General features: G+C 44.0%; 3 protein-coding genes across 4 annotated transcripts; all 3 read left to right on the forward strand.

The window, feature by feature from the left end:
• Positions 1-3458: 3458 nt before the first annotated feature.
• Positions 3459-9738, forward strand: F2RL1 (F2R like trypsin receptor 1). 2 transcript variants are annotated; one of them, XM_049795836.1, is made up of 2 exons: positions 3459-3723; positions 7850-9738. In XM_049795836.1, the coding sequence occupies exons 1-2, from the start codon at positions 3645-3647 to the stop codon at positions 8953-8955; spliced, it is 1185 nt and encodes a 394-aa protein (XP_049651793.1). In that variant the 5' UTR covers positions 3459-3644; the 3' UTR covers positions 8956-9738. The 2 variants fall into 2 exon arrangements, with proteins under 2 accessions (XP_049651793.1, XP_049651794.1); XM_049795837.1 differs by lacking the exon at positions 3459-3723 and adding an exon at positions 4820-4965.
• Positions 9739-19482: 9744 nt separating this feature from the next.
• S100Z (S100 calcium binding protein Z) lies at positions 19483-34111 on the forward strand. Its single transcript, XM_049795763.1, is given in 5 exon segments — positions 19483-19518; positions 31696-31741; positions 31744-31782; positions 32606-32763; positions 33953-34111. Coding segments are annotated over 5 exon segments (438 nt in total).
• A 13368-nt stretch (positions 34112-47479) lies between these two features.
• Positions 47480-56044, forward strand: CRHBP (corticotropin releasing hormone binding protein). The gene is made up of 7 exons (XM_049795234.1): positions 47480-47605; positions 48052-48145; positions 48780-48937; positions 51055-51265; positions 52577-52725; positions 54095-54212; positions 55310-56044. The coding sequence occupies exons 1-7, from the start codon at positions 47525-47527 to the stop codon at positions 55465-55467; spliced, it is 969 nt and encodes a 322-aa protein (XP_049651191.1). The 5' UTR covers positions 47480-47524; the 3' UTR covers positions 55468-56044.
• Positions 56045-71551: the final 15507 nt, after the last annotated feature.

Genomic DNA, 71551 nt, shown 5'->3' on the forward strand with positions numbered 1-71551 from the left:
ATAAACTGCACAAGTACTGACAAGTGCCTTGCCATGAAACCACATCCATTTCTCATTTAATAAAGGGGTACCAAGTATCTTTGACAGTCAAACATCTTCATGATTACATCACATCACTGTGCTGTTAAAAATTAATCAGTACCTTAAGGGGTATACCCTGGAAGGTCCCCTTTGGAGTCCCTATACTAAACTGTGTTAATACCACCACACCCACCAGCTACTCAAAGTGCAAGGGAGAGCACATTTCCAATGATGCCCTTTGCCCAAAGGTGCACGAGACTTTCCTGGCAACACACTTCAGACAAACATTGCTAGAGCAGAGAATTATGAGCTGATGTTCACTTATCTTTTTGTCATCTTTGGGTATGCTTTGATAATCAATAACCAATGACATACAAGTTCAAAGCTCCCTTCAAGCCACTGTGTAAAGGTGCAAGATGATTCTTCTTAACTCATTATAGTGTAATATAGCATTGTGTATATATATATACACACACACACACATATATGTATGTATTTGTAGCAGAAAAAAATTGTATAGCAGAAAAAACAAGCAACTACCAATTTGCAATGGAGAACTGAGGTTTCATAAGCATCTATAAAGATGTATTATTCTTCCTGTGGCAGTTGTATTTATTGCAACTATTTTCCAGGGATAAATAAGTGTGAACAAGAACCTAATTGTTTGGAAGTTATTTACAAATTGTTACATTTTCTTTCCAAACTGATAAATGGCACACTACAACTGTAAATTGGTTTGACAAATCAGTTGTCTTCAATAAAGGCAACTAAAAATTGCGAAGGCTTGACATTGCTCTATACAGAGGTCCCAGTGATTTGAACAGGGGCAAGACCATTTCTAGTTTCTATTAAATATTCTTTAAGTCATAAGGCAGAACTCATTTATGGACTATAAAGGGGGAATGTTTCCTAACAAATACTATCCCTGCTGGAGATGTTAGCTAGGAACACCAACTTCTCAATAAAAGTAAATAGAACAAAACCAGAACAAAAGCCTTGTTAGCAAGGCACAGACGGAGCACCAGGAACTACTGCATACAAGTGCCAAAGACCATTAGTTATAGAATCACAGAGTGGTTTGTGTCGAAAGGGACATCTAAAGATCATCTCATCCAACACCATTCCACGGGCAGGGATACCTTCCACTAGACCAGGTTGCTCAAAGCCCCATCCAACCTGACCTTGAACACTTCCAGGGATGGGACATCCACAACTTCTCCGGGCAACCTGTTCCAGTGTCTCACTACCCTCATAGTAAAGAATTTCTTACATCTTACCTAAAATCTACACTCTTTTAATTTAAAAATGTCACCCCTTGTCCTATCACTACAGGCCCTGGTAAAAAGTCTCTCTCCATCTTTTTCATAAGCACTCTTTAAGTACTGAAAGGTCACAATAAGGTCTTTCTTACAAGGCAGGTTGATAGAGTTCTCTGGTATTAAAGTTGCCTCACACTCCCTCTTATAAGGTCCATTTTTAATTGCTTGGGAATCTAATGAATTGTTTATAAGATTTTGAAGGGAGATGATCTTCACATCAATTACACATTTCTGACATCCCTATGAAAACCAAGCGAACTTATTAAACCTCTGTTAATATGGTTTCCTTACACTCAACAGAGGCTAAGTCCAGAGTTGCATTTCCAGAAGATGCACCTGCAGTGATGCTCGCTTCTACTCACAGCCACAGGACTTCTCCAGTGGCAGCTCTGACGGGTCATGGACAGCCTCGAGCAGATTTGGTTTAGTGACAGCAATGAATCCGTTTTGCTTGCATTCTCAGTCCCTTCCAGTGTTGCTGGATCCAAGCAAAAGAGGGAAGGAGACGTCTGCTTTGAATGTAAAAGGGACAAAAAGACAGACCGGATGGAATAAATCAAGAGAAGACAAAAAGTGAAAACCAGGACTGGGTGCTGGCAGGAGAGCACTGGCTACAGCAGAACCAGATGAGAGGACTGACCACTCCTTAGTGCTAGAGATCTGAGAGGGAAAACACTGTAGAGACCGGTAGCCAGCACATATGTACATGCCTGTTTGAAAGGGAGATTAGATAAAAAGCCAGATGAGAAGACTGCAACTCACTGAACAAGGTCATTAGGAGCAGGAGATTAAGCACCCATGAAGTGGTTTGTAATGGTAAAATAAACAAAACAGCACTGCAAGTGAGACAGAAAGGGACAGGGAGGTAGTCTGGAGGGATGGGCTATGACTTTCTCAGTGCTTAGCAAGGAAGCTGAGACTAAGATGAGAAATCTGTAAACAGTCTTAGCTGGGTGGATGATGAACAGGAACTGTGCTTTGAGTATGGAATAACTTATAACAAAGACTCAAAAAAGAGAGGCCTTGATGTCGACTCAGCCACCCAAAACTTCCAAGTGTATTTACCTTCATCTCTCTGTACTCCATTTTCCATCTGTAAAATGGGAACAATGCAGACCTCAACTCACAGCTGTATTTCACGACCATCACAGAAAGCCCACAAAACCAACAACTTTCTCTTCAGAACAACATAGAAAAGAATATATTCGTAACATACTCATTCAAAAAAGGAAAAAAGATCCCCAACAATTTTATCACCAACTGAACTGCATTTTGCAGACTGACTGAGGCAGAGGGAGTATTACTGTTGTAACTGGAGAACTGGTTTAGAGATGTGAACCAGGGTTGAGCATGTAGTTTTAATTTGGGAATTTGGGAAGTTGTGTGCTCGATTTTGCAAACCTAAAACCATTTCTTAAATTCGTACTTGTGTGGATAAGTGGAAAACGCGGCTGGCACTACACGGTGCTTAATTTTGTTCTTGAAATCCCTATTTGCAAAAACAAAAGGAAGGTACTCAAGTTTAAGCAAGGCTGACAAGTAAAAACACTCCTTCCTTACCCTGGGTCACACCAGGGCAGTACCACAAATGCATTCGGGTTAAGCGGCCACTACGCATTTCCCCGCCCGCCTGTCACACGACAGCATAACGAAGAAAAGCAAGACGACCGGCACACGCACACAGAGCGGTACGTTCGCCGTCAGCAGGAGTAACGCTGTCCCACGGAACGCCCCTCCAGCCCGCTTCCTCACCAGCTTGCCCCCGGCCCCAGCCCGCCTGCCCCAACACCAGCTCGCCCCCCTTCCAAAGAGGCGGTCGCTCCAGCGGTGCGCCTCGGTTTTACGCAGCTACAAGCTGATCACAGAGCACCCGCCGCGGGCAAGAGCCGCCCCCGCCGTGCGGCCGGGCTCCCCCGGGCGGGCTTAGGGCCGGGTGACCGCCGGAGGGCCCGCTCGAAAGGGCGGGCGAGCTGAGGCCCGCGGCGCCTGCTCAGCCCCAGCAGCCGCGGAGCGGCAACACGGGGCGTGAGGCGAAGGCCGCGACCAGCCGCCCCCTCGAAGGGGGGAGGGGGCGCCCCCGCCATTTTGAGACGGGCGCAGCGGACCCGCCGGCGAGGCTCCCCCCGCCATTTTACGCGCAGCCCCACGGCCCGTCGGGGGTGGGGGACGTGGCCTGGCCCGGCTCCGCCCGCCGTCAGGCTGGTACCGGCCAGACCGCGCCCTCCGCCCCCTCCTAACTCAGGTATCAGGTGAAACAGGTCGGGCGTGCGGGAGAGGCAGTGGTGGCCGGAGCGCGGCGGAAGGATGGCTGGGCGCCGCGGGCTGTGCCTGCTGCTGCTGCTGCTGCTGCTCTGTGCGCTGCTGGCAGCCGCCACTCCCGCAGGTGAGAGGAGGAGTGCGAGCCGCCGCCGACGGGTGCTAGAGCCGCCGGCTCGGCTGAGATTAGCTGGGGACGGCCGAGCCCTCCCAGGGCTCCGCGGGTGCCGCGTTGGTTGATCGGCGCCCCGCGGCTGCGGGTTGGGCTGCGGGCGATGGCGCTTGAGGCGGGCAGCGGTGCCGGCGGCCCGGGGGCGGCGGGGCTGAACCGCGCCGACGAGCAGGCTTCTGGCTCCCGGCTGGGGCGCGGGGAGCCCGGAGCGGACTGGTCGAGGTTCCCGCCGAGTCGAAGGGGTTCGGAAAACGGGGGTCGGTGGCTGTGGAGCTGCCGGGAGCCGCGGGGAGGGCGCTGCCGGCCGGCCTCCCTCCCCGCCAGGTGCGGGAAAGCAGCTCGACGGGCAAGCAGCAGGGCTCGGCTTCCAGCCCCTCCGGACTTCTGGGGCGCACGGAGGCGGGGGGGGTGTGTGTGTGTGGGGTGTGGGGTGTGTGCTGAAGGACCGCAGGTCTTACGGGGTGTCCCCGCGGGAGCTGCCTGGCACCCCTGCCCTGGCTTCACCCGCGTCGGTGCTGTACCCGATCAGGTTCTCGGCTAGAAACCTGCCTAAAAGCTGTATGTAAACATAAAAAACCTTAAAGACCCTGTTCTCGCTTTTTTTCTCAACGCTAGTTGTTTTTTTTTTAAATCCTAAATCTCACCTTTGTTAGTTTATATTATTGCTTATTGAACGTGAGTGCTATTTGGGGAAAAACACCCAAAACAGTCATTCGTATTAATATTTCACAGCCTTAAGGTTCATGTTTCACTACCTTTTATAGTAAATCCCACTGACCTGTCTACGCATGCCTTCTGTATTTGTTCATCCTGGTCTCATTTACATAATAAAAGTATATGCGTAGAGACTGTGTAAATATTGAAGTCAAGCTTATGGTAGGTCATATTTTCTCAACGAATAGATACTAGATAGCTGCAAATTTTGTTGTTCAGAGTTTCTGAAATAACTGTCTCTTAATAGCCTAGTTGTCTGACCTGGGAGGGGGTTGGACTTTGGAATCATGCGGGGGCGGGGGGTAGTATGCTTAGCTGGGTGCTTGATCTTCTGGAGTAGGAAGGTGAAATGAGCTCCAAGTGTGATCCTATCCCAACCAAGGAATATGCACTACAAACCAGGGGCTTATTCTGGCTGTTTTCAAACAGGCTAATGCCATTACTGGGTTATGGTGAATCTGGGCTGCAGATCCAAGAACGAGGGTAATCTTAATCTTAGTCCTGGGTGGGTTATTACTACCATGAGCTAAACTAGTTAATTTGGATACTCTGTGCTGCTGTCACTTTTGTGTCTCCAGGGGAGGCATAATCCTTCGTTTGGTATGCAGTGGGTTATATCTTCTGGATAAATTGCAAAGGTGTTGAAACAGTCTTTTGTTGTGGGAGGAGAGTACGTTTTCCCCTTGATGCCAGGGAAGTGTTTCCCGTGGGCAGATTAGCAAATCGGCTGCATTCTCTGTGTGTGAGTCAGGCAGAGTGAAACTCGGTTTGGAAAAGAACAATTGTTATGGAAAACTGCAAGGGCAGAAAGAGTAAGAAATGGATGTAGAAAATGCAGATATCTAACAAAGGATTGGTTGCTCGGTGAGGGAGTGTTAACTCCAAAGATAAACAAGACACTGAACTGTCTCCCTATATGGGTGCCAGTTGGGCTAACAAAAGCTGCCCAGTATCTGCAGTCAGAACTTTTGAGGCTAGAACTACTTAAAGTCAACATAAAAGTAAGACTTGGGTCTCTGAAATTTAGCTTGACTGTGTCTTCAAAAATAGAATAAAATAAACCTTTGTCTCTATTCTACCATTCTTGCAATACTGAGTCCTGTCTGTGGTTCACATGTCCATGAATCCACTTTATTACAGCTGATACTGTAATGTGTCACACAGACACTTTAGGGCTTTTGGGTAAGTTGTTTTGTGGGGTTTTTTTTTCCCCAACCCAGCCTATGAACATCAATTGCAAAGCATTGCTTTATATCTGATCACAAAATGTTAATAAGAATGAAGTGGTAGTATTTGCTCTTCCAGTTTTCTGTAGTAATTTAAGTCTTTGGAATGGAATACAAATAGTAAGACTGCAGTTTGATAGTATCAGCCACTTACTGATGGACAGGTCTTAACACTGTACACTGCACTTTATTATGGTACTCTGAGAATTCCTGTCAGCTTAGAATACAGGGTCTGTTTCCAGGCATCTCTGGGATCTTATTCAGCTAAGCTATAAGCCTGAGAAAAGAGGCATTGCTTAGCAAATTATCATTTATGTTTTCCGATATCTCTGTAAGCTGTGGTCTTCAAGATGGTTTTATGGCTTCTATTCTTCACAGCTCAGGTTAGGGACCTGGGATTTCTGTATTATACATGTAAACTTTGCAGTCTTTAACAATATTGCTGACATAGTCATGTGGCTTGAAGATCTGAGAGCAGGATTTGTATAATTCTTCCCTGTTGTAATTATACCACATATAGGCCTAAATGACTGTTTGGCATTTTAATTCATTTTCATTAGGACTGTTGTTTTGTTGATATAATATAGACTTCAGTCTTCATGCAGTCTACTGCAAAGATTTGTCCATGTCATTGTACTAGCAAAAAGTTTTCTTATACCTCAGTTTTCCAGTGAAGCCTGCCTGTGCCTGAAACTTGTCAAATACTTGTTAAGTGGACCTAGGGTGACTTAATTAAAAGCTCTAAAGAGCACCAATATATGCTGTATTTCTGTACACTTCTTTGGGAAGTCACATAGTCTAGACAGGATGCTAATGCTGTGCATCAGACTTTTGCAGTAATAACTTGAAAAGAATAGCTATCTGAAGTTGTGCTACTTTTGAGAATCTATACTGGAAAACACACATACTTGTGTATTTACGTATTTCTTGTGTGAGATTTCTTATACTTTAAAATGTAAGGTGTAAGTATTACACCGTACAGTTCTGGAACTGTATCAAAACTCTATTTATTGAACAACAAAGGGACCATCCTTCAATACTGTTCACGGCTTTGTGTACACAAACCTGCTTCCTCAAGAAGACTCTTCTTTATAGTCCAGTTGGGGGGGGGGGGGGGGTTTGTGGCTAAAATTATCCGCAAATATTGATAGAAACTGAGTTAAGGTTAAAAATAATTCTCCCCCAGACAGCCAAGTTCCATGTCCATACAGTTTAGCTCAGCAGATGTCTGACTTTTTTTGGTACAGCGTGAGTTCATGGACAGTATCTGCTTGTGCATTTTAACCTGTTAGCACGAGAGGACTGTGTTGGGTCTGGAGGGGTTCTGAACTGAGCTGTCTGACGGCTGTCATACAAGACAGCAGGTAGGAATGGCTGGCTTGCCCGTATGGTTTGTAAGTTCCTGTGACATTCAAAGAGGCATAGCAAAACTTGAAAGTGATAAGCTGTTTTGTGTGTGAAGCAACCATAGCTGTCAGCTCAACCACCTAGCACTTTGAGTAGAAAAAGCAGAGATTTCTGGTCATCTTGCCCACAAATTGGAAGGAGATCCTAGATGACTGGCCCTATTGCATCTTTGTGCACAAAGTTAGCCTGTTCAAGTTTCAATTCAAATACAGTGCAACAGGCATCTTTCTTACCCTAGGGATCACTTGTGCATAGCTTTTGGCATTACATTCTGAGTTTCAGTTCTAGTGCGTCTGAGGGCAGCATGCTCTTTTTTACTGCATACGTGATTTTCAGGCTATCTAAACTGAGGAAACTTCTACTGTAGTTACATTAGCCTGCTGCAGAGTTTCATGAGTCCTAACACTTGGGCAATCTGGCACTGCCATGTGAAAGAATAATGGTGCCCTGGGGTACAAGAGCCATTTTAACAAAGTATTTTTAATATCACCAGTGATGCGGAAAATATTGGTTGCTGGTGCAATCCTTGAATAGGAATTTAGGCTGTCTTTTGGATAACAAACTTAAAGGGAAGAAAAATTGTCAAGTGTTTGAAAACCAGTCTTAATATTTCTGTTGATAAGGCCCTCTTTAATGCTTCAGAGTAAATCATGATGTCTACTTTATTTTTAAAAAGGATGAAAAGTCTGCGCTTCAGTAATGGCAACTTCTTAATTTTTTTTTTTTAATTTTAGAGAGTAGTGGAACCAGCAGTTCAAAAGGAAGAAGTTTTGCTGGCCGGAAAGTTCCAAATACAAATAATGCCTCTGAAGAGTTATATGAAGTGGATGAATTTGCAGCAAAAGCCCTCACAGGAAAGTTGACTACAGTTTTTCTTCCCATTGTCTATATCATTGTCTTTATGATTGGTTTGCCAAGCAATGCCATGGCCCTCTGGGTCTTTTTTTTCCGAACAAAGAAAAAACATCCGGCTGTGATTTATATGGTTAACTTGGCATTGGCAGACCTCCTTTTTGTTGTCTGGTTCCCACTGAAGATTGCATACCATGTAAATGGCAATAATTGGCTATTTGGTGAAGGTCTCTGCAAAGTACTCGTTGGATTTTTCTATGGAAATATGTACTGTTCCATTCTCTTTATGACATGTCTCAGTGTGCAACGGTATTGGGTTGTAGTGAACCCCATAGTGCATTCAAGAAAGAAATCTGAAATTGCCTTGGGCATCTCCCTTGCTATCTGGATACTGATTTTTTTGGGCACCATTCCAATGTATCTTGTTAATCAGACAGCATTTATTTCAAATCTTAACATCACTACCTGCCATGATGTGTTGCCTGAAAATGTTTTGGCTTATGATATGTTTAATTATTTCCTCTCACTTGCAATTGGACTCTTCTTAATCCCAGCTCTCCTCACTGCTGTTGCTTACATACTGATGATTAAGACTCTGAATGCTTCCATCTCAGATGTAAGCACTGCGAAGAAACGAAAAAGAGCAATCAAACTCATTATTGCTGTCCTGTCCATGTATCTCATCTGTTTCACACCTAGCAATGTGCTGCTTGTTGTGCACTATTTGCTTCTCAAAACGTACAGCCAGAGCTATCTGTATATGTCGTACATAACTGCACTGTGTCTTTCTACTTTGAACAGTTGTATTGATCCATTCATCTATTACTATATTTCAAAAGACTTCAGAGACAACCTTAAAAATGCTCTTCTTTGCCGAAGTGTGCGAACTACACGGAGGATGCAAGTGTCTCTCTCATCAGGCAGATACCCCAAGAAATCAAATTCTTATTCTTCAAGCTCGAATGGGACCACTAAATCAACCTACTGAGTTTAATCCTAGAAAAGCGAACTTTTATTACTACTACTGAAAGGATGTAAGTGACAAGAGAGTTATTTTGTACAAGAGAGTCTGAAGAAACGTCTCTGCTTTTTAATTACATTAACGCCTGGATTTCAGAACTGGCAGCTGCTTACCCTGTGTAGAACTTGTAAGCAGATAAATCTTCCCACTGGACTAGGAAAAAAAAAGATGACATTTCAGGTGCTCTGCAGAAATGCTGCTGACCTGGAAATGAGTTGTGGTTGAAGACATTTTTGTTCAATATCAAAGTTGTTAAAAAGCAAAATGTCACTGGAATGTTATGTAGTGTTGCTAGTATGTTTAATTAACACAGAAATCGGTTTTGTTTGGCTTTAACTGTAATGTATTAAACAGCTGCATATGTAGGACCTTGCTCTGTGTACCTGCTCGCACTGAACATTATTTGAAACTGTAGAGAGAAGGAAAGAAGAATCCATTTCACCGTCGTGGTATAGACTGCTTATTATCTTCAGTATAATGTAATTTTGTATTGTTTTCCAAGTTACCATGCTGTAAATACTAACACAGCAAAAGCCTGTAAGGTTATCCTAATGAGTTGGCAAGCTGAACTTCTTATCAGCTAGCGCCGAGATAAAATGTTAGTTGAGATTTTACGCTGTTACTTACCACTTGCCAGTATGTGATCTTAGGTGGGACTATTTAACAAAGTTTGGATGAATAGCTGTTTGATTTTTATATAATGTGCCTTGTATTTTTAAGATACTGAAATAAGATTTTTTTAATAACACATTTGAGTTGGATGCTTTCTTTTATGCTTTTACATGCTCTTCAAAATGCTGAGTAGTTCAGCTTGCCTGGCTTCAGGTAACAAAGATATTATTCCTAACAGTGAATTAGAAGTCTGACAACTGTGGCTGTAATGGCTACATGGGTTAAGTAAAATCCACCTTAATGACACTTTTCATTAGAGCAAAACTGTTCCCTTATCTTACTAGCAGATAACTAAAACCATATGGTTCAGAACTGTGGGGGAATAATAAACAAACACATTAACAAGATAGCAAACTTCAGGCCCAGTGGATTTATGAAAAATCTTAAGTCTTCTTCCCTCACCCAGAGTATTTGTGACCCACTTGGGAATATGGAATCACATTTACTTTTAATCTGAAAAGCTGATGGGTATATGTTTGGTGGTAGGATTTAAATGCATTTTTTTTCAAATCTTGCAGTCCTGGTATGTTTCACCAAGTTGTACATTGAACTCGCATCCAAGTGACCCATCTGAAACTCAGGCATAGCTGGGTCCCTACAACACAAGCAAATGGAAAAGCCCTCAGTCCAAAAAGTACTATGAGACAGCTGGTGTATAGATAGGAAATATTCACTATTTCAAATATGGAGAGTAAGGAAGGGGGTGGATTGAACTGTGGCAAGAGTTTGAGCAGTCTTGCACAGCTTAAAGGCCATAAATATTTATAATTTTTTTTCTGTGTGCTAGTCTTTCCCTTCCCTTGTCTTGTGCTTTGGTTTCCATGTTCTCCCCCTACCTTGGTAACAAGGGTTTTTTCCCCATACATAACAAAGGCTAAGAGATTTATTTAATGCGTTTGATCTCGTCTCAAGGATTAATTAAGCTCTAGCTCTGTTACCTGTTGCAGTCTTGTCTACTAACTCTTAGCAGGTGCTTAGCACGAAAGTAGGATGTTCTGTGGTGGTATTTCAGAGGTCCAGGCTAAAATAGCAACTTATATTAACAAATGGTTCATTGAGGAGCAGAGAGTTACAGCTCTTTAGAAGACCTGGAACACAAATGTTTCTCAGGCATAAACAGTTCGCTCTTCCTGTTTCCTGACAAATATACAGGGAAATAATTGCTTATTTATTACTGAACTGAAGAGGTAATGCAGCATCCTTACTGGAAAATAACTGTATGTAAGAGGCCATAGTTCACTGGAGGGATTTGGGAAGAAAGGGTTGAGCCATCTTCACAAACTGCTGTCTGAACCCTTGCCTTAGCCTGTGTGTCATAAACAGAATATGAGAATGTCCTTTATCTTGCTCAACAGCCTAGTGTGCTTCCTGCTCTGTATATGATAGTGGATAATATGAAGGAAAGGCATCCAGTTCATGTGATTACAGCACTACCTGTGTTCTGCCAGGAGTCCAAGGGTTACAGGTTGTATGTTGTAAAGATGATGAATTGTCTGTGTGTGTCTATATAATACCAGAAAGATAACACTCATGATTCATGGATGACTGTTAAATTGCTCAAAAACAATATGCTTAATATAGGCAGTCTTTTGGTGGACAAGATTTATTTCATGTCGTTATTTAATCAGAAGTACACCAAATAATGCTTGTATCTGTACTCACACTCTTTGTTCTTCTTTTCCCATCATTGATGGGATCAGAGTTGGGGACTATCAAACAATTAGTCAGACCATTCCACTGCAGCTCATGCGAAGGGGAGTGCTGATCCTCTTGACCACTTCTCCCTTCTAACGTTTTTCCTCTGTGGATTGGCAAAGGTTGCAAGGAAGACTCTTTCATCTCTTACCTGCAGCAACAGCGGAGGTCTGCCAGTGACACATGTAAGAGTTAGATGTTGCTGCAATGCTGTTGAAAGCTTTTTGAGAAAAAGTTTTAACTAATAGAATGATTTGTTTTAAAAGGAGGTTGTACTATGCGTGACAAACATTTAGAATACTATTCAGGGAGCCCACAGTCATCTAGGTGAAGCTTATTCCTTCAAACTATGATCAGTGGGAGCCGAAGAGATCTTTTAAGTCTGGATTCTTTTTATAATAGACTACTAATGTCCTTTTTGCATTTCCTTTGCTGTTTTAGTGATGCCATCTGGGTTCGTGTCTTTGCAGGGTGGGGGTAGGGAGGGGTATCTTCCTCTGCATCTAACTGTTATGTGCTTAGGAGGGGAAGAAGAGAACTGGTACTCAGAATTTAATAAAGCATCCAATTGCTTTTACAGTCTGTATCTTCTAGATATATAATGCTGCAAGTGTGTCTTTGCTGCAACCCAAGTGCAATGAAGGCTAAACTAATCTGCAGGTAAAGAGGAGGAACCTTTATAAAAATTGGTTTGCTTTGTTCTTTAATTTTTCCTTGAAATAAGGACAAATGGGAATTTTTTCCCATCTGTAGCTGCATTGCAAATCCTCATCCTGAATTTAGTATGAATTATTTTGCTCCAATTAACAGGTAAACCAGGCTGGTTGTTCAATCAATTTGAATCAATTCCTTGAATTGACAGTTGTGTACCTGTGCAGCCGGGTAGTGATGTGGCAAGAACATGTAGTCCAGGAGGGTTGAGCTGCAGCCTAACCTTTTTTGGGACTCAGGGACTCAGGAAGGACTGATGGGTATAACGGTGATCATCTTCAGCTAACAATAAACGTATTCCTGAACAGTGCCAACTTCGCAATTCAAATACCAAGAGATACCAAAAACTCTCCCCACCTATGGCTGATATAAGGTTTGGATGCTACAAAAATAATCAGTGCAACATCCATTAAAGCCTTGTGGAGTTGTAAATAAGTGTAATTTATGTGCACGGCATCATGGTTTCAAAAACAGCTCAAGCATGTGCTGCCACTAAGAGAGGTAGACTAGTCTTTTCCCTACCCTGACTGCTTGATCACACTGTTCCCTTGTAGTGTCCCAGGCATGTGTGACCTTCGGGTGGATTGGATCGGTCTTGGGTTAAAGTTAAACGAGGAGGTGGGAGGGAAGTTTACTTTTGACTTTGAACAGCGTTTGGCTGGTTTGCTGAATGAGCTCTTGGCTCAGCACGAGAGAGAGAGTGAGACTGCGTCTTTCACCACGAACACCAGCTTGCACTGTGCAACTACAAGGCAAGATGAAGCAGAAGAGCTGCAAAGCCTCTGCCTCGCCTCCTAAGCAGGAGGGAGAAAGCCTCCACCCATGACCATAGGAATGGCTCTGCTGGCTCAGACCGAGGGGTCCATCCAGCTCGGCCAGGTTCATCTGCTCACCAGTGCATTTGGAGGCCAACAAGAGAGCAAGGTGTCAAGGGACATGTCAAAAAACAGTAAGGACTGCTGCAGAAGGCACCTGTCCAACATACCAAGATGCACAGATGTGGCCAGGGAAGTCTGTTGCTTTGCACCATGTGAGTGCTGTTCTATGGGACTGTTGAAATGTGCTCTGAAGTTCAGAAAAAAAGGAATCAAATGAAGGCTGGGGGAGCTAAGCTCATTGGCATCTGTGAGGAAAGCTGCTGTGGAGAAGGACTCATCTGTAACTCAAGGAGCATGTGTAACAGCAACAAAAAGAAGTTACAGGCAGGTACCCAGGGAGGAGTAAAAACAGTGCAGGCATGTATCATATCCCTCAAGGTACTCTCCCAACATCCAGCTATTTTCAGCACAAGAGTTTCCTTAAGTCTGATTTGGCTGGTCTAATTTGTAACACCTCTTGGGTGTCTCACTGTGAAAATCAACTTCATTTTATTTGCTTTGAACCAGGATCCACTCTCCTTGTTTTGTGGCTCCTGGTTCTTAAAGGAGAAGAGGATGTGAATGAGTCCGTAACTGTCTTGTCCAGCCACTTGCAATTTTGTAGGCCAGTATCATATTCCCTCTCTCTCAGGTACTTTCCAGGTTGAGGAGTTCTAGCCAATTCAGTCCTTCCAGTATAGCCACTATTCAACACATGATAATCCTGTTCCCTTTCTCTGAGACCTTCCCATTCCCATACACAGTCACCAAGCTACCCACAGTATTCAAGCCATGGATGGTACAGTGATGACTTCTGTTTTGCTCCCTGTTACTTTCCTGATAGCCCCTAACATTCTTTTCTGTTTTGGTTTGGTTTTTTTTGTTTTGTTTGTCCTGAGGATTGAGTTGGTACTTTAATGCAGCTGCTTGTGACTACATCTCTCTCCTGAGTGGTTACAGTCATTTTGCAAGCCATAGTTTTATATGTCAGGCTAGGATGTTTTTCCCTTATGCACCTCAGTTTAAGTTACTTACATTCAATTCATCCACCAATTCATTGCTCAGTCAGTCTTACAAGGTTCTTCTGCAATTCTTTGCAGCCTGCCTAAGTCCCTACTGTCTTGACTAACTGTGTGTTATCAGCAAACTTTTGTTCCTCACTGCTCAACACTCTTCAGATCATTTATGAATATACAGAACAGTACAGGTCCAGCACCACACTGGTGAGTAACTGGCATTGTGAAAACCAACCATTTTTCTGCTACCTTGTATTTATTTTCTTGTAATCAGTTACTTTTCCAGAAGAGGACCTTCCCTCTTATTTCATGACTGCCTAGTTTTCTTTAAAAGCCTTTGATCAGGAATTTTGCTGAAAGCCTTTTGGAAATCCAGGTAGACTGGATCCGCTGGATCACCATGTGCATCTGGCCTCTTCCAAGAACTCCACAAGGCTGTTAAGCCCAGACTTCTCTTTACAAAAGCCATGGTGGCTTTTCCCAGAAAGGTCCAGAAGTTCCTTTGTGATATCACTTCTTAGACTCTTCACTAATTGCTCGGTACAGGTACGGAGCTCACAGAACCATATTTCCCTGGACATCTTAGAACCCTCTTTTAATTATTGATCACAGCATTGGCTACCAGTATTCAAGTATAACTTTGGCATGAGGTAACACACTTCTGTTACTATTTCAGCTATTTTGTCCCTGTGTTTTCTCAGAACTCCTTGATGAATACCATCTGGACCCATAAAGTTATCATTCATTTTGTCTAACTAACTGTGGTGTGATGACTGAAGACTTGTAGCACATGTCTTGATGTATAGCTGTCCTGGGAATCAAGCACCGTAATGCCTATCTACCTTAACAGCCCTTTGGGACCCGAGTTTCATTATGGATGCTTTTGATCTGTCATGGGCACTTTGAACATGGTTTGTATGTAGCATCAGTGTTAAATTCAGCATGAACACAGTAGTCATGGTCATTTTTATTCAAAAATAGCCAGGAGAGTATGTGTTACCTACATTTTTTCTCAGGAGTGATAACTGTAGACTTGCAGGTAAACATTCTCCAGACACTATTTGCTGGCAGGACCAGTACAACAGGCTGGCTACACAGTCAGCTCTCTGTCATCTAGGCCAAAGGAGGTGGAGATGCTTCAGATAATGGAAAAAAGACTAGTGATTGTGAAGGATGCATTGAGTGCTGTGCAAAGACACTGTGACAACTCCCTTGGATTCATCAGGACTCACTGATCCAGTGCTAGCTTGTGAGACTTGGGCTACACAGTCATTGAAGTGTGTCTGCAACCAGCTTCCCTGGTGGTCCGGCCAGCTCTTTGGTGGCCAGGGAAAAGGGGAAAGGCATAATCTGTCTGTGTGTGTACAGAGGTAGATAGGTTCATAGCTGCACTGGAGTTCATAAACTACCTGGGATTGCTCTTGTGGTGCAAACACCAGAACAGAGCCAGCTCAAGGTCTACCTGGAATTATCTCTGACAAACTTCTGTCAGAGCCAAGCTCCAATGTCTGTGCTTCAATATAGAGGCTGCATTCCCAAATGCAAAGACAATGAAAATGTGTCCCCTCCCATATGTCTGGGTACCCTGTTTCCCTGTCACATATGCTGCCAGCTGTTGAATGCTGCATGCTGCATGTGTTGGCTTAATGCTTACTTGGCTATTGCATTTTACCACAGCATAGGGCACCCATGGGAGAGAACCAGCGCAATCTCCAATTGCCAGAGCCAAGTCAGCAGGAGCCCTAATGTAGCTGTAACCCAGTGACTGCACCTTTGCTGGTAAAATTTGCTCCGTCTGATCTCCATGAGATTTTTATACTGTTTGTAAAGCACTGTCCTGCTGCTGAAGTTATGATTGTGTTTGGATTGCTTTACCAGTGCAGTCTGCTGGTAGTACACTCATCACATGGACTAACCCCTGTTCCTTTGTTTGTTGTGAAGGTGTTAATAATATGCAGTAATAAGCATTAATGAGCACTTGTGTAATGAAGCAAGAGAACAAAGTGTGGGAGGAGAAGAAAAGCCAACATTTGACCAGCCTACATTTGGGAGTTAAGAGAAATGCCCCAGTAACAACTCTCAGCTCTATTAGTTGGTCACCTCCAGGTGTTGCAGCCCCTGTGATGTGTCAGTTCACACAGACAGCTCTGTGGAAATAGTGGACAAGAAGGACGTCTGTATTTTATGGCAGTTCTAAAAATCAACCTATAGTAATTCTTAAGGTTGGCAGGATTTTAATTACCAAACCTTGCATGCATCAAGTGACAAGTGCTCTGGCTGAGAAAGAGCATGAGCTGGCACATGAGCAGATGTCTCTCTATTGCAGCTAACAGCTACATTTGGTTCAGCAACTGCACTCCGGCTTTGTATCTCCCCTTCAAGAAGGAAACTTCTGGGAATTGAGTGTTAAGCTTGTTTGAGATTGAACCTTCAGTGCCGTTTATTTGATTTCCCCTCCCCATTACAGCACTTGCCAGCTCTCAGCTGCTGGAAGGAAGTGATGCATGGACATGATGCAGTGGGAAAGGCCATCAGCATTCATTCTTTCTCTGCACTGAGTGTGAATTCAGGATGGTATGTACTCCTGGTGCTATGGTTTAGCAGCTGGGTCCATGCTTCCCCTGGCTGAATGGCTGTGATGGGGACTGTGCTGTCACATAATCCTGTGGACTGTGGGATGTGGGAAGGTAAAGTGCATTTGCTTGGGGCCTGCGTCTGTATTTTTGAGCACTTGGGAAAATGGAGTCATTTAACATGGGAAAACGAAGATTATGCTGCTTCTTTGGAGAGGCTGACCCACTGAATAAGAGGAAATGAAGGAAATAATTAACTTGTAGAATACAAGCTAAAAAAATCAGATGCAATGGGTAGAGGGAGTTTCCTGAAAGTCCTGAAGAGTCTCTTGTGTCACGCATTTACAAAAGCCAGGGGGATATGAAGAAAACACAAGAAGCAATTGATGAGTCAAAACGGCAGTGTCGGCTGGGGAGGGAATACTGTGCACTGGTGCTTGCTGGATTTAGCTGGCAGTGACTCAGGACTAGCACATACTTCCAGTCTGACACATCGTGACCCCTTGACATTTCATCTTCAAACCCCAGTCAGGCAAACCCTGTCTGGCTTTCTGTGGCCGGATGAACTGAGCAACATGGTTCACAGCGTAAAAATATCAAGGGCAAGCCCTTAGCACTAATTCAGGACGTGTTGGAGGCAAGTAATGCTGTATCATGTTCAAATGAAGTTGCCTGCTTTTGGAGGCAGGCAACTGATGTTACTCCACTCCATATCAGTAACTGATGTTACTGATGTCTCTCCATTAGCTTCAGGAGTACACCTGGAAATATTGGAGGTGGCTGTATTGTGGTGATGCTATTTGTAGAGGGTGCCGTTGCTGTAAAGAGTGATTTGATAATAAAATGCAATGCTGAAAGGAAATTATGGAACTGCTCTGTCATAATTTATGAAGTGTGTTAGGCTGGTTACGTGGAAGCTCCCTGTGTCACTATGTGTTGTTAAATTGGTAGAGCCGTGAATACTACAATAGTAGCTGGTAAGACAGTCCTCAGTCAGTGTCTGAATTGCTGCCAGACCCTGGGTGACTAGCTGAGACTGAGGAGCCTCACTCAACTTGCAGTCTGCTGACATGAGTTTTTGGTTAGCAGGGCCAGTGATGAAGAGGAGAAAGGAGCTCTCTAAAGGTGATGGCTGGTAAACTATTCATCAGGGGGCTGTTCAGTGTGATGTCCCTGAAGAGTGCAGATAGCTTTGCTCAGGTTTGCTACTGAAGGGTGTAGAGCTGGCGGCAGCATCGACAAAACTTGGCCCAGGGTGAGCTCTGCAGAATTAAATTCTGCAGCAGGAGCCAAGAAAGGGCTGAAGAAGGAGGGGTGGCAGCAGAGAGAGTCCTCTCACAGCTACCTTCACTTTGGTAACTGTGTTGTGGCAGGGCATGGGCAGGTGGATAGGGAAGGTCCTGGCTTTAGGTCATGGCACAGCACGGAGCGGAGATACCTTTGCCAGAAGTGGGGAAATGGCAGTGCCTGACTGCTGATAAGGTCACAGCTTCTGCTGCCTACACCTCAAATCAAGATAGCAGGGCTTTAGATAAGAGAGATGTCAGCAGCCCTGTTGTTTCAAGATCCTTTTGTCTTCTATGTGTGGTTTAAGTTTAAACAATTTTGGGCATGAATACAAACCCTAGAGTCACTGCTGGTTGCAGGCACCCAAAGACACCAAACCAGACCTGTCAAACGTGATCAGGAAGAGCAAGGGCTCCACATGGCACTGTGGCCTGTGGACCATTCGGGGGGGGCTTGTCCACTTAGTGGGGTCACTGTAGTGTGCACGTGGCACATATCTTATGCTAATTAATGCACAGTTTCCCTAAGCATGGACTCACAGTGCCTTTCTGTTGGGTAGTTCATTCCTTCTTCCAAGGGGAGAGGGGAGTCAAGACACACATCTCTGCTTTGGTACCTAAGCATTGTATTGGTACGTGAACATCTGCAGAGGGTAGTTCAGCATGTCTAACCTAGCAGCCTCCCTCCTTCCTCACAGAGCACCCACTCCCCTACTTACATGAGGAGCTAAAGCTACAGCATTAAAGTCAGAGATGCAAGCATCTCCTTGGCTCTTGGTGTTTCTGGAGTAGATTGTCCTCCTTGAAGTCACATTCTCACTTTTGCATGTTAACCTCCTAGCTTCAGGAGACTTGCAGTATGGGGAAATAGTACCATCTCAGCAGACAAAGTGCACAGAGCACAGAGTGTGACACAGGAGCGTGGCTTCTCAGAGAAGGGGCAAAGGTACATGTCACATGCCAACCAAGCTGTCTGCCCAAGCCCAGAGGGATCAGTGGTATTTGGGAGCTGACTGAGTACTTTGTTCATCAGCTGGGGAAAGAATTTTACATACAGAATCATGTTTTGTTTCATTTTCTGAAAACTGCAAAAAGAGCTCATACTGTGACTAAAGGCTCCCTCTTCTGTTTCTAGCTGCTATTGCACGTTTTCTTTAACATGCACAAATATGAAAGACTTAATCCAGGTTTCCTTGTGCTGTGCAAGTAGTTTTGTAATTCCCCATTTCAAAACACACATATATATCTGATGTTAGAGAAGGAGAAAGACTTAACAGATTATATTAAATATCCCTGCTAAGCTTGGGATCAGGGAAGCAGACTGCTAAGGAGAGATACAAGGCTCCTGGAGAGTATTATTTGAAGCAGGATATTCTCACGATATCTTCCAGTGTCCCTAATTTTTATTGGATCTAAACCACTGTTAAAACGAAGTCTTCTAAGCATAATCTTATCTGAACAAGAGGTGTTGTTTATCTCCTCTAATCCCAAGGTTTCTGAAATAGTATGACACGCAGAAGTTTATTGTCAGCGATAGCTGATTTTTCTCATAATTTTCGCAGCATCTGAGCCCACATGAAGTTTGCCATCGTGGAAATGTTGCTTCACCTGCAAATGTCTGGCTGTAACTTAATGCATGTTTACCACAGCCATTGTAACTACAAAAAACTTTGTGCTGGTAAGGATGGTGACTCAGGCCGCTTCACAAGAGTGGACTCAGGTAAGAAATAAATGTATTTCTTAAGTAAGGAACAAATCTTCTTTGCCCTTTGACCAAAGGCAGAGTCCCATTTGTACTGTTTTTCACCAGCCTTTCATCTTCCTCAGGAGTCGTAATACTCTTGCAAGATGCTGCATGTGTACTTCTGTTTGATGTCAAAGACAGGACTGAGGCTGGGATGCATCTCTCAAGCTGCAACCCATCATGTCAGGTGAGTAAGGAACAACTGAGAGTGCTGGACCTATGCCATCAGTGGGGCTACAACATCAGAGGAGATGGTGAGAGGATCTGCCTTTCATTTACCACAAACTTCTTTTGACAGTGAACCGAAGAATGAAGAATGGGGAATGCCTGGACTCAGTCCCCTGACAAAAAAAATCTACATACTTTGTAATACCATCCTTTAGGAGCTTTCCATGGGTCAGCCACATCTGTAATTTTGGTTGTTGGAAAGTAATTGTTCATTTGCTTTGTGAGTGGCATAATTTGACTTAGATAACTCTTACAATAAAAGACATCAATGCCTGTTATACTTTTTGTTTCAATGACCGCTAGAAGACAAAGCATGTCCATGTAATTAATAAAGGTACTATAATTAGAGGGCTGTACAAGTTAAGGCAGCAATCACTACTGATATGATACTGGTTTCTGCCATACTTCTGCCACAGTATGACTCCAAGGAGTCTTAACAGCCTCAGGATACTTACACTTTTGTACCAAAATGAGCATATTTAAGCACCCAACTCAACACAATGGAAACAAGATGGTAGCAGATACTTGCTCCTGAGAACCTGCCAGCCTTTTGTATCTGCCAATTACCCCAAGAAACAGAAAATCTCTAGGAAAAAGAGAGCAAGGAAGGATGCTGATATCATCATCATGCTTTTTAGTTCAGGGATGGCAGTGCTTTGTATTACCAAATGTACATCTGAAGTCTCATTTAATACCAGTCTCAGCATTTTTGTCAGTGTATTGCCCTGCTTTCTCTAGAAATACCGCAGGGACGATGAACTTTTAAACAACCTTTAAACAATGGCAAAAGAGTTAGTTTGGAAAAGACTTCTGTAAATATAAAATCTGATTTCACTCTAAAATCACCGCAAAAAAGGCAGAAAAATACATGCAGAGGAAATAAAAGCTTAAATTAAAGAATATTGCACATGATATCAGTCACTGACATTCTCCTTTTCATAGCTCAGAGTCTTTGGTCAAATATCTGAAAAGCAAATAACAGAAATTCATATAGTTCTGTTTATGAAGGAATTTCTTTTCACAGAGATATATGCCTCTTAAAGCTCACTGGAATCAGAGAGTTTGAATGCAACTTGTGCATCTCTGTGGCTGAGAAAGGGTTTAAACAGTGTTATGTGGCTCTTTGAAGTAAAGACAAGTCTTGCTGATCAAAGGTGGAATATTGTTCAATACAGCAGGGCGGAGATGAGAAGGAAGCTCTGTGAATGTAACACCAGCTCTTTCAAGGCTTTGTTATAGGGGTACTTGGAAAATGGGGTAGGAACAATAAAACATTAGTCATCCTTTTAGAAGGCAGCAGAGCAGTAAATGTCTAAGTCAATTTGTACAGGATCACTCTGTTTTCCACAGCAGACATGATGACTATTTTTAGTGGCACATAGACAAAGTAGATGATTGCTTTGCGGGCTTTCTATCTGTCAAAACTTTTACTCACCCATTTTAACTCACTTCAGTGATTTTATTCCAGCTTCTTTCCAAATTTTGATAACATATTTTAACCGTGATGTGTATTGGTTGAGTAATAGTTCTGCAGTCACTTGTGTCTACTTCTCTTCCAACATATATCTAAAGTCTTTGTTTTTACGCACTAGAGGTGTTCGCTGAAACCAGTTCTATTCAGACTGCTTCTGTGCATCTTAATATAGCACCCTTGAAAGTGAGCTAACTGATCAGCCACAAAAAATAGGCTTCCCATAGCAAGATCACGGGAAATGATGCACAACCTCATAAGAGAACTTCATGCTGCAGAGTGAGACCCAATGAGGTCTGCTGGAGATGAGGGAGTCCCTTCCTGCAAATGCAGGAGCTGAAAGGCTGCACAAATGTTATGCTCAGGAGGCACAGAAGCAAGGATAAAAGCAGCAAAGAGAAGTGAAACAGAGGGATCAGAACAACGCTCCATGGCAAGCACTGGCAGCCATTGTTTGAGCTGTGTCCTGTCCCTGGACAGTGCGAGTGCAAGTGCAAGTGTATTCTCTGTCACCATGTGGGGCTTACATCTAGCTTCTCAGCATCTGACATGCCAGGTGACATAGAACTGTGGAATGAGAGAGGAGAGTGTGTGATGGGGCTGTGAGCCAGGAGACCAACATGAAGCCCATGGGGGCATCACATTGTTCAACAGGAAGGAACCCCACTGCTGGCCAGTAGCTTGGATGAGGTACCTGCCAGGTCTGGTGGACCCAGGAGCTGCTGCTACTGCCCTGCAAAGGTGAGGGATGGAGGCACCACAGCAGAGTGGGGTATCTTGCTGGTAGACCTGAGTGTATCTGCACAGCACAGTGTTTCTCAGTTTTTCCTCCAAACAGAAATAAAGCATGCAGCCCCACATTCTAAGTAAACTCTAAGGTGTGAAGAGGAAATTATGCTTGTTGGCTTTCTCCCACTGTCTCAGCTGTTCTTGGTTTGCACATGCATGCAACATGTCTTTGGGCCATTTATGGTGTTCATTAAACTTGGAACAACCATCTAATTTCCTTGTCTTTTAAAGACAATTAAATCAATTGTACCTTAAGTCTGCCTCTAGCTCTTAACTTACATCAGCTTTTAACACTCAGGCTGGCTCCTGCTGAGACATGCTTTGCTCTTGTAGCGTAGGTACTGCTCCATTCCTAGTACTGTCAGAAGTTCACTTTTTCTAGAGCAGATCTCTCAGAGCAACTGCGGCTGTAATAGCCCTGAGAACGTCCAGGGAGGATTGCAAGCACATTCTGCTTTCAGTTTTGTTTTCCTATAACCTTGTCCTGGAGATTAATGTTTTGTCTACCTTGTGCTTTTTAATGAGTTTTCTTCCTATTCCAATATTACTGGGACAGCCATTTAAACCACACAGTTCTCTAGGAAAGCAGAGACTGTTTGTCAGAACTAGTGCTGGTCCTACATTACTGTTGTGAGTTTTTTTTTTTTTTTTTTTTTTTTCAGATAACATAAGAATATAGCTGGCTTTTCATGTCAGACAAAAGCTAGTTCTTGCCTCATAACCTGCTAGGAGCAGTGGCTGATGCTGCTATGTAGGAAAGAGGACTAGAGTTGGGCAAGGCTGGTATTTCCCTAGAATACCAACCCAGTCTCCAGTGATTTGTGTTTTGGAGATGTCCTGATGACACAAGCTTTTGTATTTAGTAGCTCTCAATAAGTATTTCCCAACAATTTCTCACAGCAAGCAGTTCTGCAGCTTAAAAATGTTCTTCTGCTTGTTTTGAACTAGGTTGGGGGGGGAGGAGGTCCCCTTATTTTTGTATGGAAAAGACCATAAATAATTAGTTCTTACTCACCTTCTTCATGCCACTCACGAATGTACAGGCTTCTTTCATATCCCCAGTTATGTCATTCTGCAGACTGAGATGCCTTGTGTATTTAGCTGTTTCTAGCACAGGACACATTTTTTTTTTCCTGCTCTTCTCCTTATCTCTTCTAATCCTGCCATACTGTTTGTAAGAAGAAGGTAAGAGGACCACCATGATGTTGAAGAAGTGGGCTTCCCTTGGATTTATTTAGTGGCATAAAACCACTTCTGTTTTTCTGTTTTCTATTTCTTTCCTAATTCTGTTTGTTTTCAGATTCTTACTGGACCAACATTTTCATTTGCAGTAACCCCAAGATCTCATTCATGAATCCTAATAGTCAACTTAATGCTCATAGCTGTGTACAAAAACCTGATTTTCCCCACATCACTTTGTATTTAGCTGAATTTGTCTGACACTGTATCACTCAGTTCTGTGAGGTCCTTCTGCATTCTTGACAGCTGGACTAGCTTCCTCTCTCTGTGTAGCTTTATATCAACAAAAGAACTCTATCCCGTCATTATTAATTCCCTTTCCCAGGTCACCATGAAAATGTTGAGTAGCACTGGCCCCAGGACAGATTCCCGTGGGACCCCCCACTGATGGTGTCGGTTCACTTGTAAAACGCAGTAATTTATTATTTATTTCCTGTCTTTCAGTTAGCCATTTACTGTGTGTCTTTTCCTTGTATCCCATGGCAGCCTAGTTTCTTTAAGAGTGAGGAATGCTTTCTGGGAACAAGGTGGACAGTAATCAAGGATGTCACCCATCATAGACTTCTTCAGGGAGCACCAGTAGGTTTGCGTTATGCCTCCTCTTTCCTTTTCCCCAGTGTACTGTGTTTAGTCATGTTCCCACCCTTCTGGTTTTCAGGCTGGTCTCTACCTCTTTACCAAATATGGACAGAAGACAATGTTCAGCAGCTCTCTGGATGCTGCCTGGCACATCTCCACTTGGTATTATACCTACCAGGTTTCTATGCTGTGGTCCCGAGACAGTTTTCAGCCAGCGGCTCCCATGGGTCATCCACTTTCAAGTTCCTCTAGGGGTCCGGAGTAGATACCGTCCAGTCCTGGCTTGTTACGGCTTGTTCTGAAGATCTGCCCTACAACATCTTCTACCTACACTTCAGTCTGAGACAGATCCTTCAGTATGTCGCTTTCTCTGTCCTGTTGGAACCTCTACAAACTCCACCACAGTGAAAACACATGCAAAATATTTATTTAGATTTTCTGCTACGGACTTATCTTTAAGCACTCCTGCTATACCCTGACCATCTACTGGCTCTCAATGCCCTCTTCAGGCTTCTTGATCCCATTGCATTTGGACAAGAAAATTCATGGCTATCTGCAAATTGTTCCTGTAACAGCTCTGGAGGAGATTACATTATTCTGGTCTTTTCTTCCATTTACCTTCCATTTACCTTCCAAACAGTGGCATTGGCCTTAAGTGCTTCTGAACTCTCTTTTTCACACAGCAGGTGATAAGTTTGGGATGCGTTATTAAGGACCATTAGTGGAATATACAGCCTGAATTCAGTAAAGTGTGTGCCTAAATCCCATTATTTTAACACTGACCTGTGTTAAGCACTTAAATTCACTGCAGAGTTTGTATCTCTAGCCAACAAGCTGTGAGCAAAGTGTATTTGTTTTCTTTGTATTTTTAAATGGTTTTACTTCTCGTTTGGCTTGTTGTTGATAATGCAGACCCTTATGCGGAGCTTGCTGTAGTAATGCAGTAGTGAAGCATCTACGTGTGTCCTGGAGCAGTCAGGTGGGAGTCTGTCTCCCTTGGGCACTGCAGCTTTGGTAGTCGTTGCTAGCATGAGATCTGGAAGCAGCAGTTCTTCAGCAGAACACTAAGGGGCAGCCCCAGACAAGAAGTTGTTTTCCTCATTTTTTTTTTTTATATACATACAAACTGAGAGAAAACTTTATTTGCTTCATTTTTCTATATTGATTGTCATGATTTAACCCCAGCCAGCAACTAAGCACCACACAGCTGCTTGCTCTCTCCTACCCCCTCCCAGTGGGATAGGTTTGAGAATCGGAAAAAAAAGAAGTAAAACTCATGGATTGAGGTAAGAATGGTTTAATAACTAAAGTAAAATAAAATATAATAATAACACTAGTAATTAAAATATAATAATAATAGTAATGAAAGGGAATATAACAAAAAGAGAGAGAAATAAAACCCAAGAAAAGACAAGTGATGCATAATGCAATTTCTCACCGCCTGCTGACCGATGTCCAAGCAGCAATCAGCCCCTCCTGGCCAACCGCCCCCAGTTTATATACTGAACATGACATTCTATGGTATGGAATATCCCTTTGGCTAGTTCGGTTCAGCTGTCCTAGCCATGTTCTCTCCCAGCTTCTTGTACACCTGCTTGCTGGCAGAGCATGGGGAACTGAAAATTTCTTAACTTAGGATAAGCACTGCTTAGTAACAACTAAAATATCAGTGTGTTACCAACATTATCCTCACACTAAATCCAAAACACACTGTACCAGCTACTAAGAAGAAAATTAACTCTATCCTGGCTGAAACCAGGACAGTGATTTAACATCAGCAGTGGCCAGGAATATTGAATCAAGTTGGTCTGGAGTGGTTTTTTTCCATTGCATCTTTTGGTAGGTATTTATTTCAGCCCTGGTAATAGGGAAGGTGAGTTTATTTGCCAGTTAGCTCAAGGTGGGCCCACTTGAGCACACAGCTCACAGACAGAGCAGAGAGGATGGAAAAGACGCAGTGAGCTCTGCATCTAGAGCCTCGGTGGCCACCCGCGCATCATGGCATGGCCTAGTGCATGGACAAGCATGTAGGGGCCTTTGCTGCTCAGAGACACTCTTTGACAACATTGAGCTAGTCACACCAGCCCTAGGAAACCCATTCCCAAAGTAATAGCTGCTGTGTGGATAGTTGTAGACCAGGAAGGAAGAACTGAGGCAGGAGTCACTCAACAGCCCACCCAGGACCAGGGAAAACCTGTGGAAGGTTTTCCTACCGCTACAACCAGGTAGGTGATTTGGTCACCACCCTGTGACACAGGATCACCCCTGCCAAGGAGGGGTCCTGAGGAGATTGAAGTAGACAGACGCCTGTAAAGTTGAAAGCAGATGACAGACGACCCTTTATTGCTAAAACACACTCATACTTATAGTCACGTATGCTGCAAAGTCACTGTACATGCACATAAGCATAAAATATGATTGGTTATATCAACACTGTACACACGCATAAACATAAGATATAATTGGTTATAGCAACTTAAACATGCGAAGCTTGTCTTAGTCTAATTGGTCAAAATAAACTGATGAATTGAGGGGTTTTGTGCCAAGTTCCCTTTATCGTGGAATGCGTACTTGTGTTCTTCTAATTGGCTTTATTATCATCTTTCTTTTTTTGTCTTCCTGTTTATTTTGTTCAAGATCTTCTAAAGGTGTCTGCAGTGCTCTTGCAACTGACGTTAGCTAAATATGTGTCCACAGGGTCCCAACAGTTATGAAGCATAACCTGAACCTAGCTGCAAAAACCTTGTGGAAGGAACTGGACATTGAAGTGAATTAGGATGAAGGCTGCTGCACATTGGTATGAGTTCAAATTAGGAAGACACATGAGTCGGTCAGAACCAGAATGTCTCAAAAGAGTGGATTTGCCTTACCCATCAGTGGATTTAACACAAAGGGAATTACCGTCCTGGCTTTGTTCAGCTGATGTATTGCCAAATGCTAGCTGTAACATGAGCTACCAAAGCCAGCTGGTGCTGGGTACATGTTCTCCGGTTATGGGGTGGGGGGGAGCAGCTCTGTAATGGGACCCACTGCTGCTACCTGAGGGAGAGCTGGCTTCCACTCTGCCTACACCGGCGTATTTTACACTATTTTGGTATCCTTCCTTGGTGTAGATAGACTGCATTGAAGTAATAAATGGCTTGGCTGATACACGGCTCAATAGATGCATCTGCTTCAGAGGCTTACGAGGAAGAAAGCATTGTATAGTCAGAATATCACTTCAAAATGCCAGTTTAGGGTTGACAAAGGCTTTCTAGGCTATTTTCCGGGTAACAATACATTCCTATACAACTCTATGTTGCCTTCACAGGCTAGTAACAGCTGGTTGCTCACAAAGGGATGAAATGGTGGCTGATTTTCTGGGAGGAGGAGAAGGGAGCGGTAGCTAGTAATCCAGATCAGTACCTCAAGTACAGACTACACTCCAATTTCTGCTCTGAATTAGTATCACAAGAGAAATGACCACTATGGGAACAAGCAGGGTTCAATGATCTGGACATTTCAATGAAAAAGTCATTTACATATTTGGAAAAAAAGTGTACAATCTTGTCTGAAACAGGACTCAGCAGAGAATGAGATCAGGATACAGTTCCGTTGGGCAGCCCTTGAAGTGTAACCCATTAAAAAAGATGCCTACAGAGTAAACCACTGAATTTAGGTGGTAAAAGCTATTAGCAAGAGCTTTAATAGCTCTTTGCTATTTTGCTGCCTGTGGGATCACTCTTGAAGATGTGAACTAGAACCTGTGGGGAAGGGAGACATGCATGATGTAAAGGGATAAATCTATCAACCATCCAGATACAGAAACAAAACACAAATGAAAACGCTAACAACCCTAAAAATGTACAAATGCTCATTATAACTTAACAAGAAATACTGGTTCAAATGTAAGTCTCTTATAAGCTCTTTAGTCTATATTAAAAAGCTCTTTAATCTAGGCTCTAAGCTAATGTAAGCTTTTTAGTGTATAGTATATCTGTCCTTCTGAGCCTTGCAGTGTTCCCTGTTGCTTCCCATCACACCTTTTGCCACTTTGTGGGTACAACATTGATTCAAAACACGTGCATCCCAAGAACAGTGTGAGTTTGGGAAAAATAAATAGTGGCAGGATGCGGGTGGGAGGCTGACTTGCCTTTCCCAGCACAATAATTATTTGTGAGAAAATATTCCCCATGTGCATTCTGGCAAATGTTGAAAACCAGATGCCCTAAGTAAGACATCCTCCCACTTACGCTGAGCAGTATTTTACTGTGGCTTAGACTGTCACTCTGTAGGCTGCTCTAGCTTAAAGGCAGCTTGTGTTATGTTGTCTCAAGAAGAGATCAAGGAAAAATCCTGGTGAAGAAGCCAAACATTCTCCTTCCCAGCTGTAGAGGAAGAAGGCTGCTGACCTATGTCAAGGGCTGACTGCCTTCACACAGGGCAGAACTGCTCAGTTTTTCAAGGAGAAGAGACCAGCGGTAAGTTTTTCTGCGGGTGATCTGACTGCCCTATTTCCACATAAGAGTGGAGGAGCAGTCCCGCAGAGCCTCCCAGCTCTACATTACCTCTACTTCTACATTACCCCAACTAAAATTAAAGGAATCAGTCACAGCTGGTTTGGTCCTTTCTCAGGTTTACAGGGCAAGGAACAACCTCTGCCTGTCTCAGCAGCCTCTGGTGAAATCAGATGGCTGACTCATTCTGTAAGCCTAGCATCTGTTACTGTTTGAGCAAAGATAGCAAAATTCAGCCCTATAGAGTATTTGTGCTTGCCAGGTGAAAAATCTGCCCTTCTGCTTCTAACAGCCATTGATTTTGCAGTGCACACTTTAATATTGAAATACTCATTAGAAGGGCACATCTGGAGCAGTCTGCAAGGGGGAAGCAGATAATGTGAAAGGGACACTAAAACATGGAGCTAGATTGGGCAAGTCAGGGGACAGGCTGCTTTCAAGTTTATTTTTTAGTTTGAGTGAGGAGCCAAGACTATTTGAAGGGAATTTATAGTCAACAAAGTCAAACTCTTCATGGTAGTGGTAGGCAGTGCAAAAAGGGCCAATGGCCACAACTGAAGCTTGGGATGCTCAGACTGTACATTAGGGTAAATGTCTTCCCCAAGGAGATAGTGCAGCACTAGAGCAGGTTACCCAAGAACTTGTGAAATATCCGTCCCTGGAGGTTTTCAAGATGTAACTAGACAAAGCCATGGCTGACCTGGTCTGGCATTGGTGATCATCCCATTTTGAGCAGGAGGTGGGACTGGGTGCCTCCAGAGGTGCCTTCCCACCGACACTGCCGTGATTTGGCAGGTTGTGATGGACAAAGTTTAGTCATGAATAAGGAAGGTACCAATCTTCACTGCAGTCATGCTGCAGTTCTGCTCCCTCTGTGAACCACGTCTGGTGCTGTTCCTGCGTGCAGCCTGGTGGAAACCAGAGTGCAGGGGAGGAGTCAGGTCTTGCCCTGATACAGAAGTGTTCGCAGGCTGTGTTGACTTTAATTATCTTCAGTGCCTATCAGATATCATTCAAAACCAGATTGTGATGGAGTTCTGGATGAAGTATTAGAAACAGTTGATTGATAATCATGAATTTTTGGTAGCCTCTGGGACCTGCCTTCACAGGAGTTAGGAGATCTCTGCTGTCACTGGAGCCACTGGCACAATTTCACTAGCCGGGGAGGAAAGGGATGGACCTCTTAACAAACAAGCTCAGTGCAGCCATCGCCTGTGTACATGTAATCCACTAGCGTGGAATAGAGAGTTTCTTACACATTTAGCTGGGGTGATAGTAGCTATTGAAAGAGACTGCACAGATTATATCACTGTATAAATTATTGAGCTGATGTCCTGGAGATGATAGAGGAAACCCTTGTTTCTTCTGTCCTGAGGATCGCAGCTCTGAAAGTTTACACCTGCTTCCTGAAAGTTGTATGTCCTGTAGACTCTGCTTAGATAATTAATTTGCAATATTAATCAGCCAGAAGATCAATGTAATATAGAGACAAACAGAAGGATTTTATACTTGTGTATTGGCTCAGCCATGGTTTTTTTCTGATTGTGAGTGAAACTGTTGTTGAATAAATGCCAAAAACACCCCAGTATTTTGGTGTTTATCTGGTTAATATTTCTAAGCAATAGTTATAAGCATTAGCGAATCCCAGGCTAGACATAGCCCTACATGGCTGTAGCTACCTAAGAGACTCCATGCTTTTTCTTAGCACCTGCAAAGACACAGAAAATGCCCAGGATCTGACTGGGAGAGCTGTGCTGCACCTGATGTCACCATGTTCTACTCCCACATGCTGCATATGGTCCAGCTAGATCTCTGTGCTTGCTGGAGTACAGGGGTTCCCTCTGTACAAAACTGGGCACCCACTAGCTATCCCCAAATAAAGAAAAGGTACAGAGAACAACTCTCCTCTGCAACTCTCCTCTGACTCCAGGAGAGGTTAGGTTCCTCTTTTTGCATGTCAACATTCCAGGCTGATTTCTGCCTGGACCTTTTCTAAAATTTACCTGAGCTTTGGCTCCCCTGTCCCTGGTGAGCACGCACGACCACAGTGAAGGGAGGTGAAGGCGTACGCCCTGTGTGGAGTATTGTACATGTCCGCAGGGACCTCTAACCAGAAGAGCCTGCCTACGGTTTCAGAAACACAGTGACTTCCCATATACCGCTGGGATCCAGCATTTTTATACGGCCCCCCCTTCCCTCCCGCTTCTTCCAGAGGCACAGCCAAGACCCCTCAGGTTGTGAAGACTTGTCACAACGGCACAGGTGGAAGAAACATCATGTCTGGAGCCAAAGGAGGGAGGCAGAGGTGTGGGCTGATATCTACTGTGGCACTCAAAATTACGAGTGCCTGGAGGCTTTCGGAGCTGAAAACAATGCCCATCTCATTCTCTTTCCTCCTGACTGGAACAAAAGAGAGAAAAAGCTGCAGCCGTGTGCCCTCTTGCTGTTTATCTGCACAGTTCTGCTCGCTAGACATGCGTGTGCAACCGGTGGAAGGCTTTATTGAGGGAAAGCAAACCCAAAGCAAGCAGTTTTCCATTTCATGTGGCCATCATGCAATGTGTGGTTATTTGGTATTTTGGGTGGTAAGTAGGCGCTACCATGGTGAAGCTGCTCTTTCTTGTGTCCCCCAGCCATCGCCCCCAGGGTCAGCGAGTCCCTGGGCTTGGGGCAGGGGAAGACTTCCTGAGGGAAGATCATTTCTTAAAAGAGAGATGCTGACTGCAGTTGTTGTGCAGGACTAATAAAAATTAAGCCAAGCCTGTTGATCAGCGCACACCATAATTTCAGGCATACCTTCCTCTGAAACTGGTTTCCTCGTTTCCTCCTGAGGACACATGTACCACAGCAAGAATTTCATTCAGCCAGAGCTAATGTTTTAGGCTTACAGAGACATCTGACAATAAAGGTAGATGTCTCAAGGGATTTGTGGCAAACTCGCCTATAAACCTACCCCTAGGTACCCCAGTATCTTTGAACACTGGCTGCCAGTGCCGAGGCATTTAGACTCTCAGCTGTAGAAGTGCAGAGAGACAGATTAGAAAGAGTTCTTTTGAAAATGGGAGAAAGTTGGTTTATACTGACTCAGTGATCGTTAGCATTTTCTAAGTTTGATCTTCAGGCCCCTGGATGGGCATATTTGTAAGAGGTCAAATGATAAGAAATATCTTGTATGGTCCACACACAGCCCTCTGCTCTGCCTAGTGAATATTTTAGTGTCCCATTTACAGTAAGCAGCTTCTATTGGACAGAGTAGGCAAATGCAGAGGGAAACAGAAGCCCCATCATCCTTGTGACAATTATACGTCTGTCTCTATTTGTGTAATCCACCCTCTCATCCTGATAAACAAGAGCCTCTGCAGGGGTTTTGAAAGGAAGGTGACCATTGCCTTCTGTGATATATTTTCTTGCAAACACCTCAGCTAGCCTGTAAAGCAGGTAAGTCTTAGCCTTTGCACAGTGATATGGTTCAGGACTCCAGTCTTACCTTGAATTTCATTCTGGATTTTTAATGTCTCTCCTGGGGTTTAATCAGCATAATATTTCCCTTTCACCTGATTCCTATTTTTAGCTATTTTTTTGAGTCAGCTACTCAACAACTAATTGCATTTCCATCTTTTTTCTTGGTGGTGCTTCCCTGTGTACCTTCTTACTGCATGCTTGACGAAGCAAACCCTCGGAGGTGCCTAGCTCAGATTTGTTTATTCTAGGTAATTTACAGGAAAAAAAGGTAAGCCCAAGCAAACATGACTGAATAAATTGAAAGCTGATGTTTCTATCATTACTACTGGTGACTTCCCTCTAACCACCTAAGAAACTGGTGTGGAGCCTTCTGTATAAATGTGCATCCCAGGTCATAACTTGGCCACAGTTATTTGTTGATCTCATTTTCTTGAGAAAACTTTTGAATGAACGGGTAGGAGGGTGTGCCTTCATTTTCCATGTTTTCGGTTTGGGGTATGAGAGATTTCCTTTTACAGCAGCTTTGCAAAATGGATGCACAGTAGATCACTTTCTTAAATAAAGTCATTCTTTTCTGTTTACCTTTTCAAAATAGTTGCTAGTGAGTTTGGGGCAATGTTTTATTTTATAACAGTCTAGCCTTGCTCACACACAGCTGACAGGATGGATCAACTGAAACCCCATTTTTTCAGTACCAGTAACAACTTCTCTCTTGAGCTAGCTCTCCAACACTTCCCTGAGACTGGCCTTTGGTTTGGCTCCTGTGCAATGTCGCTAACTCTGGGTCTTTGCCCTGCAGCTCTCCTGCTCACTGTTATGTCCACACCGCTGGAGGACGCAATGGTCACCTTGATCAGGATTTTCCATCACTACTCTGGCAAAGAAGGAGACAGATACAAGCTCAGTAAAGGAGAACTCAAGGAGCTCCTCACCAGTGAGCTCACTGACTTCCTTTCAGTAAGGTGCAGCTCCTGAACCTCTTGAGTTACTGTTTCATGGGCAGGATAAGCAGCTATCCAAGTGTTCAGAAATAGCATCTCCTTCTGCAAGGCACATCCTGCCACAGCTTCTCAGATGACAGTTGTCTTTGTGGAGCCAGACAGAAGGAGATGAGATCAAATGTCCTGTTTGAGAACCGTGTTTTCAGAGGGTGGTCCAGCCCTGGTGCCCTGCCATGTGCCACCAGTGGCAGAGCTGTGTACCTGTGCACTGCTTAATCATCTGCACTTTTGAGCAGGAGGGCAAGGGCAGCCTAGCAGCAGTAGCAAAAATCAAAGCTAAATCAGGCTTTAATCAGTTTTTTGTTTATTAATTTTTAATAATAGGGCATAGATAAGTCCTTCGAAGAATTGAATCCAGCAACCAGTTCTCATGAGACAAGAAAGTAGCTTGTGCACAATGGCCACAGACACAGTACAGCTGCTTGTGTGCCCCACAGAGAGGTGCTAAGAAAACCCTTTCGGCGATAAGTTGCTGATCTGAATATCTCGTTGCATGTTTGTTATGTTCTGCATAACACAGTGTGGATGCTTTTTACGGCATAATGACCAGATACATAGATGTTTTCCTGTATCCTCTTAACTCTAAAAATTGTTGTGGACCCTATCACCACCAGCAGGATTTCCTTGAGTTGGATTTTCTTTTAATCTTGGCTATTGTTTTATTATTACGAGATTCACTGTTCTTACTCCTACTGAATAGGATGTGTTGTTTGCTAAGTAGAGATCTTCTGAACGCGATGAATGGATGTATAACATGACCACTTATGAATAGCCTGTTGAAAATCTAAGTACTGTTTGATAAGGGATGATACAGAGAAATGCACATTATAGATCCACCTTGTCAAAAGAAATCAGTTCTCAGTAGCTCCTAAAATCTGTTTGATTCATTTCAGTGCCTATTTAGTACCTGTATTCCTTCTAAGAGCTGCTCTGTCTTCAGTTTCTGTTGCTGTGCACTTTTGGGACCCCAGACCTACGTTTTTAATGCTGTGGCTATTGGTATATTACTATTCAGGTGCATACTTCATGCAGCCTTTTATTTAATAGCACTGGGGCTTGTGACATAGCAGTGGGTTGCACCGCTGAGTATGTCAGCATTACGCATTCAAGATCCGCACAACTTAGTCACTCTTCTTTCTCTTTAGGGCCAAAAGGACCCCCTTCTGGTTGATAAGATTATGAAAGATCTGGACTCCAATAAAGACAATGAAGTGGATTTTAATGAGTTTGTCATTCTGGTTGCTGCTTTGACTGTGGCATGTAATGATTTCTTCGAAGAACAGCTAAAGAAAGAGGGATTTTAAAAATGCTCAATACAATCAATCTCCCAGCCTCAAATGTGAGCAAAACATGCCTAGTTAGGTAGCCCTCATCAGCGTTTAGTGAATGCAAACCATCATCTCTCCAGCTGCTACTGCTGTAAGATACTTACAGAGCAGATCAGCAACTGGTGTAAGCTGGGCCAAAGCCAGTTTACACCACTTGAGGTTTGGCTTTTAATATTTTCAGTCTTTGCACTGCATGCATCTGTAACATGCATTCATCAGTTTCCCAGGTCAAGGATTTAGGGTGGCAGATCATTTGGCAGGAGTTGATCCTTCTATTTCTTAAATGTCAGTGGGAAGTAAAAGGTGCAGGAATGTTCCTATATACTTTCTGAATTGGAAAATTTGGAATGAGACATCAAACTTGCAATTTAGTTTTCAGTCATTCTGTAACAACCATATTTTTGCAGCTCAAAAAGAGCAGCTTGTTTTTTGCTCAGCTCTGCTTATTCTACAACCCTTTTTAGATGCTGCTCTGTACCTTCCCACACTCTCATATTTCGGACGTCTTCACAGCTGTCTCCTGCCGCCTGAGCAGACAGTACCACTTGCCATTGTTATAGGTTCATTTCCCCCACCTCCCCAGCTTCAATTTTGTTGTGTTGGCATTACTACATCCCAGTAGTCCACCTCTTCATTTGGCATAAATGAAGTTATTCATATGGTAAATTATTCAAATACATAGAAGATTTAGTCAGCAAAGTGATCTGAGGGCTGGTGGAAGGACTGGGTCTCCAGGGAAAATGTAAATGCCTTCTGTTTTCACTGTTCTCTCAACCTTAAGAGGACAGCTTTTAGAGGACCACTTGTGGGGGATTTAATGACAAGATCCTGGGTACAGCTTTGTAATAGGAGTCATCTTATGGAACAATGATTTCATCTCACACTGATCCAACCCACTGCGTGGAAGAGGTGCAAAAGGAGCAGTAGGACCCCATGGTCAGGCGTGGAGAGAGTAGGACAATCCCTTTCAGTGCTAATCTGCTCTTGGGTTGCATTAAGAGTACTTCTACACTCCTGTTCGAACTAAGCATACTTCCAAAGCCCTGCAAATCCTCAGCAGCAGGGTGTCGTGGCTTTTTTCTTGCACAGAGAGCTCTCTTTGTTCCTTGTTATTTTGTTGGTAACTTCGAACTATAATAAAAGACATCCAAATTAAATGAAGATTTTCTGTTTGTGTAAGAGGTTAATAAAAAAACATCCCTTAATGAAGATGTATCCTGCTAGGCAACATGTGAAGAATTCTTTTCTCTTGTCTCTCCTCCCCAGACCACTGGACATCATTCAGTAAAGACTATAATATTTGTATAAAATTATATATCATTAAGAAGATGTAGTTCATTATAGGAAGGGGATTCTACAGAGTCTAATAAATATAACAAGGGGCAGACATCATCCTAAGAAAGGGGCCACCACCAAATGATGTTATCCTAGAAAAAAGGAGATTTTGTGATGGTGGCAGAACCACAATGTGCTGCCACTTTATCTCTTTGGTGACAGAAGTTATAGAGGATTTGCAGATCTGCTAGGGGAACACAGCAAAAAGTATTAAAGTAAAACTGACAACAATTGCACAACTTTTTGCCCCCTGAAATGTCATGCACCTCAATATCATGGCAGTTGTTGGACCAGGATGGCAGGAGTATCAGCCAGAAGAAGGCTGCTTTTATGGTTCCCCATAGGCCCTGCAGACTGTTTGTGGTCTCCAAGCCTATCCCCCTCCTCCAAGGGGAAGGGAGTGAAAAGCAGCTTAAAGCTTCAACCCCAAGCTAAAAGGAATAAGACTGTCCCAGTAAGGACCAGTTTCTTTATTATGACTTTTGAGCAAGAGACTTTTTGGAAACAAGCTCCAGAAAGTTCATAAACCCTCTGCTCATCCCTGATGAACCCCATGACACATAGCAACCCATGTGCTGAGAAGAATTACGCTAAGTCACAGCTGGTGGCAGCAACATGCCCCGGGGTCAGGCAGCGAGAGCTGCTGCTGTGATGGAGAGGGTCAGCAGAGCCATCTCATCAGCTGAATTTACTAGGGATTGAGTGCAGCCTAATTCCTCTGTGGAAGGGGCTTGCTTGCACACAAGCTATGGGTGAATCAGAGGAGAATGACTCAAATGATCTTTATTCCAACAAAAGTTTTTTAAAACCTCGTAGATCACCTTTTTTGCCTTGGCAGGTTAGATTTTTCTTATTGCTGTTTTAACTGCAAGGACAGCTGTTAAATTCTATCAGCTTTAAAGAAGAAAACTTCTTGCACAAAGACTGGAGAACAAGCAGAAAAGGAGGAAAATGCTACACAGCACATTCAGATGCTTAAAAACACAAAGCCTTGGCACAATTTGGGGTCCTGGGGTAAGAGACTTGCCATCCTAATCTTGGGCTAACTGTGGGCTGACCTACTTCACCAGGGGGTCATTCCTCTGCTGTCCCTCTCCCACAGAAGCCAACTAGTGCTGCATTAGTAGATACCACTTCCAAGAAAGATACCTGACGATCACCTAGAAGTTTTGAATTGCCTCTGAACCAGAAAAAGCTGTGAGCAATCATCTTTTCTGTAAGTAATCCTCAGGAAGGAGAACTGCATTGAAGCCACTTACACTGTCTGTGCAAGAGAGCGCTTGCACAGCCAACCTCACTACAGCCACTTTGTCCTGCAGATGTGAACATTTGGTTTTCAGCTTCTTTCAGAAGGGAAAAATTCTCCTTCAGACATGAAGGCAGTACTTTTTTCTCGCTGTTTACTGACACTTTCCCTGCTGACTTCGAGTTTGCCTGTAGTTCATGAATCTAGGAAGCACTTCGAAGTTTTACATGCAGAGGAAGCTTGCTGTGTGGCTTTCACAAAAGTCCCTCAGTTTTAGGAATGATGTCTAATTAAAGGCATTTTTTTCATTTGTCTTATCAGACTGTCTGAAAAATCAATAGAAAATTGAACACCACAAAATGGCCTAATATTTTCAAGTTACATTAAAGACCAATAAAAATATAGCGATGCCAGACAAGATCTTTTCTAGCTATTGTGACGTTTTGCCTGACATCTAAAAAGCAGATTTTCAGAAGATAGATGATATTATCTTGAAAGCTTCAACCTCTGCCATTTACTTTTATTTCAGTTCATAAGAGACTTGAAGTGCCAGTGCAACTGGCTACACCAAGCTTGACGCACTATCGGTAAATAAATTTATAACCTATGGTTCTCGAAGAGCTGTGTATGACACCACCATGATGACAAGTGGTTTGCGATGGAGCTGTCCCTCCAAGCTCTGACTTACCAGCCAGATCCACTAGGAAGGCATCACCTTTTTCACTCTACAGCAGTGTAGATGGTGTCAAGCGCAACGGGATAATCATCGTCCTACAACATCAGTTCCTCCTGGTAAAGATGAGAAACAAAGTTGCTTGGAATTGTGGGAAGGGGGAGAGAAGTGACACTAGGAGATCCCTACATAAGAGCAGCCAAAAATGTCATTAATTGCTTTCCACCAAATGCCATTCAAGAAAGAACTGAAAGTTATTGCATGTGATGGTTTGATATTTATGGACACAAATCTGGTGCTGCACTTGCAGGGATGACTTGAATACATGGAGTATATATGCTAATGTGCACTCACTAGCAAAGGAAATCCAGCATCTCCAAAGCCTGTCACGAGTGCTGGACAGGTGCAGAGCAGCACATGCAACGTGTGACGCAGCCCAGAGCTGCTCAGGGTGGCACAACAGTACAGGAGTTTGACGTGGCTGCCTGTTTGGTCTGGGAAATTCTGGATGGGTTTGCCTTTCAAATCCTGATGGTTATTAGTGCATTTACTTCTCAATCTTGGCACCCTGACACACAGGCTGGCAAACTCCCTGGGCTGTCAGTGCAGTGCCTGCTCTGTTCAGGCGTGCACTCTTTTCCCTTAGTGAAGCAGGTATTTCCTCCTAGGGCAAAGCCTCCAGGGCCAACCCCACCACAGCAAACACTGCCATGGGTGCATGGCCACAGCAACGTGGTGGGTGTACACAGTGTGCGTGGGATGGTCTGTATCATCTCAAAGCCCAGTGCAGGTACCTCAGTGAAGCACAGCTTCATGATATCCCAAGCAGCCAGGTGAAAGGCAGGGACACCTTCCACTAGACCAGGTTGCTCAAAGCCATGTCCAACCTGGCCTTGAACACTTCCAGATCCACCCCTGGTCACTCAGCCATCCAAGGCAAAGCCCCTTTCCAGGTTCCATGCTGCAGCATAAAGCAGAGCTTGGCCAGGAGGGAAACTCTCAGGGACAGCCCAGAGCCCATCATTCCAGCTCAGTATCACACAGAAAACATTCACCTCCTCTCTGCTTTCAGCCCTGAAGAAGTTGGGTAAACGGTCAAACACAAAACTTGCCCCTGAAATCAGATTAATCTATATAAAGGTTTTTGACTGGCAGGAAGATTTGTTAGACTGTGATGTGATGTCATGTGCATGTCTAATAAGGGTTTTGATTGACAGGCCAACAATTATTAGATGTGACTTTAGGGATAATTAAGTCTGTTGAACAGCACTGTATTATTTGAAGAAAAAGGGGGTCACATTTTCAATTTTATCTTTCTTCTGTCACATGATAGGGCATGAGAGATAACGTTTCATTTATAATCTGGTAATCTGTTTTCTAAGCTAGCTCCATCCACGTCCTTTCCTCTGAGTTGAGGTATGATGGGTTACAGGCTCTACACAGCCATGAGGGAGAGCACATGAATGAATTCCACCAGATACATTATAAAAAAAAAAACCCAAACCCCAAAACAAAACAAAACAGAAATACCCCCCCCAAAACTTGTCCATTTTAAATACCAACTCTCAGCCACCTGCAATCAGTTGTGTACAAGGGACAACTCCCAAGGAAGAGAACTGCAGCTGCATCCACTTATTTTGCCATGACAAGTAGATTCTCATCTGATGTAAAAGGACAGACCCTATTGCACTTATTGGCATAATTTTGCAACAGCTGAGGACATGTGCTTGAGACTTTAAATTAGCCTTCAATGATAAGCTGTGTTTCTGTTAGCTGGTTGGCTAAATAAGGACATATTTGTAAAATTGCAAATGTTGCAATAAGGCAGTGAAGAGGAAGACAGGAGGAGTGGTTGCTCAGAGCACAGGTATTTGGAGGAAAATTAGTGGAAAATGCTCCTGTGATACATCTGCTTTAAATTCTAAGCTGTCTTCTCAGGTCCTGGTTGACTTCATGGGTTGCAGAGCAAACTGTCATAGCGTAGCTCTCACACCTTTCTGTGGAGTCTGCCTTAAACCCCCATGTATTGGTCTGACTCCACATTCCCAGCAGTTGCATGAACCCAGAAAAGTGCTATGTGGAAACACAGAATAAACCTACACCAGGAAAAAACCTATAGGTAGAACACTTTGCAAAGAGCAAAAAGCAACTGAACCACCCAGAGCATTAGTTAAGGTTGTGTTTTGGGAGATGAATAATGGCGAGAAGTTGAGAATGCTGCAGAAAGATGCATGGTGCCTAGCTCCAGCTGGGGACATTGAGTGGCAGCAGCAAATAGGTCCCTGTGGCTGAGCAAAGGATGGCTAGATGAGATGCAGGGTTGAAGAGCTCCATCCCATTAAACTATTAATGTCTTGGCTAGATGAAACCAAATGAGCTTGCACTCATGACCTAACTCTGCAGTTTTCACTCAGGGAAAATTTTTAAATTCTTTTTGCTGCCCCAGGAATAATATTATGTGAAGGGGAATCATCAGCTTTTCAAAGCCAAGTACGGTTTCTGTTTGAAATCAAAATGCCCGTTGGCACATCTGAGGTAAAGGTGGTCTGTGACATTGCTGTCAAAGTTGAAGCTGTCGTTAGACTTCAGGAGGCTGAAAAATGCTGACTAGTTGATATCAAAGTCCTTAAATGTTTATGATTTTTACACTGACACAAAATATTTTAGTACTTTTACTTAAAAGTGTTTGGAGTCTAACTGATCAAAGTGTTTGGCACTGCAGACTGTACGGTACGAAGGATAACTGGTAAGGAATCACATGCATGTGAAAGTAAAGGACTAAGTGGTAGGACCAGTTGAAAGGATAAATATACCACTATGCTGGGTATGCTGGCATCTCTTACCTGAGTCATATTGATTAGTTGAATAGTGTAACACTCCACAGTGTTTCTGAAATGGGCCCATTACTGTGATGTCTAACACTATCAGAGACAATCGTGTTGAATCATTTTTTTCCTGGATGAGAAAGACTCATTCTAGGATGTAGTCACGTCAGCTGAGGCATACTTGTCCTTGCATAGGAAAAATGTCTTACAATATTACTTATCAAAGTGGTGCTTCGTTAAAGATGAAGTTTGTTCTTCATAGTGATGCAGACCTAAATGAAATTTGGAATGTGATGTGTAAATACCAAGACTTCTCAACATATCTGAAGATTATATTCTGTATAATAAAGTGAACTCAGCATTGAAAATAAAGTGACAAATGTCCTAGTAACCCAGAGTTGAACAGGGAATTTGGGACAGGAGGAACAGGAGCTGTTGCTTGGGGCAGGGTCACTGGGAGAAGACTGCAGAGATAGAAGAGGCTGCAGCAGCCTCTGCAGATCCAGCAAAGGACCTGACCTGGGCCACGAGGGATATGCCTCCAAGCAAAGTCCAACTGCAATAATTGTGCCATGTTTTGGAAATGAGACTGTTCTTTTGCAAGGGCACTGGGACTGATCAGAGCAGCCACTGCAGTCAGCAAAGGCAAATATGACCCACTTTTGTCCATAGACATGGACAGAAGGAGGCATCTACCAAGGTGCCTTGCCTGGGCGTCATGCTGACAACCTGCGTGTGGCTCTGGTGTTGAGGTCTTCCTGCACCAGCTCTCAAGAGCGGGGGTACTGTTCGGGGGAGCCACAGAGAAGGCAGGCCCAGGCTAAATTTAAACAGCTCAGCAAAAGTCCAGCGCCTCTCCTAATGCCACAGCGAAGGCAGGCGCCTTTGCTGGTCACCCCTGCCACCCCGTCTCTTCTCTTCTTCCTGGGAGAAAACTTTTCTCTGCTACCACTTCTTGGACCTGACTGCTTTGTGTAGACACTGGGTTGAGTCACAGGCAGAGCTGGTAGTGATAACCGCCCTCAGGGTAATCTTGGCATCTGAATATAATGTTTGCTTGATTATTTGTAACGTGCTAAACTCTGAGCTTCACAGTGCTATCTCTTATTCAATGCCGTAAATAGTGTTAATGCAACACTTATCATCAAGCCTGCATGATGCTGATAGGCTTTCAGTTCATAAATCACATGCGTTTGTGATTTCTCTAAACCACTCAACATGACAAATCACACATCTCTTGTGTCAAACTTCCCAGAGTTAACAAGCTACGCTTACTTCACCTTACAGAAAGTTCAGCTCTATTTAAAGCCAATTTAGACACACACAAAGAAGTAATAGAAGTGTCATTACAGAGAGATGTATGGCAAGGCTTGGAAGAGGCTGGGCTCAGGCTGGCTCATGGACTGTTGGGAAACCCTCCTGATGCTGAAACTAACACAAGAGTAAAGGAATCGAGCACAAAAATGTGATCTCAGACTTGGTGTTTCTGCTGTTAGGAACGTTCTCTTCCAGCTGTCTGGGTTGCATTCCTGTAACAGGAGCGTATCAAACCGCGGGCAGGGCCAATTTAGTTACTTTAGTCCTATTGAAACTCTACCTCTCCTATTGTATGTCCATAGCCTAGCTGCTTAAACTGTGTTTCCAGTAGTTAGCCAACATGTTTTGTAGAATGGGTGGCTACCCATCAATAACTCCCATGGCAACAACAAAACTCATTTCTCATATGCCACAACAGTCCCCAAATATAGTCATGATCACAGCCACAGCTACAGTCCCAAGCAATCTGGCAGTTGCTGTTTCGGTCCTTCAGACAACTGGGGCTTTGGAGATGTTAATAACCTCCACATTTGTTTTCCTGGGTCTGTGCTATCGGTTTCCTCCTGGCTGGGTCCTGGGCAGGGCAGTGACCCATTGCAAGGATGCAGTGGTGAGTGTGCATGCTGGATACATAGTGTGATTTGGCAGCTGGTATCTTGAAAATTAATTTGCCTTTATCAACAATGATAACATGAAGCATGGTGTAACCCCTTAGTGGAGAGGCGACCTGATGGTTACTGATGGCATGTGGCTGCAAAGTCCCTCAGGACTGACATGAAGTATTCGTATTCGGTAAGGGTTTGCGAGTACTGAGTGCGGTTTTAGTTACCCCAGTGTTTTCTGTGGTGACTTATGGGATGAGGGAGCTGGACAGAAGCAGGAGCTCCATACACATTTGGCTCTAGCTTCTTGATCTCTCAGACAGTTTTTGAAGCAAAGCCTTGTATGAGTGTATCGAGGATATGGTTTCCTAATGACCTCCAGGGCTGCGGTTTGCCATACAGCCTCCCCTTTGTTTCCTTTTCTGTGTTGTTATTTCCGAGCAATAACTGGTCACTAGCATGCAATTTAGCAAGGACAGGACCAAAAATTTAGCCCTCACTGTAGGATTTGTGACACTTCAGAGCCACTACATTTCCTTCTCACCTTAATCTGGGCAAATTGATCCCACTGTTCAGGAATAATATACTGAAGGATTTGCAACCAGTTGAAAGGCATACGTGTATAATAAAATACAAGTGATGTGCAGCAGTCAGCTCCCCTGCAAAGACAGAAACATTGGTGTCAGACCTGCAGCCACACAATATAAAGCAAGGACTGGGTAGTACTATGTCTCCCAGACACTGTGGGGCAAAGGAAAAGCTAGTCCCTGAATTCATTCTGAGTTACAGTGGGGATGAGCGTAAGGGAAATAAATGTAGCTCAGCACAATGTTTAGCAGCTGACATGATAGGAAGTTTAAAGTCCAGCCAGATGTGTCACACTGTGTGTTACCCCACACCGCATCTCTCCTGCCAGCACTGAGCAGCAGTGAGAAATCAGCAGCAACAACTGAGGATGGAATGCCCAAGGCAGGAGAAATTCTCTTCACTTGAGCAGTCCATGGAGTAGCACTGCGGACTTGCTGCTGCTCCTATCAGTTTAAGAAACCACCAGAAACAGATAAGCAGAGAGAACCCCATGGGATGTGCAGCAGACAGGCTGCTCACTGTGGCGTGGAGTCAGAGCCTGCATGAGGTTGCGTCTGTACAGGAAAATTAACTCTTTTTTAAGGTCCCAATGCTAGAGGTTTGGTCAGCTCTGGCTGCTTGTGCCAGAAGTCAGGCTGCTGTGGAGGAGGGAGGTGCTCTGGAGGGCAAGAAATGGTGGGTTTATAATATGGGTTGAACCAGAAGATTGTGGTTTTCAACAAGTAGCTGGTAGGAAATCCAGGAGCTGGGGTTTGTATAGGCTCTCCAGAGACAGCAAGCCTGAAGGTTTGTCCTTTTACCTGGGTGGAGGGTAAGATGTGCTGCAGGTGAAATTTCCACTTTGAGTGGGGGCCACGGCCTGCAGTGTGTTTGTGGTGAAGCAAGTGCTGAAATAAGATGATCTTTTGCAGGAATTAAAGCATAATAGGGTGCCATGTTACTGAGTTAGTTCCCCCCATGAGCTGGGGGCTCAAGGGAACCTCTTGGAGAGCAGGAAGGGTTCATAACACCTGGCCCCTCTTCACATCAAGGAGGGATTCCTGAGGTGTCTGTAGCTCAAGCACTGCTCACTAAGAAATCTCACTACCAAATCATCATCCACAATCTTCCTGTACCAGCTACCTTACCTTTGAGGAGAAGAAACTGCATTTACCACCTGTATTATAGCACAGAGCATTGCTTGGTCACCACGGGGGAGGGTAAATGGGGTTTGTTTTACTACTCTCTTTATTCAGCTGTATTTTCTCCACCTCTCACCACAGCTGGGATCTATTCTCTGCTATAATAGCTGACAAGACACCTACACGGTCCAAGAGCGAGGCAGAGGATTTCCACCTCAGGGCAGGCAGGTCCTCTCAAGCATGTAGCTGAACAGCATTAAAAAAAAGCCACTCATAAGCACTGCTTTAACAACCTGAGGCTCTGCAAAGGCTGGGGTGCCCCAGCAATACACCCCTGAGCCATAGCAGAGCAGGGTGGGTGACAACCCTGCACGCAGCTCAGCCTCTCACCAGCATGATGGCATCTCATCGCTTCTGCCAGGGAAAGGGGCTGCTCCTTGGGTGAGTTACAGTTGCTAGCAGAGTCAAGGTGTTATAGCATGAGAGCAGCTGGATTATCTAGCTCCTAGCAGGGTCAGACTGGGAATGCATTTTAGTCTGTTATATAATTTGTTATTAATGAAAAAAAATGTCCTACAAAGTGTTAACATGACTCAACCCCAAGAAAGAAAAATGACACTCTCCTCTTTCGCCCAAAGGGTTTGTACCGCATTGAAGGTGCTTTTCCCTCCTGAAATGCTGCAGGGATGTTTTGAACACTGTTTAAACTGCTGATTTTTCTTTGCTTTGTTAGTCACAATCTCATCTCCTGAAGAGCTCAGTCTCTGCCAGTGGCCTTAAACAAAAGCAATGCTGGAGTGGGCAAAGGGAGGTGCAGAGGGGAGGGGGACCTGTGATACCCAGTGAGGAGGCAGCAGCATTGAGAGAGGAGGGGTCCCCCATCCTCTCTCACCCTCTGACAGCCAGGATGTAGGGTTGGGAGGTGATCCCCCTTCTTGCCCTGGGACTTGTCGCCTTTGGGGGTCTATCTGCCCAGGCTCCACCTGGGTCAGGTGTGGAGGCACTGCAGGGCAGAGACCCTGACAGCAGCAGCAGCTTCACCTTTCTGCATGTGGTTCCCTATCCCCAATCCCAAACACGTGCCTTCCACAGGCATTGGGGCTGCACAAAGGGAAGCATGTCAGAGTTTGGGGGCTGAGGGAAGCCCTGTGTTTGAGGACACAGGCAATTACCCCAGGCACTGGGAGGCTTTGCAATGAGGCTGGGCAGGTTGTCATCATGCTTCATCACCTCCTGCTGAGCCCAGAGCCGAAATGCAAAGCAGAAGGTGACATGGAGTAGATGACAGGTTGCCTTAGCGCCTCTGTTAAAACCAAGCTCCACATCCACAGCAAGGGGCATCTGAGTTTAGCTTTTGCACTAATGTTGTACAGAATATTTGTAACACTCAAAGCAAACTCCTGCAGGTGTTGCATAGGAAATGCAAAGCCACTGTAGGTCCTGTGTGAGTAAGAAATTGCAACAGATGTGGACATTGTTCCTATCCTCCCTCCCATCACCTTGTTGGTTGGAGAAGGACAGTCCCCACACCTCATTTGCCAGGATGTCCTCCAGCCCCTGGGGTCACCTGCTTGTCTAGGCACTTCCACCAGTGAATGCTATGCTGCGCAGACCTCACCTGTTCATGGGCAAGAGTTTAAAGTATGTTGCCATCTCTGTTGGTATGGGTTTTTTTGTTCTGAGTAGATGACCTCACAGCTGGTTTAATAGACAGTCATATTGATTTAGCTGTAGTGTCCTTTGTCCTTCACTCATTTTTTGAGCTGAATTTAACCGAATCTTCAGTAACTGGTCAAATTATCACACAATCAAACACTCTCCTTTACTGAAGATATTCAAGTACTCAGCATCTGAGGTCTAGGCTGGGGGCTGGCAGGGCAAACTGGGACACCCCAGCCAGAATTAGGACTGGGTTCTGCAAAGTGCCTCGAATATGGAGAGCGGAGGGGTCACAGTATAATTCTAACTTTCTTCATGTCTTCAGAAAGTGAATGTGCAATGAGAACAGTGAATGAGGCTGGGCTCCCCTGTAGTCCCTCCTGGTCCCACAGGATCCCAATGGTCTCCAGGGCACTTCTCACCACCCTGATTAACCTCCCAGCCATCCTCTAATGCAGGTTGGGACTAAACCCTGCAGTTTTTCAACAAAACTTGTAATTCCCAAAGAACTTCAATGGATTTCAGATTCCAAACTCCCTTGGCTAATCCTCTGATAATCTTTGTCTAAAATCACAGTATTTAAACAATTTAAGGCAAGTACATGAAGATGAATTAATTCAGTCTTGGTTCATGCAGTAATTAACTACTCAGTTCTCCAAAACAGTTTTAACAACCTTTGAATGCAACTTTATGTCAAAGTTCAAAAATAATGTTTTCCTTTTCCTCAGTATTTTTTATGCTCTTGAAACCCACAAACACACGGCAAATTCACAGAAGTGCCATGCAGATATGGAGCAATATTATAGTTTATATTAAAGTAAACCATAAGAATAAGAATTACAGCATAATAAGGTCAGAGCCACAGGTGTATAGACAGAAAAATGTTTATTTGTTTTTCAGCCAACAAGTTGGGTGAAACAGCAAACAAATATTTTTGTCCACAAGCCCTAACAATGAAATCAGAACCAGCAAACTTAAAGCTTTGCAAATCTGGATCATATGATTTCTAAGTTTTGCTGAACAAAGTGACAATTTAACAGGGAACCATAGAGCAGAAGGAGACATTAACAAGGAGCCTGAGAAGGTGAAAGGGTAGTTATTGTCAGCGGAGTATTGATGGTTCATCCCGGGTCAGGGGAAAACAAGAGTATAACCTAAAACTAATATCTCTGCTGAGTTCCTGACTTTTAGTACTCTGCAGAGTTGTGGATTTTCATTCCCAGGTTCATCTTTTGAAGGTTTTTCTCAGGTGTCCCTTGATGATCAGGGCTGGAACAGTATCAGCTGTTCTGTGGGGAATACACCCTTGGGAACCCCAAGTTTTCCTAATTTCTGTACAAAAGCTGTGTCTGGCAGGGGGAACTGTCTGGTTTTGCCTGTGTGCTTGCTACACATCCCTTGTGCCCCAGGTGCAGGACCTGAAAGCCAGCGGGTCCCCCAGCCCTGGGGAGATGCTGGTCCCAGGCTGCAAGCCTGACTGGGATGCTGGGTACCCACCAGGCCCGGCTGGTGGGAAGCACCTGGCACAGGGGCTGCAGAGAGCTGCATGTCACAGAGCGGCAGGAGGGAGGCAGGGAGCCCTGCGGGTCTGAAATGCCCTGGGACTGGAAAGCCGGAGAAGAGGAGGAAGGAGGGATGCTCCTTGTTCCTTGCTTTGGAGTAACTGGAAATAAACACACCGTGCGAGTGCCCCGGCTGCACAGGGATGGGCTCTCCTCCCCAGAGCTTTTCAGCTCTGCCAGACAGATAAGTAGAAAAGACATCTGCCAGTGAAGGGAGTTCGACCAGCTTGAAAATTTGTGGCTGCGATTTGGACCTTCGTCATGCCCACGTACTGTGTCACTGTGAGAGGAATTCAGTTACCATGGGTTACCCTATCAGTACGGGGACCAAGTGCCTCCCCTCCCAACAGCTCTATAAAAAGAGTCTCTCCAAGATACCCCAGCGGCTCCTGCCTACCGGCACAGACCGAGAAAAACTTGGCCACGGCGAGAGAGGGAGGGCCGCCAGAGGAGGTGTCAGCATGCCGTCTGCTTTCCAGTTTCAGTGCCACTTCGTTCTCATCTTCCTGGCAGCCTCCAGGGGGGAAACCAGATACCTAGAGGTGAGCAATGGGGCTGAAGACAAAAGCGCCTCGCTGTGCTTTTAGCTACTGTCTTCTAACTTGTACACCCAGCTTGCGAGCATCATGCTTTTTCCTCCCTCTCCTCCTATTCCCACTCTTCCTGCATTAAACCTACACCTGGGCAACATTAATGCAACAGTTCTGTCCCCATCCCCTTCCCATTTGTTTATCGTCCCTTTTCTCAAACTTGCATTTTTGCTGAGGATTTAAGAGACTCGCTGTGCACTGTGCTGCTGGGCTCACCTCTTCAGTGCCAGGTTTGTTCCCTTCTACTGCAGGTTGGCAGCTTTCTGACTGAGCTCTTCCACAGCTGCACTGTTTCTGGAGGAGGGATTTAATCTGCTGGTGCCTGTTCTTCAGAGGTGCAGGGAGGGGGCTGTATTTCACTTTGTTCCAGCCTCTTCTTGCCTTCTTTCCTTCACCAGGTGAGGGATGCTGGCGAAGATGAGCCCTTCTTACTCCTCAGTGAAGATCTGAAGCGAGAGCTGTCTGTGGGGCAGATCTACCGGCGGTCACTCCGTGAGTTTCTCTGGTGATCTGGTGGGGACCATCAGTGGGTGGGAGGGTCCTGGGGGGGAGCTTGGGGCTTAGGGAGGCGAAAGGGGGTATTTCAGAGTGACAGAGCTGCAAGTGTTTCTTGCAAGGTGGTGGAGAAGAAGGACAAAGTGTTAAAATCTCAGAAAAACCGTGGTTGTAGCAGAGGGATCAAACCTCTGAAAAGAGGTTGGGGCTTCAGAGTTGAGGGTCCCTAATAATGGGAGAGGGATGAGGATTGTCCACTCGTGTCCCTGGGCAGGGTCACATCTCCAGGGGATGGGGCAGGGGGCAAAGCTGTGATTAGAAAGAAATCTGAAGGAATGGGGTGTTTGTGCACTTGGGCACATACACACACAGATTTTTCTGCTCAGAAATGCTTTGACATGTCATCTCCCCCTGCACCCCCCATCACACACTTGTCCTCACACCTGCAAGTTAATATTCATACTCTGATGCTCAGCAGGCTCGTAATTGCTTCAAGCTGGGTCTCCTTCTCCTCACCACCAGCTGGGTCTCAGAGTGGGGGTCTCTCCTCGCTCCCCCCTTCCTGGCGCCGCAGGAGCTGGCACTCCCTCCCCAGCAGGCTGAGGCAGCAGCCCCATGTCTGTTTCTGCAGGGTGCATCGACATGCTGAGTATAGAGGGGCAGTTCACCTTCACTGCAGACCAACCACAGCTGCACTGCGCGACCTTCTTCATTGGGGAGCCCGAGGAGCTCATCACGATAGACTACGACTTTGTAAACATTGACTGCCAACGGGGGGATTTCCTGAAGGTAGGAAGCTGGCAAGTCCTGCTGCACTTCCCCTTCCCTGCTCTCATCTGATGCGTGAGACATTTGGTACGTGTGGAAGGGGCAGGCGAACATGTGTGAGCACTAGCGTGTGTGTGTGGTCTTTTGTGCAGGACAGGCTTTCACAAAGCAGCCATCTTTGGGACGGCTGTTCCTCCTCCCCGGGGCACTTCGGGTACATGTCCCCCATCACCACACCCCTAAAGCAATGTCAGATGCAGGCTGAGGATCCGTCTCCAAAATGTGGCACTGTCTCTTCTGAACTTTTCCAGGGGCACATCTACTGACTGTCCATACCTGGGAGACAGACTGAAAAGTTTGGTCAGTACAAGCTGAGCCACTGAGCCCCGTTAGGAGGGTTTTTCTTATCGCACCATGAATCACACGAGCCCTGCAGACAATGATACAGCTCTCTGAATGGCTGTTGCTGCTCCAGAACCTCCGCTCTCAGGTCACTTAGCATCAGCTTATTAATGAATGGATCATTGCAGGCTTTCTTTCAAATGGCCCCACTAGAGCTTTACAGGATGTTGGCTCTGAACAGAAAAAATGTTCGTGACTCGGAGGCGTTTATATTCCAGTGTCAAAAAAACTTTACCGGTGCGTTTTGCTGGCAGGCAGGAGCGTTGACAAAGACCTGAGCTCAGTTTGGGAGAGAAGGGGAGCCTTGATGGTCCCTGGCTGCTCCTCTCACTTCGTGCTCTGCTTTCTGTGCCGCAGTGGCCGTGCACAGCACAGACACCCCCCTCACCCGACCAGCAGCAAGCGGAGCTCCAGGGAGGAGGAGGGGGAAAGCTGCCGTTCAGCCCTTTCGTTGTCTCTCTGGGAGAGGTGCTAGCCCCCATCTCGCTTTAGTCTGCGGAAACTTGTCCCTCCATCCCATACCCCTGGCTGGGATCTCTCCCCATGTTGCTACAGGGAGGCTGATTTCAGCCTCTTGTGTGTCCAAGGATTTTGCACCTAGACTTACAGCCACTTACAGAGGCTAGAAAAATGCCAAGAGATCTTTGAGGCTTTATAGAGGTATAGGGATTTCCTTCCTTTGATCAGGGGCCCCCCAGTTTCTGCATTATACTATTGTATTTATACAGGCAGCTTTTCCCTGGTGTAATTTGAGCACCCATGTCTCATCACTTCAGAAAACTTACCGTTCTGGCAAATCCAGAGGCTGATCTTGCAGCTTTTCCATGAGGAAGACCCAGACATACTCACATTAGGATTACTCACTGAAGTGATGGCAAGATCCAGTCCTTGGATTTTCAAAGTATTGACTAGAGCACAGAAGGAATTACCTACCCTGTGAGAGTGGCTAGGAGGGAACTGAAACGGCAAGGCAGCAACTGTGCAGCTATACTGGAGTTAATACAGATTTCTAGTTCTGACATATTTCTGATACATTTCCCTGAAGACATCGAGGGCAAATTGTTGCTATTTTTATTGTGAAGGAAAGATTTGTAGAGGTTGCTGCTTAAGGTCCAGCCAGGCAGGCAGCATTTGTTCTTCTTTCTAGTAGTTAGGATGAGCTGAAAGAAGAGATGCAGGAGAGAGCAATACCTCTAGCAGTAATTCCTCCCTGAAGCTTTATCGTATTCCAATACCTCTGGAAGGCCTCTGGGCCCATTAATGACAAGCTGCAAAACATGGGTGGTGGAAAACTACAGGCCAGATCAATGGACTTAAGGCCCAGAACTTGAGGCTGACTTATGTTTCATGTGGCTTCCAAATCAAGCTGGTCAAAAACTTCTCTTAGTAACAATGAAATTGCAATAGAAAGAGATAAAAAAAATTATGCAAATGTGATGATGCTGGAGCAAAAAGAGCTGCTTCTCTCAAAAAAGTTCATGGAAATTGTCGCCTGAAGGAAATAAAGACAACATTAAAATTTGTATGTATCTCTTTCCTAAATGCAGATTGAAGCTTCAGTAATTAGTTAAATGCTAGGAAACTGATAAATACAAAGAATTTTTGGTTTTAGTTGGTGGCTTTGAACAAGCCATCTTGTATCAAAATAAAACAGTGTCTGTAATATTTCATGTTTCTGTCCTCTGCTAACAGAGCAATAAGGAAAAGCCTTGTTTCCAATTATTGAATCCCTGTAGGTATTTGATGGCTGGATACTCAAAGGAGAGAAATTTCCTAGTTCCTTGGACCATCCCCTCCCCACTTCCCAAAGATATGTAGACTTTTGTGAAAGTGGCAATATTCAGAGGAGCATCAGGTCATCGCAGAACGTGGCAATGATCTTCTTCAGGATTCACCAGCCAGGCAATGGTTTTACTGTCACAGTCAAGAAAAACGCCAACCTCTTTCGTAAGTCTGTGTTTCATATCATCAAATGGGCTTGTATTTGGGGCAGGAAGTAAAATGTACGTATGGTTTGCATCAAATTCTCCCTCTGGCATTATCGGCACTGACACAGCTCCAGTAATGCCAGTGGAGGATTTGACTCAGGTTCAGTGTGTGTCTCAAGAAAAAAAAAGGTAAGTGAAGTGTAAGAGATAACTTAGGCATGGCTTCGATATTCAGGACCAGAAGGCTCTTTCTTTCAAAGAAGTTCTCTTCCAATCTAATATTGTCATCTTCCAACACATTTGGCTAGAAGAAATAGTATTAATTTAGAGAGTTTAGCCTTGGTGTTTTCTCAATCTGGGTGAATAATGAGGAAAAAATATTTGAAAAAGTTCAACAGCAAAACCAGTATATTGAATAGTTATGTGATAGTTATGAGTGATACATGATCCCAAGGATCTATTTGCAAGTTATTTCTGTAAGCCTGCGAGCTGGCAAGGCACAAATAATGGTCACTTGCATCGTTTTTCCAAGAGGGAGCAGGACATTTAACAATCATTTTTTCAGGCCAGTCTGATTTATCTGCCTCACCATGCAAAGGCTGAAGATGACAGCATGTCTGCCCTGTCCTTACTCCAAGCTGCTCAGACACAAGGCTGCAAGCTGGGTCTCCACTCTGACGTGGCTTCATGCCCGTGGGTGTGATTATTGTGTGCAGCTGCTGGAGGTGGCTTGTGTCCTTCACCAGCCTGCTGAAGCAGCTGCAGGTCTCCTGGTCCACACGCAGGATCCCTTGGGTTGCACATACAGATGATAAGCTACTCCCTTACATGAACCATTAAGTTTGAACTTTAAGGCAAAATCAGCATGTAACCGCTCTAGTTTCAATGGGATGTTTTGCAGGGTAAGGAACTCTGGTGAAGAGGAGCAGAATAGGACTTAGGGATTTGCTGGCAATATCAGGTGGTAATCAGTCAAAGCTAAACAAAAGCCCTGCATCCATATTTAGCCTCCTTCAAACTGGCAAAGAGTATGAGCCCTTGACAACATGAGCCCCTGATGTATGGGTTTAGGGTATTAGCTATCCCATTGACCGCTTCATGCTCAAGTTCAGCCAGACCTCATGCTACCTGGTAAGCAACGGGCAGGGAATTTTTAGGAAACAAATGCTATGCAAGAACCCCACAAAACGCCATATGCATATTTTTCAGCATTTGGTTGTAACTCTTAGTAATCAAATCATCTGTTCTTTGTTAGTACTGAAAGTACAACATTTTGCTACATGCAGTGATGACTGCACAAGTAACTCTTGTACCTTCTCCCGTGCCCCAGCTTGCAATGTCATTTCTCAGACTCCCTCGGGAAGGTTTACCATGGTCATTCCTCATCAGCACAGAAACTGCAGCTTCTCCATAATCTACCCAGTAGTGATAAAAATATCTGATCTTATCTTGGGACATCTAAACGGCCTCTTTTTAAAGGTGAGTTGTTTGTTTCCTAAGAAATTACTACCATATGCAGATTTCCTGGGCATGGGAGAGGGAAAGGGGTGAAGCTGGGGTAGCCTGTGGCACTGGCTGCTAAGGCATGTGCGCTCTGGACCATGTGCTCGCATGCTGAGGGCTCTGGTTTCCACCCAGAGATGATACCTGGGTCTGCCTCTGTCGTTATTGTCTCTGTAATGTTGCAGAGGCAATCAAATTATGTGAAATACCATTAATGCATGTAAATATTGCTTGCCATAACAAAGGGTAAGAATTTCATTAGAAAGAAAGGAGTGCTCTCCTGGAGAGCTGTCTGTATGTATTTAAGCTAATGAAAGCAGCAGCCACTCTAAACAGAGAAAGGAGATGCAGGTCAGATAGTGACGAACTAGCATGGAGAAAATACAAACATATTCACAACTGATTCCCTGCTCAGCATGCTGAGCATCCTCTGCTCCATCTGCTCTGATGCACAGCATAGGGCTGGGGTTTGGCCACAGCATTTGGTGCTTGGTGATGACCGGACAGGAGACGACAAGAGCTGTTGGGGGGACCCTGTGCCTGGGAGGTCTAAGAAGGTGCAAATTCCAAAATATCCTGAAGGATAGGAGCAAGAAAGTTTGTTTTCTGCTGCCAGTGAGACTGGCAGCCTAGGTCCTTCACAGGGACTGCCAGTGTTGGAGAAAACCAGGCTTTGCAAGATGTGCAAGTGAGTGGACTTATTCAGCAGTAGGCAGAAAAGGGACAACAGTAGGAGGACGATAAAGAAATCAGCCACTTAAATAGCAGCATATAGGTGACAGCCCAAAAGTGTACCAGGTGTCCATGCAAGATGTTTTTCCAAATAGCATTAATTTTCAGGAAAAGAACACTGTGGGTCTAATATACAGCCATTGTCATCATACAAAACTACTCTTTTGGTCAATTCCTACTTTAATTATATTTTGCCTGAATAGCACATTTTAGCGACACTTATTGCTTAGGAATAAGTATGGTATAGTGGAACTTAAGTTCCTGCCTGACAGCTGAGTATGGGCACATGTGCAGCCCATGTCTGTATTAATTTGATTATATGTCTAAGCATCCAGAATCAGATTGCTTATCAGCACTACAAGCAGCTGAATCAACACTTTAACTACTTGTCAGTAATTTACAGAGCCTACTTAGGTCTTTCTTTGGAATCCCTTAAGGAAATTAACTGGCTAATGTCAAATTAAAGTACTACTGCTCAGGATGAGAACAGCCTGATTTCACACAGGTTTGAGCACAGAGGACTTTTAAAACCTACTGTTGGCTGCAATCATGTCTAGAGAATGCTACCTTTTGAAGATAAATAATAAATAACGTTTAATCTCTGTCTTTTTAGAAACCATCAGCAGGCTGTGCAGGAGTGGGAGATTTTGTAGAGCTCCTAGGAGGAACTGGCTTAGACCCATCCAAGATGTTTCCACTAGCTGATCTCTGTCACTCCTTTCATGGGTCTGGTAAGAACTTTAAAGCCTGTAGGAGCTCTGAACTTGTTTTACTATAGTGCCAGGTCAGTGACCTCTTTCTCCCCATAAAAATAAGAATTCCCAGTTTCCCTAATATTCAATACAGCAGAGTATGAAGTGTTGCAATGATGTCACAGACTAGCCCCTGTGGCAAATGGGTTGTACGTCAGGACTACGGACAGGTGCACTGGAGAAGTGGCATTTCCACAAGGCTGGAGAGCAGGAACATGCCAGGCATTTCACTCCTGTGTTCTCCCGTGCTTTTCATCACACCGCAATTTAATGGTCCAGGCACTGTTCAAAGCTTTAACTGGCAAGCGCTTGTGCTGAGTGAATACTGAGCACTGCGATGAGATTAAAATGTGCTTTCCTCGTGGTGTGAAGGAACAGAAATGCCATCTCGGCCGTCCCACTCTCCCAATGACCACATTTCTCCTCCAATTAGGAAGGTGCTGCAAGTTCCCCAAATGAAACAGGCTTTGCCAACCCCCCCGCTCAAATGGCTCATCTAAAGAAGTCATTAGTGATATTCTTGATTTCCCCCAAATTGAGACCATATGTTGGGCACTGCCCTTTGATTTTGTCACAGTGGGACTTTCACATGCTTTTATTACTGTGAAGAGTCTCCTTACACACAAAACCACTCATTCCTCTATGAGTGGTTTCATTTCAATACATTTCAATATTGTTAATTTTGGATATCTCAAGGACAGGGTGCCATTACCCTTACTCAACACTCATGGGGCCTAACAGTAGCATATCTTCCCAAGTGCAAACAAGTACAGGCCTCTGAGTCATGTCTATGTGTAGGTGAGACTGCAGGTCTCAGTGAGTGGCATTTGCATGAGTAAAGGTTACAACACTTGATTAAATATTGAAGCCATTGTAAAGTAAAACTAACAAGTACAAAAGAAAGTATTTAGTCAGAAATACCACCACTGGTTTGTCATTACTACACGCAAATACGCTTTGTTTCCAAAATTGTAGGTATCTGTGCTTTGTAATTCCCAACATTATATATTTCTTTTCCCTCTCTCTCATATAACTGTATCCTTATATCTCCTCCATATCTTTTTTCCCCTAACTAGCGCAAATGAAGATTGGCTGTGACAATACCGTGCTGCGAATGGTCTCCAGCGGCAAACACATCAACCGTGTGACGTTTGAGTATCATCAGCTTGATCTGCAGGAAACAGAAAACAGAAAGGAGAACAGCATTGAGGAATTCTGCTTTCCTAGTATCTGAGAAACCAGGTCACACAGTTTCACATACCTAATGAAAATGAGGTTCTGGTGAATTAAAATAATGCATTTTTCCTTTAACCAGCTGGTATTATTGAGTCTTTCTATGGTACAAGCATATTTCTTTTTTCATACAAATCAGCCATTCCCACGAGCAAGCAGGAAAAAAGCAACAGAACTATTAATTTTTGTTATTATCATTATATTTTTTTCTGAAGTATTTAAGCACATTTACCTCATCCAAAATCAATAGCAAGAACAGAAGGCTATGTTTCCCATATAAATATTATTAGGAAGACAGACACAAACCCTCTGGGGGTCTGAGGACATATGAAACCCACAATAAGTATAAACTTAATGCCGCAACTTTATCCTTTTATATCAGCTACAAACTAAAAAATCAGATGGTGGAATACACTTCCATTTTTGTAAGAGGAAACCCAACATTAGTGTGTGTAAAAACTACTGGTTTGTTTATGACTATAAATGTCCTATTTATTTCTAATGACATGTTTTTAATAAAAATTTATAGCATGGAAATTCCTTACACAAATCCAAACATAAATAAATACATTCAAAGAGTTGGCAAAACGTTATTATGTTGTATTTTTCTGAAGAGCTCTTTTAACATTCTAGTTAAACCTCCTAAGTCTTGTGCGGTTTTCTGGAAGTGATAATTTTGAACATATGTTGCTGTAAAACTGTGGACTATTAAAGTAACATTATGGGCAGAAACTTGGTTTGCCAATGTTGCACACACCTTCACATGGAGTACATTCCAGCTGTATGCTTACTGGTGGCTTCCCTGTTCAAGTTTTTTGGTTAGGTGTCCTGCTGACCCATGGAGGCAAGAATATAAAAATATAGATTGATTTTTTCCAGGCCTTTGGTGACCCAGAAGAGGAGTGTAAGCCTGGAGAGCTCAAGGAAGCACAGCGCAGCAGAGGACCAGAGGACCAGAGTTGTGTCCTAGCTCGGAGGAAGGCACATGGACTAATTCATATTTTTTCTGGGAGTGCTATCTGACAATAACAAGTGCAAACTGTTCCTCTTCTGATGTTCAATTAACGGTCAATACTGACTAATCCAGCTGCATGCCTGAGATCTTCAGCATTGATTTCTGGCTCTGAATCTCATAGTCAGTCACAAGACACATCAAGTGTCTTAAGTAATCAGCAGCTCCGAAGTTAATCCCCCCCCCCAGCTGAAGTGGGTGAAAACTACAGGATGCCTCAGACTGTCCCTCTGTAGGGTTTTGGGAGTCCAGTTTTGGTGACTGACTTACAAACAGAGGGATGTGTTTGGCAGCCTGGTCAGACTTGTGTGAGCTCGTCCACCCTGCAGGGCTGTGTTTATGGAAAAGGTGGGGATTGTGGGAATGTTTCACTTTGTTCCAAAAAAAAATCAGACAAAACTGCTGCTGGCTACCACAAGGCATCGAGTAGCCCTGGCTCAGGGCTCTGAGTGGGGGGGTCCTTGGCCACCACATCTCTGTTCCAGCCCCATGCAACCCACTGTGGGCTTCCTGGGCCCCCAGTGTGGTCCTGGCAATGCTGGCATGGCCACCACACACCAGAGACATCAAATCAGGGGGAAAAAATCAGGACTCAATGAAAAAGCTTTTTCCCCGGGAAAATTTGCAGTGACAGAGGATCTCTGCCCCCAACATCCCAGTCAGCTCATTCTTCCTGGGTTCCTATCACTGTGAGGGTGGCCCTAACTGCGTTCAGCCCCACTAGCCTTTCCTGGACACCCTTCAGTGAACCAGGGCAGGTTTCTGGGCTGGGCAGTTTGGGAACAAGCTCACGGGCTCCCATATCAGACTGTACCTATCCACATGCCTACCTTCAAACTGGGGAGAGGTGGAGGTCTTGAAAATGCTGCTTCTTGGTCACTAAGAAACATGGGAGGAGCTGAAACATCAATGGATTTCAGGTCCAACAGCTCAGGACTAGAACAGCAGTGAAGATAAATTCACAATCTCTTGCTTAATGCAGTTTCATAGTGGGATTTCCCACCTTTCAGCTTTGTGTGGTACTTTTTTTCCAATCCTAACATAACTTAAATATCTCCAAAACACCCAGGTCTTATAGAAAAGATACTTAAAGTTCAGAGATTTGAGATTTCTCCTTCCATAGTATACAGAAGTGGACTCTTACTACGAAAACTTATAGATGAAGGAGAATGAAAAACACTCTGCATAGGACAGCACTATATTGGTATTGCTCCATGCATAATACTTGCGTACATAGTGGTTTTCCTAGAACCAGTTGTCACTTCACCTACTCCTTTTAATTAACATAAATTTAGACAGCCTCGTCAATGACATCACTCCACCCTGTTGCCTGTCTTGGAAAAACTCAGACCCCAGCCAGCTAGGCATTCTTTGGTCTGTGCTTTAAGCTCTACCTCATGCAGTAAATCAATAGTCACTTCAATCTGTGTACCTGTGTTTATGGAAGGCCTCGTCATTTCAGGAGTTGCAGAACTTCAGTCACAAGAAGTCAGCTCATAGATGTCAAATGTCACAACTCCTCCAGGCTTTAGTTCTAGAAAAATAAGGAAATAAGTATCCTTGTGAATGAAAAAAAAACCAAGGCAATAAAAGCACTGCAAGGAGGAAAAAAACCCAACCTAAAACAAAAAAACACCCCAAATCAAAAAGACCCAAACAAACAACTGAAAGTTTGTAAAAGGAAAAATAAGAAAGAATAAGAAATATCTGAATAACATGACTATCTGTTGAAAGAAGCAAGAAAAGAACTTATCAGTTAACAAGGTTGTAGCCTGGAGGCTTACAAGAGCTGGAAAGCCTCCTAAGAACTAAAAAAAACAAACCAAGCTCCTAACAATAAAAATGGACCAAAAGTCTTTGAAGAGGCACTGTTTGGAAACGTTGGCTGTCAGAAGAAATTGTATGTCCAACATTTAGACACCCTGACATCTGTCATTGTAAGCAAAATCACCAAAATTCACAATTAACATTAAAACCCACAAAATTGTCAGGAGATGTGAGATACCGGCTTAGTGCAGACTTTGATGTCCAAGAATGAACTATTTCTCTTCACATTTTGATCTGGCATCACCACTGTCTTTCCCCTAGAGAAGTGATGCAAAAGGTGGCATGATACCACAACAGCACTACACAGCATAGAAGCAGCAAGCTACATTTAGAAAGAAAATCACTGAGCTTGAACTGATGGGTCAGCCGACATTCAAGCAATGACTGAAAAACTCTTCAGTACCACAAAACCCACAAAGGAACCTAGGGTTAAAAATTGTTGTTTGCAGGGAAAGCGGAAAATCAGCAATTCTTACTGGAATCTCAACCTTGGAAGACAGAAGGATACAGGACATGAAAAACCTGCATTTCTGTACTAACATGAAATCCAGGGTGGTTGTTCAGAAAAAATAATGTCGTAAGTTGCCCAGAGGGAGGCTGAATTTCCCACCTTATTTAAGATATAATGATTAAAAGCCTTCTACTTTAAGACCATGCAGTAAATCTTCAGCTTCAATGTTATTTCCATCTTTATCAGGTATAAATGAAATAAATTAATAACAGTTGCAGAGATTTATTGGAGAGTGGTAAGTCTTTGTTGTTGAAACATCCCAGAAGAGAAGATGAAAATACTCTGGAGGTAGTGTGAAAAAAGCTAGAGCACCTGTCCCAGTAGAAGTGCCCCTGGGCATTTGAAAGAATTAGTCATCTGAAATAATGTTTGTCAAGAGTCTTCTGGCAATGGAAAGGGGAACACTTTCATGGGACCTACCAGTGTAGAGCATCTTAACACAGGAATAGACAGAGACTCGTTCAAGATCTTTGGGATTTTTTAAGAGCAAAAAAACTGTTCAGGAGTTAAGAATTATTTTCAATAAGTAAAGGTGCCATATAAATATTTTATTAAAATCAGAATTGCTGCCTTTGGAGGTAAAAATTCATCAGAACAATTGTAACTTAGAAAGACTGATGATAGTAAGCTATTACAATGATTTCTTGTTTTTTGAGGTGACCATCTGTTCTCAAAATTATATTCTTTGTTCTTAAAGTAGTGACAAAAAATCACAGTCTTCTTGGCAGTAATTTGCAACTCCCCATAACAATATGCAATATTTTTTTAAGTTAGAGTGCTAACTTCAAACGAATGTTGATTTTTATCTTTCATGACTGACGATAAAAATAAGTGCTCAGACCAAGACAAGTGTGGTTTTTCTGAATGGTGGTCTAAACAACTTTCAAAACATCTTCTAAATATCTGCTCTGCTAACATTAATTCTACCAAATCGTACCCTGCTTTCTCTGTGGTGGAGTTTTGATCAATAGTTAGAAAGAAGTCACCCAGAGGCTGAATAGTAAGGAAAGTAGATTTGCAGAATGCATTAGGTGCTTCATCATATAACCTGATTCCCACTGAATATCTACTCCTGCACATTTAAAATACATCTCCAGGGCCATCACACTGCACTGGCTTCACATGCTGAGTGGATTTTATGCTACCTATGGGAATGGCATTATTTTGTGCGCATAGGGTACAAAAGACTCTGAACTCCATTATCCCTCACTGGAATATATGCAGCACAAGTTATGTAACAGGGACCAAAGTAATTTTTAAGAGCTTAAAGAAATTTCACTTGCCTTCATGAAATGCACACTTCTTAGAACCTCAAAGCTGTACTTATTCAGTTCTAAACACAAGCTAAATTATACTTCAAGGAAGTGATTCATTATAGTCATTTTTATTCAGAGCCTCATTACTTCTGGTATCTGAGTAACTTTCTTGTTGATAAATTGACACAGTTTTCACTTTTTTCCCCACTTTGCTTCTTATCTCTAAAGATCAGCAACAACTAATCATAGCAACTATGGATTTTGTACGCACATCATTTCCTATTAAAGGAAACGCAGTGTATTACACGTGAGTCACTACAAAATGAAAAGTTTTCATTATCTGTTCTTTTGAATAAAATTGATATTCATGGTACCGTGCTGCTGCAAATTACCATCAAACCATCAATTACAGTGTTGACTAATAGTTTTTTTTATAACTTTGCCCCTCAACAGGAAAGCAAGCAGTTTTATAACCAGAATTTGCCTTTTGTCTATGCACTGGTATGCAGTGCCCGTCATCGGGACTCACACAGCATTTTGAATGACCCAAGCAAGTCCTTCAGGTCAAGCAGATAATGTCTGTTTCATGCAGGAGACATTGCTCACAGATGTCCCACCACTCACACTCCCACCCTGGGGCTGGTGGGTGGAGGTTCCCCAAAGCAGCACGGTGCTCAGCAGCACCACCTTCTGCCAGGAGCTGAGACCCCCCAGAGCTGGAGGAGAAACATCTTCTGGCCTTCAAGCTCACAGGCACAGCCCCTCAGCTCTCCTCCTTCCCTGCTGTCACATCCCTGGCTCTGCCTTCCCCAGGCTCCTGGAGCCCCATGGCAGAACACTACAGCGTTACAGTCTCCTGCTCCCCAGTGCTCCTGGGGAGTCTGAGTAAACTGTTGAGCAAGGGCAATCTCAGTTCCTCTCCCATGGGAGATGACCAGGCTGAGCCTCCCTGTGCCCTGGAACACTTCCCACTGCTGGTGGTGAGGACGTGCTTGGGGAGGGGTCTCCTTTGTGCATGAGAGCAACAGAAGCTGCCCTATCATCCAGTCTGGCCATCAGGGCCCTCTGGCCACTGCACATACCTTGGACACATGCAGCTACAGGCAGGTGCTGGCATATATTTAAATAAAACATTATGGAGAGCGCAGTTATTAAAACAATCTGAGGCAATAGTAAAGGGTGTGACTGAGTATTTATCACACAACAAAAAATTAAAATTACAGAATCATCACAATGGCAGGTGATAAAAGACCATAATAACTTGTCTGAAGAACGATTATTCTGTCTTTGGAAAATTCAGCTTTAATTAACTGACAGATATCGGCAAATACCTCCAGCAGAGTAGAGCTGGCTGAACTCAGACACAAAAGCTGGGTGATGATGACTCCTTCTAACATCTTGTTCAGATGTCAGAGCTTCAGTTAGGCTGATGGAAGAACTTGCTGAGAGTCTCAGTTGATCCTACCTTGCTACCCCCGGTCCCAAACCACTTCTGGTGGTGAGAAGTCGCATGAGCTGCCTGGCCCAACAGGAGCTGGAGACATGCATCTCTACAACCTGCAGCTGCCACCAACCGCAAGTTAAACCAGGCAGCTCTTGACATCAGAAGTAGCTGGACATGGATTTTGCAGATCTCAAAAAGCCCTTCAGTGTGGAGCTGGGTGTGTGGGGAAACAATTAAAACCTAACCTCTCTGAGAATGTTTACCAAGCTTTTGAATTAGGAAGTCTATGTTTACAAGGAAAAGATACTCTTCCAATGAGTTTTGTGCACCCCGGGACTACATCCAGCAGACAACACAACAAGCAGGTTCAAAACACTTTGTTGTAGCCTCTGTGAGAATACTACAAGACATGACAAAATGAGCAACATCTCTAAGTAGCTCTTGGTTTCAGTCACCCTCAAAGGCAGATGCTGTAGTAAACTGAGCTTTAACCTGGGCACCTCTTGTAGGAGGTGTGAACACAGACCCGAGTTTCTAGTTTCTCTTAAAAATATTCTGGTTTGGAAAGCTGGCTCTTTTGCAAGGCAAAGGAGATTGATAACACTTGCTTCTAACTCTGCCATAATTTAATTAAAGTTACAGTAAATTCTCCTTCAGGCCCACCAGATACAACAATTAACTGGAAGCCAAAATGAAGTGTTCCAAATGAAGAGATAATCAAATGGGGTCTCCGACTGTTTAAGCAACCAAGCTCCAGCCTCACCTTTAGGAATGTGTAGGCAGTTTCTTATCATACAAAAGATCCTGTGTCTTCATGCTGCTGCAAGATCCTGCGTTGCTGAAGCTTTGAAAGAAGCAAAATTACTGGCATTTCTGGTAAAAAAAGACTCCTATTAAAGTACACTGGATTCCTTTAAGTAGGGTAGATGATGAAAACTAGAAAAGACCAGCTCAGAGGCAGGAAGAGTTGGATCCTCAAAATAAGAGGCAGAGAAGAAGTAAATCTGAGAAGATTTACAGACCCATCCCTGCATAATAGACTCCATTCTTAATGCAGCTGAGGCAGACATTTATTATCTCATTACATCAAGACATGTAGCTATCTTTGGAAGAAGATTGGTTTTGGCTCATCCATTTCTCACTACAGCAGTATCAGCCCTACCTGTCTGAATAGAATATTTTTTTATGTTTGAAATAGAATTCTTCACAAAACATGGAAATTGCTGTGTGTTTGCTATCATAATTTGGTTGGTTTGAACACAGATAATGGAGATTACAAAAATAAGAAACCTGCTCATTCTCAGCCCATCAGAGCCGTCAATCTCTACAGTCAGTGGACAGTATAATTTTCTGGGGAGCTGAGGATGCAGTGGAAATGCTGTTTAGATGATCCAATCTAAAATGAAGAATGAGCTAGACTGAATCCTGGGGGATTTGCCCGAGTGGTTTTGGCTTGTTCTTATTCCAAACCAGCTTAATTCAGGAACGTGATCCATTGGAGTTTGTTCCCATCTCTTGGCTTTTTTGGACAGTTGTTCTTACTGTCTTAGCAGGGAAAAGTGGAGCAGGAGGGGAAAGTTCTGGCAAGTGTGTATTTGCACACTTTGCAGAGGACAGATCAAAGTCAAGTAGACTTTGTAGCCTGCATTGCATCAAATGCAAAAGGAAAATCAACAGGAAAAGGCCAGGCCGGTTCATCATAACCCACGGGTAAGACTATATTACTGCACAGATGCAGGAGACCCCATCATTGAAAACCCAGCAGTTCTCCCAGTGACTTTAAAACAACTGTCACAAAAATTGGAGCACTCTTTAATTCTGGATAACAAGATCTCACAAATAGATCACACATATGCTCATGTTTCTTGTACAGCTGATTAATTGCTATGCATAATCAGTTATTGATTACTAGTGGATTAACTACTAATTCCTATACAACTTACTATTAATTGCTGATATTTTGCATATTGGGGTATAGTTTCTTTGATGTTTTCTAGTTCACAGAGGTGTAGTACAGTACAAGCTTGCAAAACTCAAAACTGGAGTAAAACTAAAAGGGTAACTTCACCAAAAAAACCAAAAGCAGACGCCACAGTTAAACTAGCATGTGTTTGCCATAAACACAAGAGAGGAGCAGCCTGACCTAGCCAGCAGAGTGCCTGCTGTGTGCAGGTTGTGTACTGGTAAATGGATGGGGCCGGTGCAGTCCACCAGGAGGATTCAACCCGGCGAGTTGCAGTCGGCCGGCGCAGGTCCAGCAGATCCCTGCCTCCGCCTCCCCTCCACCCCACGGGCTTCGACACGGGACCCCAGAAAGAACTGAGTCAGACAGCAGGACTCATTTCCAAAACAACCTCATAGATACCTGGGCCAAAGAGCATGGCGTTGAGTGGGTGCATCATATCCCCTATCATACACCAGCCTCTGGGAAAATGAAACGATATAATGGACTGTTAAAGACTACACTGAGAGCCATGGGTGCTGGGACATTCAAACATTGGGTTGCATGTTTAGCAAAAGCCACCTGGTTAATCAACACTAGGGGATCTGCCAATCACGCTGGTCCTGCCCAATCAGAACTTTTACGTACTGTAGAAGGGGATAAAGTCCCTGTAGTGCACATAAAAAATATGTTAGGGAAGACAGTCCAGGCTGTCTGGAAGACAGTACCTTGCCTCAGGCAAAGGTAAACCCATTTGTGGGATAGCTTTTGCTCAAGGACCTGGATGCACTTGGTAGGTGATGCAAAAAGATGGGGAATTCCGATGTGTGCCTCAAGGGGATTTGATTTTAGGTAACAATAGCCAGAATTAAAATGTTATGATGTTAGTTTCTATATAACCCTGCTACTGCATGTTATCATTACTATAATTGTTAAATGCTAAATCCATAGTATTACAGTAAGAATCACTTAGATCAAGCAAGAATGAACTTTGATAAAACTGAGCAAAGTGCAGTAGTGGTGGGACCGGAACTGAGTTCAGCGTGCAACAATCCGACGGTGCACACCATCCTCCTGCTGCGTCCCATGTCACCCACTTGCCATACCGCACTGAAGCCTGATCTTGCTCTGCCGACTAGGAGGACATTGCATTATCCCTCCTGCCCAGAAAGGCTGGTATAAGGGATGGACACCAAAGTCAGGGACTAAACGAACTCAATGACTATTTTATAAACATGGCCCATAAACTAAGGGAATGATATCTCTGTGTGTATATACATATATATCTTTCTACATATGTATCTCAAAGGACAGAAAAGGTGATGACGATTAGGATGCAACAGAAAACATGGGAACTGAGCATGATGTAAATGGTATAGCATAAGGGGTGAATACTGTCCTGGTTTTGGCTGGGATAGGGTTAACTGTCTTCCTAGTAGCTGGTATAGTGCTGTTTTGGGTTCAGTATGAGAAGAATGTTGATAACACTGATGTTTTCAGTTGTTGCTAAGTAATGTTTAGCCTAAAGTAAAGGATTTTTCAGCTTCTCATGCCCAGCCAGTGAGAAAGCTGGAGGAGCACAAGAAGTTGGGAGGGGACACAGCCAGGACACCTGACCCAAACTGGTCAAAGGGGTATTCCATACCATATGATGTCATGCCCAGTATATAAACTGGGGGGAGTGGGGGTGGGGTCAATCACCACTCAGGAACTAACTGGGCATCAGTTGGCAGGTGGCGAGCAATTGCATTGTACATCACTTGTATATTCCAATCCTATTATTATTATTATTACCATTTTATTATTTTTATTATTATCATAATTAGTTTCTTCCCTTCTGTTCTATTAAACTGTTCTTATCTCAACCCACTAGTTTTACTTTTTTTTCCCAATTCTCTCCCCCATCCCACTGGGGGGGGGGGGGGGGGAGTGAGGGAGCAGTTGCATGGTGCTTAGCTGCTGGCTGGGGTAAAACCATGACAAAACTCCAGCAGAACATCAGCAGGGGAGACTAGTGGGAAGGTTCATGGTGGAGCGGGGAAAGAGGGAATCACAGCCACAGAGACATCCTGGTTCTTCATTTAAGAGAAAGTGGAGCCTTTACCTTCAGTGCGATGGGGTCAGGTGCAAATGCCAGCCCCTTGCTGGGAGCCTTGCAGAGGGGCCTGGTCCCACAGATAACAGCTGTGTGCTCACTGCGGTCTCCAGACTCACATCATTATTCTGGTTGGAGAGGACCTCAACAGATCATCTGGGCACTTGCTTCAAATTCGCACCAAGTTGCTCAGGGCCTTGGCCAGCAGAGGCTGGAGTACCCCACGGACAGAAAGGCCACAACGGGGCTGCTCAGCATTATCCAGTCCCTCCAGTTATTTCCCAGATCTAAAACACCCACTTCATCACAAGGGGGCTGGGGGAACCAGTGAATGATGTAGGCACCCTGGCCAACGCCGCAGATTCCACCAGACAGATGCCATCCTGGCATCAGCCTTGTATCACAGATTCTCAAAGCAGATGGGCAGCAACGGTGTCCCTGGGGAGTGGCAACTTGCTCAGCTACAACATGAAGGGAGAGGCAGTCTGCCAGAGGGGTTGGAGAGGGTTCTGGTGCAAGCATAATGACTATTTAAGTGGCATCTCAACATTGGCACCCTGTGGCAGGATGGGAACTGGATGCAGACAACAATACTGTCACACCATATGCCAAGCAGAGACTGTGGGATGGGGCTTCCCATCTGTACTGACCACTGGAATGATGCCGAGGCTGGGAGATGTGCTCTGAGCCAAAACCTTCTCAAGATCAGTCTCACTGAATGATCTGCATAATTGGAGCCATCTGTGGTGTCAGGGCCCTCTCGCTGATCATCAGGGAGAAGCAGTGTCTGGGAACTGTGGTTCAGGTGTCCCTGAAGCAGGCATTCAAAAGGGATCAGGTGAGTGGCACCAAAAACCTGCCTGTTTGGGTCTGCTGACCAGGGGATGCAGGATCGTCACCTGAGTTGCCGGCATCCTAGTTTCTCCATGTGCTCTGGAGATATTACTTGATTAAGCCACAGAGACATTTCAAATTCAGGCAGCAGTTGATAAGTAAGCTTCTCCACAGCCATAACAAATACAAAGATTAATTTGCCATTTCTCCTACACAAAAAGTCACTTTCACTGCTTTCAGGAAAATTATTCCAGACTGAGATTTTGGAAAATACTGCCTGGGTCAAACCCTGTAAGTGAGTATTGAAATCTCAAAAAAATGGATGGAAAATGCTGCCCAACCTGTGACTGGTATATCATCTATAGGAATGGAGGGTTAATACAGTTTTCTGAGATGAGAAACTTAAAGAAAGGGCATTGCACGTACATAGAACAAGAGAACTTACGTAAATTCAAAGTGATGTTCTATTTTTGCTGCTGTTAATTAAATGTTATCTTGCGTGCTTCATGCTTACAAATCACTTCAGCTATTGTCAGATCTCAAGTAGCTTCCCTTCATTTCTTCTTCTTCAATGAAACCAATTTGAAAGTCTCTTTCAGCAATTTGCTTTTAATTGGAAAGCACTCCCAAATGCAAGACTGAACAATGTGGTCACTGATGTGCATTGATACTGATAAAGCATTATTTGTTAAGTCTGTGTTTAAAATTGAACATCTGACTGGAATCTGTAGCACAGTTTATTTTCACCCTTTTGCTTTTTCCGCCTGAGATGAGGTAAGCCTCAGGAGCAGTGTGAAGGCAGGCACGTGGTGGGATGCTACCTGGGAGCACAGAGACCCCAAACCACCCAAGGTGAGGTGCTAGAAGCCTACACAAACACACCAGCAACCGAGGCTGGCAGGTGACTTTCGTTCATCTCATCATCACCCCCTCTTGATGGTGGAGGCAGGGGGAAGGGAAGGTCTAAAGCTCTTTTCTTCTCCTCTAAAAACAGATGAAGCCAGGAAGCGAGTAGGTTTTGACTGCTCTGCTGAGCTGTCAGAGGGTGCTAGTGACTGAGGCTGGAGTCACACCGCTCCTCTCCTCCTCTTCCTCCTTCTGCCTTCTCCAGAATGTGTCTGACCCTCCTGTGTGCCACTCACCTGGCTAACCAGGCACATCAGTCCTCCACCGAACCAGGGAGACGATTCAGCTCAGTGAAGGACCCAGTGAGCTACTGCAAGTCAGGCCCAGGCACAGGCAGGTAGCTGAGGCTGGGAAAGGGTGGAAACACAATGTCCCCTCTCTGGCAGTGGCAAGTCACTGCAACAGCCTGAGACCTTCTGGGTTTGTTGGATAGAACAGAGAGCAACAGCTAATTAACGATCTGATAGTGCTTTGGTATCACACAGCGGGTAACCTTTGCTTTCCAGGGACAACCCACAAGGCAAAAGGTTGCAAATGGAATATGTTAAAGGAGAATATTTCCCTTTGCAAGCCTCAGAGCACAATCTGGGCATTAGCCATCCATGTGTTTTGTTTTCTTCAGTATTAATATCTACAAAAAAGACTCAGAATCAATGTCCCTCTCATCCTGTATTTACGTGGCCTTCTCAAGAAAGCTGGAGAAACAAGGAGCAACTTGAAGCTACAAGTTGCAGATACCGTAAGGCAAATGCGTCCACTGAGAAATGGCATATTAACCTTGTTCTGATGTCGCATACCTTTAACAAGAGCTATCAAGTGGCACAATCTTAACTGAGCATTGGAAACAGGTCTCTTGTTCTAGCTAATGTTGTTTCTGGATTAATAGCACTCTTGAACGGGTTATCTGGCCTTTTTTAATAAATGCATAGTAATGATTCTTTTTTCTTTTTTTTGCAGTACTGCCATGGAGTATTTTTAACCCCAGTAATACATTGCTCAGTTATAATTCTAATTACACAGACAGCTAAAAGGCTACTTGATCAGTTTTTATTAGAAATTCAAGCAGTCCCTTTACTTCTCTTGTCTTCTGCAAATTTCCTTTATTAGTCCTTATCATATTCATAGGTTCCAGCACATGAAGGAGTAACTGCTCGCGTAGGTCCTGCCTGCCTGTAGTGACCGCTGTCACAGGAGCAGAAATGCTCAGCTCCTCATGGACGTACACAGCACCCAGTGAGATCTTGCTCTGTCTGACTCAGCTGCTATTACTCACTCCTCTCTGTTAAGGGATTAGTCCCACCTCTGGTTTACCACAGAGTTTTCCCACTGCTACTTACAATAACCATTTTTTATCCCACTGGTATTTGTATTTTCAACATTGACTGTTAAATAATGAAAAATAAATTGGTCTTTGATGGGGACCTTGGCAAGGGTCCAAAATCTCCCACTCTTCTTCCCTCCAGGCTGACTTAAAGAGAATGAACTCAGGGATACAAAGTGAGACCATCTTTTAACTGTAACAGTATTAGGTCTTTCAGTCCATTTATTTTTGCTGATACTTGGATAAAGTGGAAGGAGCTAGTACTTTAAGATGTATGTAGGAATTGGCATCCAATGGTACAGGATTTCATTTTTAGTAGCAAAGGTGTTTCAGATAGATACTATAGAATTAATCCAAGCTAAAGCCTGAGTTCACATCTATCAAATAAGGTAATCGCAAGGTGGGAAAATCTGTGGTCCAAAACTGTATGCTGAAATACAGCTATTCCTTGGTGGGCAAAACACAGAGAAGCCATTTTTCCCTTGTCAGGAAATTCAGGTAAGTGCATAAAGGAGGAGGATATGTGAATGGAATGGCATAGATTTGTTATCCCAGATGTTGACCCTTGGGATTCACTGGAAATATTTGTATCATTTGATAAGAGGGTGCCAGGGATAAAATGGGGCTGATGAATCACCTGCCATCCACACTGGGCAATTGTTGACCTGCTGCCAGCCTCTGTGCTGGACCAGATCTCTTCAGTACAAAACCTGGGCATGTTTCAGAGGACAGTTTCTTCCAGGCATCCATCTCCCAAGGCAGCATGGACCAGGCTGCATGGGACTAGATTACTCTGCCAAAAATCTGTCTCCAGCAGGATTTGTACCCTCAGATGTCCCTGAGACACCACCTTTGGGAGCTGTAAAACCACGTTATGATTGCAGGCCAAAATAACATGCCCACTGGTAAAACAGAAAGCAAACATGTGGCTGTAAGACCTCATCCAGCTGAGGTCAGGGAAAGGTGCTACCTCCATGTTGTCCCACCTCTGCTGTCCCCTTTATACCAGCCTTGCTGAGAATGCTGCAGCAGATGATGTCATGTGCTGAGGCATGTACGTAAAATGTGGTGGTGGGGTACCTGGCACACTCCAGAGAACTCAGTGGGTGGGCCCCAAGCTCTAGAGACCCAGGTGGCCTGCTCCATCCTGGGGGCTCCCAGACTGGGGTGGCCTCAGTGACCAAACGAAGCCACCCAGAAGTGGCCACTGCAGTCAGCAAGATGCTGCCAGCTCTTGTGGAGACAGCTGTCTCCTCAACAGGGTGGGAGATCTGAGTCACCTGCCTCACAGATCTTTTTTCTGTATCATGTTACTACTTTTTTTTTTTTCTTCTGAGCATGCCCTAGTCTGTATCTTTTGCCAGTCAGTTGGGATCCTGTGACTCAGAAGCCCATAAGATGGGTGACCTTAAAAGCTCCATATGGGCTTGTGAGACTACAGAATCTCTAATAGGGTTAAGTGTTTTACACCTGCATTGTGCTTGCAATGAATCTGAGAGTAAGAGACTTGTCTCCAGAAACAGAGCTGGTGTTTCTGTCTTTGCTGTTCTTTCCTCCCATAGTCTCTGCATATTTGTCTTGTCTCAGGCTTCACAGTCAAAAGGATGCATCAGGTGCCCCCCTAATCCTTCCTCCAAAAACACCCAGTGTCAGACGTACTGCCACTCTGGGGAGGGGCCAAGAAGAGACTGCTCCTTACTAAATCTCTCAACTGATGAATAAGTACAAATGCTGATTAAATGAAACCAATCCTGGATATTTCAGATGCCTTTTACTGCATTGGCAGAACAGGCAACGGGAATGAAAAGTGTTTTGTGTGTCTCATAAGAAAGCTCATTTCGTAAGTTCATTAATAGCAATTGTTTTCAAATTACAAAGCTTGTAGAGGTCTCTACTCAAACAGCTAAATCTTACTTAACTTCCAAAGGACATGATCATGTCAGGCTAATTTATCTTACTGAAAGACTTGATTGTGTTTTGTCCAGTACCTGGTGAAGACAAAGCCTGGGATACAAGAGCAGAGACAGCTGACTGCTGCGCCAACATTTTGAGTTCCTGAATGCAATTACTACTACTCCATATGATCAAAGCGGTTTTTTAACCAGCTGTGAATATGTTTTTACTTTAAGGAGCAAGAAAACCTCAGGTTAGTACCTAGACACTCCATATTTGTTTGAGTGCTCCTGAGTAATGGAAATAACTGTTGTTTCTTTTACTGAATTGGGGTGAATGAGCTCCAAGCCCATACAATGAGCAGTGTAAACAGTGAAGAACATTTAATAGTTGTGTTTCTTTCTAACCACCCCTCAGTGAGTTTCTTAACAAATGTGGTTGAAAGGCACACTCATGACATTTTGATCTTTGAAAGAAACAAATACTTTTTGTGCTCAGGAGAAGGAAGGGGGCTGGTATTCAGTGCATCTGGACTGTTACTTCAAATGGCTGAAAGATATTTCATGTTCAATTAGCTCTAATTTTTTTTCAATTTAAAATACTTTACTTCTAAGTTGGCGGTGCATGATATTTCAGTGCCCATTTATTGTATTAATTATTTTAGTCAGAGATGGAGTTAAAAAGCCAACACAATTCAGGGCTAAATTAAAACATTTTCAATTAGACTATAGTATAACATCGCTGTAGTTAAAAGCCCCATTTTAAAGCCACTAAGTCCCTAACTGAGTACCAGAAATTACCATTACAATAGTTCTAGAGCAAACATAGAAAAGAAATGGGACATGAATAAGGCATACCCATTAGTGATGGAAAATCAGCCATTTTGTGTTCTTTCTGACCAACACCTCATTTTCCTGTGTTGCAGACCAACCTTTGCACTTAGCAAGAAGCCCTTGGTGATGGAGAGGAGCCAGCTTTTCTGTTTCAGAATCATGCCTCTCCAAGGAAGGTAACTTGAGGGACCTACTACCTTCTGCGCCTGAA

Source organism: Accipiter gentilis, chromosome Z (genome assembly GCF_929443795.1).
Source record: "Accipiter gentilis chromosome Z, bAccGen1.1, whole genome shotgun sequence".
In the NCBI taxonomy this organism is placed as follows: domain Eukaryota; kingdom Metazoa; phylum Chordata; class Aves; order Accipitriformes; family Accipitridae; genus Astur; species Astur gentilis.

Coding starts and splice junctions, on each gene's coding strand:
- CRHBP (XM_049795234.1), top strand. CDS start 47,525: ATGCCGTCTGCTTTCCAGTTTCAGTGCCACTTCGTTCTCATCTTCCTG. Junction 48,146..48,779: donor GATCTACCGGCGGTCACTCC/GTGAGTTTCTCT, acceptor CTGTTTCTGCAG/GGTGCATCGACATGCTGAGT. Junction 48,938..51,054: donor AACGGGGGGATTTCCTGAAG/GTAGGAAGCTGG, acceptor GAATCCCTGTAG/GTATTTGATGGCTGGATACT.
- F2RL1 (XM_049795836.1), top strand. CDS start 3,645: ATGGCTGGGCGCCGCGGGCTGTGCCTGCTGCTGCTGCTGCTGCTGCTC. Junction 3,724..7,849: donor GGCAGCCGCCACTCCCGCAG/GTGAGAGGAGGA, acceptor TTTTAATTTTAG/AGAGTAGTGGAACCAGCAGT.